The following is a 54,873-nucleotide window of genomic DNA, read 5'->3' on the forward strand; positions in this document are numbered from 1 at the left end:
TTAAATATTTTATTAAATAATTTTTTAATACATATATTAATTTATTCTAACTTTCTTAACTGTTTTTTAGGCCAAAGAGACGGGACATCTCCCGTCTCTTATGGAACTTTACGAGAGGACCCACAAGAACAAGGCGGGCGTATTTGTAGATGGCAAGTCCGAGCAAATCTACAACGACGTAGTTGCTCGGGTTGAAGACCGCCAGACTCAGCTGACCCAGCAGTCTACCGACGGATTACCCGTCACCTTATCCACACTTGAAGTGGATAAGATTTACGAGGAGGTAAATTTTCAAAAAAATTAATTTTTAATTATTCATTTAATTTAACTTTAAATTTTTACTTACAATATTTATTTTTTGTTTTTAAGGTTGTCCCTAAAAAAAAGGGACGGACGTTGGGTATTGGTTCCGTCAACGATGTTCCGAGAGCGACATCGTCTTATGGTCAGCGACGGGATGATGAAGTCACGGAGCTGCGTAGAGAGTCCGCTCAGCTGCGTAACGAGTTGACCGCGACAAAATCTCGTATGGGTGGAGTCGAGGGCTTCTTGGACGTTATTGCGGCCACAAATCCGGAATGGGAGTCCATGTTGAGGAACATGCGACAACAACATCCCATTCAAGGCGAGTCATCCGACGTACATAACGAGGCGGATGTTACGAGGAGGAGTGATGAATTCTACCGGGCGATGAACGACCCTTAGTTTTTTTTTTTGGTTGTTGTATTATATAAATTCAAAACTTATTTATATATAAAATATTTTCATATTGATTTATTTTTATTTTGAATTTTAATTTATTATTAAATTAAATAATTTTAATTATTTTTTAATTATATTTTTAAATTCTGTAAAATAATAAAAACGAAGTAAATTCGTAGCCAATGTACGACCTCTTTACGTGGAAACCTTACGAGGAAATGACGAGAAACATTTAACGAGTATTTTACGAGGAACCATTTACGAGGAAATAACGAGGAAAGGTTTACGACCATTTTACGAGGAAATCATTTCGTGGTTGTTACGTGTATTTTGCGAGGAAACTCTTTCAAGGTATTTACGTGTAGATTACGAGGAACTATTTTCGAGGTATTTACGAGGAATTATAGCGACGTCCTTACGTGGAATATTGACGTGGTCTTTACGACGAATCGCCCTACTTCGTCTTTACGACGAAATATATTCCTCGCTAAGTTACGACGAATTAGCGAGGAAATATGTGTTACGACAGACGTGTAACGAGCAAACGCGTTTCCTCGCTAATTCGTCGTAAAACCTCTTTTACGACGAAATAACGAGGAAAACCGCCTTCGTTAAGATTATGTTTTCTTGTAGTGTTGGTACTGGTCTCGTTTGCAAGTAAACTTGAATGTATTTGCACTTATTTATCTGGTTCCCTCGGTTCGTGGGGATTCTCTGTAGTCTTGAAAGGTAAGAAAGTTGCATGGGATAATTATGCTCTTAAGTCTTACCTATCCCTTTCTCAAGCTTCTATTACGTATATGACGACTGTGGTTCTTGCATTAAGAGGATCCAAGACCGTCCGCAACAATTATTAGCTTTGTGATCAAGAAAAACTTTTAGTATGCGTTTTGTTCTGCTCTTCAGTTTGGTTTTGCAAGTTCATTTACCAACAACAATACCAGTCGAGCAGCCATCATTTCATATGTATGGCGCATTTCATATTTCACTGGTTCTTTTTCTTTTCACTAGAAGATATCATTATTTATGGAGCAAATGGAAGGAGGACAAAAAAAAGTTAAAATTAGTTTTTATGTATCTATTTGGGGATGAACAAAATAGTTAAGCATATATATATAATAACACAGTTATAAGCATATATATAAACAATAAAAATAAAATAAAACACACAATAAATTGATCCACCATGTACATTTAAGCCCACTTAATTAGGTTGGTGATAATTTTCTATGATTTTCATGGTAATGAATCTTAGTTTTTGTGGGAAAGAAAACTTCATATTATTCCTATTCTATTTTGCCAAAAAAAATAATTTTCTACCATTACGTTTTAGTTTTTATTAAAAAATTTTCATTAGCCCCATTGGTCTGCTAACAAGTTCTGAGGACCGTTAACCAGACTCATCTTCACCAAAACCTAGCTTCTACCTTCTCTCACTTTGCAATCTTATAAACAGTATCTGTAAGACCTAAATTAAAAGGCTAAGTACATAAAGACCATTTGGTGCTTATTATATCATTTAACAAAAAAATCTATAATAACCTAGCTTCAAGCCACCCTTCAAACTTCTCAAGAGCTACACCTTTTATAATTCTCAAATATACTACGGTACAATGAAAGAAAAAAATCTTTATAATAGTATAAGAACAGACTGTCTTTTGCCTCTATTCCATATGCCCTAAGGCCACTATAGCTTGTGAGTTGTGACCTCTATTCATTAGTCAAGTATTAAACCAAATTTGGAAAATAAGTTAGTTGGCTCTTAGCTTTCAAATCAGCCTCAACCGTCAATTTAAAGATCTAGAGACCAGCATAATCTTTGGTCAGCCCCACCATCATGATTAAGAACAGAATATATATTATTCTCGGACTTTAGCTTATTTTAATACTTGTCCAAAACATTCTTTGATTTTTTTCCGAAGTGACACACGGCTATAACACTGATAGAAACCATTAAAATGTAGTTGTCGAGTTGCCTAGATAAATCCACAATAATTTTTGGTCTAAAAATCCACAATAAATCCTATCAAATTCAACATTTTTGAGCTAACAGATTCTTTTAGAACAAGCTGACGTTCTTCTTGCATAGTAAAAATAATATATGCCTTTTTGTTTCTTTAATAGTAAAAGTAAATTCTACAAAGTCCACTCATTTGTTAAAATGTATAAATTTTATTCTTACAATTAACAGGAGACTTTTTACATTCTCGCTTCTCTTGAAACCTAATTTTATTTATATCAGAGACCTAACACAAAGCAGAAATATCAGGGTGTAACTGCTTGTTTATTTTATTAAGAGTATGATTAACGGGAGGTTCTTAGGGTGAGGTTCTTAGCGGAATATAAGAAACCGTCTCTTAACTTTTAACTAAAAAAATCAAGAATCGGTTCTTAAATATCTTAGTTTTTTTAGTTAAAAGTTTTTTGAGTTAAGAGACGGTTTAACACCACACACCCTAAGAACACCCCACTAATCATGCTCTAAGACAACTCCTAATTAATGGATCCACCATATAGTTTCCGCTTTAAGCTTACCTCGGACGTCTTTGTCAAATATGATTTACATGCTTCATTTAATATATATTTTTAATAAATGTAAAGTCCATGGTTGGTGAAAAGATACCGATGTTCGAATGTCGAAAAAGAAACTTCGTTTAACATCTGAGCTATATTGGTAAAAATACGACCCATACGGATGTGTCGATATGGATGTGTGGGCGACTGATTCAGTTCGTATCAGTTATGAAATATCTGTTTTCCGGTGTAACTGCGGAATTGTCGGACCATTAATTATGTGTAATAAAAACCACGGAGCAAAAAAGTTAAAGAACCTTCCGACTTAATCATGCACTCTATTGTTTACGAACAACATATATAAGGTCGGTGTTACTTGTGCATGGAAACGGAAGGCAAAATAATCAAAATTTGTGTGCACAGTCAATCATAATGTGGCAATATATGTCACTGTAGGAAGAAAACTATATTAGACAAACGAAGAAGGAGAGAATAAAGTAGCATAATTAACACAAAGCGGTTCGATATTAAAGTACAAGCGTGATGGATCACACATCACGGAAACACAACGACGAATACATATAAACCCCAGAGAATACACGATGCACTCACAACGACATCTTACTGTCACAATTAAATGCCTAAAAAAGCCCTTGCATCTTATTTTGTCACACCAACATATAGCTAGTGACCGATTCCTGGACTGTTCCCGGGTTTGGTAGGCCGGAACGCATCCAAGGAATGATCTTCTGTCTCTAACTTGCTTGAAATATTCAAACCGCGATCACCAGTTTTCTTCGGGATACTAGAGATCCCCAAATATTTCAGAGGTCGAGCGTCAACGATCTGAGATTCTTGGATGAGAATCAGCACTACTAGTAGTAAAACCATGGTAGTCAAACTGCATTTAGCCATAGCAATAATAATTAGAAATAGTTATAATTTCTAGATTACACGAAATGAATAAAAAGGTTAGGAAATATATATGTATAAAGACTGTTCGGTAAGATTTGAATGTATGTATGAATGACTTCAACTCTGAGATGGCTATTTATGGAGAAGACAAATGACTAGTTGGACCATGCATGTGTACCTCCAACAAACAAAGACAATAAATTATTCATTTAAAATAATTAATATAAAGACACATGGAAAATAATTAGGAGTTTATTTATAAATTCCAATCTTCTGGGAAGATTCCTTCAGTGGAGCTCATATGCGAATTTGCAAGAATGGCATTGCTATAGAACATTAACGTATGAATATGCATGCCCAAAACAAAATATAGGAATTATAAAATGTTAAATGTATATATTTCACAGAGTACCAGTGGTCTAGTGGTAGAATAGTCCCCTGCTACAGACCCGGGTTTGATTCTCGGCTGGTGCATTTTTTTTGCTTCTAAGTTTTTTCGAACATGTAAATTTTATACTGTTGAATGCAAAAAAGCAAGTTTTGGTTGTGCGACTGTGGGCATATAGCCTTTAAAGTTTTTGTCTAAGACTGAATAAAATTATATGCTGACAAGTGAAAAGTGGTTGTTCTAGTCTCTTTGCCCTTTCTTACCAAATATATATATATATATTTGAAGGGCTTATGTATTTTCTTCACCAATCACCATTGAACAAACAATTGCCTTGAATATTTTTGTAGTTTTTAATAAACAAAAAAAGATGTTGAAAAAGTGTATTGTTCACCATTCCCATTACAACAAAGAAGAATCATTAGAGCATCCACAACGGGGATAGTTAAGGGATCCTTAGCGCGTTAACCTAGGGTGATTTGATTAAAAAATTATAATCTCGGCTGCAATTGGCAAGGATCGGTCCGTAATGAAGGGGTTTAAGGATTGAGTCCTTAGTGACGTGGCGCGGTATGATTGGATCGGTCGAAATATGTAAACCGCATTGGAAAAAAAAAAACTCATTCGCTCGAAGACGCGAAAAAAAAGAGCTGTCGTCGACCCTTGAGGCGATTTGATCTCATCGTATAATCAAGGTAAATCGAAGCCTTAATCTTGTTGATTTATGGATTTAGACTAGATTGCATATTGTTTTCTTCGCGTTAAGGTTTCGGGTAAGGGTTTTCACTCGAATTGGGAAAGTTTTCTTTCTACTTAGGGTTTGAAAACGATCTTGGTTTCATGCGATTTGGGATTATCTTCTTCTCTTATTTTGAAAGAGTCAATCTATTAGGGTTTCAAAACGATTTGTGTTTGAATTGATTTGGGAAAGTCTTCGTTTGTAGTTAGTGTTTGAAAACGATTTTTGTTTGTAGTTCAAAGAGGGTTGTGTTGTGTTGTGTTGTTAAGATTTCGACTCTGTGATTCATTACGATTGGAGTGTTGTGTTCTTCAGATTGTTTACCCAGAAGTACTATCTTCTTCTCATAGATTAGTATTACTACTGTGTGCTCTGTGAATTCTTTAATGTTGTGAATTCTTTACGGTTTCAGATTCTTTTCAGATTGTTTATAAGTCAGATTCTTTAATGTTGTGAATGTATAGGAGAACAAGTTCGATTGTATAGGAGAACAAGTTGATTACTTTTGATGTCTAATTTCTATCTTGTAAATCTCTTTCAGGTGAAGGAAACATGGGACAAGATTATACCTAAGGACTCCTAATTAGATATACCATTGGACAAACATTTTTTATTAGAATTCTTAACTATTCAAAAAAAAAAAAATTACTAAAATAATGCTAAGGACTCCAATGGTGGTAAGAGCAACATTATCAAGACATTTGAACACTTCTTATGGGCGATCCTTACCCAATATTGGCCCAAAATTAAATATAAAGTCCAGTTAAATGAAGGAGACGATTTTTAGGTAAGAAGTTTTTTGACTTCGTTCTTCTGTCACGTGTCATTCTATGATACGTTTTGTGAAGCGATAGAGGGTCTCGTCGTTTTGCTCTGGATCTATTCTCTCAGTCTCCCTCTTCTCTCTCTCTCTCTCTCTCGATCCGTAGACGGCGATTCGCTGGAAGTGAAGAATCATCGGTCCACATCGATCAATCGTTTAATCTCGGCATCGAATCTGCACCAGGTTCGTATTACTCTCTCTCTCCGTCTCCCTCTTCTCTGTCTCTCTCTCTCTCGTATCGATTTTGTGGATATAATTTTGGGATTATCGATTATGTGTTTCTAATATTTTGCATGCTTTGGGTTTGATCAAGGTCCGCGGAGTTTGGGTTTAGGGTTTCATCGTCTCTTCCTTCTCTCGCTGTCGACGGGTACTTCCGCCGCCGTCGTCTATTCTCGTCCATCTCGCCTCTCTTCTTTCTCCGGTTGGAAACCATCTCTGCCGCCGTCACCAACAGGTTTGTCTTCTTTCTCCGTCCTCCGTTAGCTATATAGAGGAATCATTTAAACAAATAGATTGGTGATTCGCCTTTTGGTTGTATATGATTGTATAGTGATCTGTTGGTTCGTGTTTCTGATGGACTTTCGTTTACCGATGAATATGATTGTATAGTGATCTGTGTTTTTGATTGTAAAGCAGAGGTTTTTTAGTGAATTTTTCGTACACTTGATTGATTAGGGAACTTTAGTTAAAAAAATATGCTTGATTGATTAGTGAACTGAATTTTGAGTTCTATACTTGATTGATTAGTGAACTGAATTTTGATTGTATAGTTGATGGAGAGCCACGTTATATGTTGTGATCTATACTGAATTTTGATTCTATACTTGTTGTTTTAGATACATTGGATTCATCATTGACATGTGTTGTTTTAGTTGGTGTGTAAATTGAAGTAAGTAGGTTTTGACATTTAATGAAAACATTGTACTGACTTTTTTACTTAGTTTGGTTTCGAAGGAGTGTTACTTGGCAAAGTTTTGTAGTTAGTTTGCTTGGTTTTGTAGTTAGTTTCGAAGGAGTAATAAATATTGATTAGTTATGTGTAACGAGTATAAGTAACTAATGTGTATCATATTTACTTACTTGTTTGCTTTGATTCTTTATTTTCCGAGTAATAAATATTGATTAGACCCTGGTAGTTGATTGTTAGAGAAACATTTAAGCTCTCTGATGGTTGTTCTCTCAAATTTCTTTAAATAGCTGCAACAAGTTTAATTCTTGTTGTGGTTATCCCTTACTCTCTTCTTTCTCTCACGTATCTTTCTTTTCTATTTCTGTCTTTCTAATCGAAATGGATTCAAGGAATCCATTGAATCCCTATAGTGAGTCCCCTAGTTATAGCTATCTTCTCCATAGCCAAAACTTTCAGTATGGAAGTTATCCTTCTACTCAGTATCCATCCGAGATACCTCCTTATAGTTCACAACAACCTGACGGTCCACCTGAACGTGAAGACCCAGCAGTTGCCTCTAAGGAGAGAAGGCAATGGACTCCAGCTGATGACGAGGTCGTCATAAGTGCTTGGCTCAACACATCTAAGGATGCAGTGGTTGGGAATGAACAAAAATCAGGGACGTTCTGGAAACGTGTTGCTGAGTACTATAAATCTACTCACATGCTAAAGAGAGTGGTGAACCAAGAGAGTGGCTCCATATTAAGCAGAGGTGGCAGAAGATTAATGACCTCACCAACAAATTTTGCGGTGCTTACTCGGCAGCGGAGAGACAGATAACTTCTGGTCAGAGCGAGACTGACGTCCTCAAGATGGCTTATGATATCTACTACGCTGATCACAAGAGAAAATTCAATCTTGAGTATGCGTGGTGCGTGTTGAGGTTTGAGCAGAAATGGCTCAGTCTTAACACTCCTAAACCCACTAAACCCACTGGGAGTTCAAAGCGAAAAGCTGGAGAGGAATGTTCAGTGACCTCAAGCACCGCTGTTGGTGATGAAGAGGTCCGGCCCGAAGGTGTCAAAGCGGCTAAAGCAAGAAGGAAGGTGGGTCAAGGAAAGTCTCTTGCTGATGTTACTATTGTGATGGAGATGAAAGAGAGACTGTCAAAGCTTGCCATTTTAGACACATTGTTAGCCAAGACATGACCACTAAGCGAGGCTGAAGAGATTGTCAAGAACAAGCTGCTCGCTCAGTATTTCTGACTATCTGTTGCTGAGATATCTGTTTGTATTTCCTGAACTAGTTACTATGTTTGTATTTCATGAAATGTGTTGCTGAATTCGCTGTTTCATAATTGGTACATTAATGTATTTCTGTTTGGTAGCATTTTCCTTAATGTATGTGTTTGTGACTTCCCATGTGTAGTAAATGTATTTACCTAAATATTTTTCTGCTTGGTAGTTCTTAAAAAAATGTATTTTCGACATTTGATATACTTGTCTATCATCTTAAGGCTACTATTGACTTACTTTCAATTTTTTTTTTGCAGGTTTAATTCGTAAAAATGGGCCGATATAGTTACAGCCAGCCTTCAGATTCATCACACTATAGTGGGGATCAAGCTGATAGTGGGTACAGCGAGACAGAAGAGCTTATTGGTCGTGACCAAGCTGAGTTGGAGTTGAAGTATCCTGAGCCGTCTCAGTACCCTACGCAGTATCCTCCACAACCTGAGGTGGAGTTTGGATTCCCCCAGGTTTGCTATTGTGGTGATGCACCAATTCTAGCTACATCAAAAAACGATCCGGGGAGGAGGGTATACACCTGCAAGAATGTGGATGATGGCGATTGCCATGTCTGGAAGTTTTGGGACGTCGCGGTGATGGAGGAGATGAGGGTGAGGGATAAACACATTATGCAGTTGGAGGAAAAGGTAGATAACCTTACCTTAATGAGTAACTTTGAGTCTGAGGAAAAGGTGGTTAGGCTAGAGAACTTAGTTTCTGACTTGGCAAAGAAGTCGTTTACTTTAAAAATTGAGTTTGAAGTTTGTGTTGGTGTCATGCTCTTTGTATTAGTGGTACTTGGTCTGGTGATCGGAGGGAAGTGATGTTGGTGTATTGTTATGTACTAATGTGTTGTATTGTTATGAACTTTATGAATTACAAATGTGTTGTATTGTAATGAATTAAATGTGTTAATTGTTTATGCCTCCACTCCATGTATATTGTTCGATTCAATCACTTGTATAATTAACTTATTGATATCGAATTTGTAAGCCAACTGTGCAACAACTACTTCACTCGTTCACATAAAAATAATTAAAATGTGACTTTGAAACAACAACTACTTGTCTCGTGAACCACTTTAAACAACATAATAATTCAAAGGTACAACATAATAATTCAAAGGTGTAAGAGTCACATGAGTTGTTTTTTACTTCCACAACAAAACAATATACATTCACAAGTTGTATCACGAGAACACAATATACATTCACAAGTTGTATCACGAGAAGAGCTTATTTGCCCCTATAAATATGAAAGATCATTGGCAATTTAAAGACATCCCTCCCCTTTCATCAACTCTTCATTTTAAATGTAAAAAAACTCTAATGGCATCTTCTTCTCATTATCACTACCATAACGATGACGATGATGAAGATTATGTTAATTATTACGTTGAAGATTATGTTAATGATTACGTTCAAAACTTTGATGAAGAACCAAAAGAGCGGAAGCAACGTATTTATATGGAGAGGCACCGAGAAGACGGCCACCAGATGCTCTGGAATGATTACTTTTGCGAGACTCCAACTTATAATGTTCAATTATTCCGACGACGGTTTCGAATGAACAAATCATTGTTCCTGCGTATTGTGAATCGTCTCACAACCAACATACCGTATTTTCAACAAGGCAAAGATTGTACCGGACGGTCTAGTCTAACACCCCTACAAAAATGTACTGCAGCAATTCGACAGTTGGCATATGGCGGTGCAGCTGATTCACTTGATGAGTATGTCCGGCTTGCTGAAACGACAGCTCGGAAATGTTTGCACAATTTTACCGCCGGAATAATCAGCTTGTTTGGTGATGAATACCTCCGCCGTCCCACACATGAGGACCTGCAAAGACTTCTCTATATAGGAGAACAACGTGGATTTCCGGGGATGGTTGGCAGCATCGACTGTATGCATTGGGAGTGGAAGAATTGCCCCACTGCTTGGAAAGGAATGTATTCACGAGGAACCGAAAAACCAACAATTGTTTTGGAGGCGGTAGCTTCAAGTGACCTCTGGATATGGCACGCATTTTTTGGAGCTCCAGGTACTATGAACGATCTTAATATTCTCGATCGATCACCCGTTTTTGATGACATTATTAACGGAATAGCGCCACAAGTGAACTTCTGTGTTAATGGTAATACATACCATTTGGCATATTATCTCACTGATGGTATTTATCCGAAATGAGCGACTTTTATTCAATCTATCCGACTTTCACAAAGTGAGAAACATTCGTTATTTGCTAAAACCCAAGAAGCTGTTCGAAAAGATGTGGAGCGTGCCTTCGGAGTTCTGCAAGCTAGATTTGCCGTAGTGAAAAATCCATCTAAGTTATGGGATAAAGAAAAAATAGCAAATATTATGAAAGCATGCATCATACTCCATAATATGATTGTCGAGGATGAATGTTCAACATTCACTCAGTATAACGAGAGAGAATTTCAAGAAAGCGAAGAAGAGGATACATTCACCGTTACTCCGAATTCAAATCTCGGCACTGCAATGGATCGTCGATCGAGCGTTCGTAACAGACAAGCCCATGAACAATTAAAATTCGATTTGATTGAAAATATTTGGGCTAAATTTGGACATCTTCCAAATAACCAATGATTTTTAAGTTTCTGTGAATTGAATAAAATGTGTGTTAGCTATTATTTTTAATTTTTTTTTAAATGGAATGTAGTAAAATGTTTGTAATTTTAATTTAATGAAATAAAAAGTTTTTTTTTAATGTATTGAATATAAATGGATATATCTTAATTACTATTTATAAATAAAAATAATATTTTTAACCTAAGAACCTTCGAAAAGTTCTATTGATAATGTAGTATTTTAGTTAAGTATCTTACAAAACTTCTTAGACTAAAAATAGTCATTAAATATTCTAAGATGTTTGCTAAGAGTTGCCATTGATAATATTGCTCTAACACCATTGGAGATGCTCTTAGTTATCTTATTACATCATTTTCTATATCTATGTTGTACCATTTCAACTTCAACTAAACAGAGCATGAAAAGGGAAAATAATATTTTTTAGCAAAAAAAAAAAAAAAAAGGGAAAATAATATTTCTTCTTATTGATTTTTAATGCACTATATTAACTATTTAGTTGTACTAGCTAATAGAATTCAATTAAGTCATTTTCCTTGTCCCTAATTAGGAAATCTTTAAACCTTCTTTTTGCATCACCAACCACTTTTAATCATTTTTAAAGAAAATCCCAAAGTGTAGTATAAGATATCTTCTTAAAAATATTTAAATCTAAAAGATCTCAAAAGCTTTCTTCATGTGCTCTCAAATTCTACTTTTTCACATGGTGGCAAGTAGTAAGCAACTCACTACAAAGTGTCTGCTATATATTAACATGCAAACTTATGCAAGAAAATAAAGTTTAAAATGAATTAAACACAAATCGTACGTAGTTTAACCTTATTAATAAACTAGGGTAACTCTTGATCAACCAAACTTACAAATGACATATCATAACTACATACATACAATAAATTAAACTTACTTAATGCAGTAATATAAAATACATATTAATTTAGTAAAATCAACGAAGAAGTTTGCTTAACTATTAGAACATTTTCTACGCCTTAGGCCCATTGTTGACAACATATCCAGAGCCGAGACTATGTCCTGGTGTCATAGGCTTGAAGTCATCTTTAAACGCGTCGACTATTTCATTATTCTCCTTCAATTTATGACCAATACCCGGACTATTACCCGGATAAGTAGGCCCAAAATCATCAGTGCTACCGGCTGTGAAATGATGATCACGATCTGCACTGTCGGTTTCTCGCAACTGCCTTGCCTCAGTGTATGGTATTTTATAACATACCATCGAAATGAAGAGAATGGTAAGAACGATATAAATTGAGATTTTCATGTTAACCTTTTTCTGTGCGGGGTATTGGTTTCTATAGGGTTATGAGAGTCGAGAGAAGAGAGTTGAGACCACAAGACTTTGGGTTATGTTTTTAAGTTACTTTGAAAGAGAGATCGTTTTATAAGCGTAAGTGAGTGGAAGTTGAACAATGAGCACAGTGGTTTAATTTGGACCGTTCGTGTATCAATTTCCAAAATAATAGGAGAACTATAAAACAAAGGGATAATTTAGTAGTAAACATATGCTATAATCGACACTCTATGGACGGCATATAGCCAAGCTGAAAGAAGAATTTCAAATGGTCCATTGGTATATTTTAAGGTTGATATATAATATCAGAAACGTCTGTTCCGATCATAAAGAAACATAAGTCAACTTTACATTCATAATTTTAATGTTTAACTGTTTTATTTATTAGAAAAAATCAAAGATATATTTATACGACACAATCTAAGCGTGTAATTTTCAATATCTGTATCTCTCATAGTGCTCCATTGCTGAATATACCAAATCATACTTGTTAGTTTTTCCGGTGGGAATAAATAAAGCTGGTGACGAATATGGTTAATGCTATTTAAGATTTTGACCATGGAGTAATACATTTTAAGAAGTTGAAACTGAGAGAGAGAAAATAGCAAATTTGTAATTGTAAGCATAAACGTGATTAGTTTTAAATTAAATATACTCTTTGTGTATTAAAAAATGATGTTATATATACTTTTTGTTGTACTTTACATTAATACTATAAGTTTCCAAAGGCTAATTAAGTTCCACAAAATCCGCCCTTCCCTAATCCTAGAAAGACACTGATGTTAGAAGGACCCTCTCCATCTGGTCATCTCCGTGTATAGATAAAATATACAATAATACAAAAGCTTTATATATACTTTATCTTTTAAAATGAAACGTACAAATTTTGAAATAAATCTTGTTGATATTTTTATAAATAAATACTGAATAAACGAAAGTATATATGTTCACGGTTGTTGGAAATTGGAATGTATCTCTTTCTTAAATTTTCCCTGAGTAATTCACTTTTTTAAGAGACTTGACTAGTTTTATATCTTTATTTCTCCAGTAAAATAAATGTTGGCTATATATATACTGCGAAATTGCAAGTCTTGGGATTCCTTTACTATATGATCATATTCTTGACTCCTAAAGAGTATTATAACAGTTGGACCCCCACCCCCCCCCCCCCCCCCCCACCCCCCCACTCACAAATACAAGATCTTCTCCAGTCTCCACTACCAAGAAGTATTCTTCGTACGGCAAAAAGTAAATGTAATCGTTATATATACCTATATGTTTTCTTAGCTTTAAGTTGCCTTCTAGAACCGTTATGTGATATAATTATTCTGTGACTGAAGCAAACACTCCAAGATTTGAATAAATACAACAGACATTTGCTACTTTCTCTAGACGAATCTAATTGATTTTCAGTATGCACAAGTGTATATTTTCTTATGAATGGTGACCAGGGAACGACGAAGAATAATGCATTCCCTAACGTTCCTAAAAAAAATTACCATTCACAAAGAATAATAATTTCCTCTCATTCCATTTCATTCCTTTTTTTTGTAGAGAATTAAAGAACAAAATTATTCCTTGTCAAATTTGATAAGGAACAACCATTCCTTTTCATTCCTGGTATTTTATTCCCGTATATTCCTTTTTTATTCGTTCCTCTTGTTTCCCGGATGGTCACCAGTCGGACAGTTTGTGTTTGTACGTAATGTTCTTATTTGGGGAGAAAAGGTTTGTGAACCTGTGATGTTAGATAGTCACATCTTGATGCTGTTGTTTTCTTACAAAGCTCTTGAACCGGTTGTTTCTGTCTAGAGGAAGACGCGTAAACAAAGTAAGATAAAAATTGGTGGATTGAAATATTAAAGGCAAACAAAATCCCGACGCAGGGAATAAGCCGTCGAGTTTCTTAAAAAATCATTCTCTTCTAAACAGATGTTTTTAGACTTCTGTATATAGTTTTTAAATGTTTATCATATGAAACGTCTACTTCCAGTCTGGAAAATCAAACTCTAAAACAACATATAAGTCTTTGATAAAAAAAAAGAACAATATATAAGTCAATTCTTTTGTAAAAAAATGATCTAATCAAACAAAATGGACTATTATTCGTTCCAAGGTAAGTTTTTTTTTTTACAAATAAAAAGTTTTTTGGAAGGTTAAAACCAATTGGTAGGAGTGGCTCAAGTCTTTTATATATTAACAATGCTCTTTTTCTAAGTAATTTCGGAGGAACTAAACCCTTCTTTGGGTCATCAGTTAGTGGGTTAATCAGGTCGCTGTCCGGGTCCGATTACTAGGTCAGGGTGTTGGGTCCGCTTTGATACCATGACAAGTTTCTTGGGCTTCTAACTTAAAATCAATTGACAGTAGAATGGTCCAAATCCCTATATATTACTTAAGTCATATTCATATTTACAACGTGGGATCTTCTTTCCAAGTGTGTGTCAAAGTTTTATCTAAATCTTGTGAAAAACATAATCGAATATCACTAAATTCTTTTTAGCAAATCAAATATATATATATGACTAAAATCTATATTATAATAGTTGAGTTTTTGGTCGCTCCTCAGTGCACCACGTCAGCGTTTTGTGGGTCTCACTTTTAAAAAGTGTGAAAAAATGTCAAGCCCATGGCTCGAACCCGGGTTATTGAGAAATAAACACAAACATTTATACCACTAAGCTAAATAATACTTTGTACATTGATGGCTGAACCTAATATATATTTATGAAGGTCGGAAGCCCTTGCTTCTTCGGCTTTCTCTGAAGGTCGGGCCTATAAGTATATTATGGGTTTCATTTTTAAATGGGATTCATCACTTTATATAAAAAAAAAGGGCTCAAGTTTGTAACAATTATAGTTTTCCCGTATTGTAAAATGTTGTCGTTTACCATGAGTTTGGGTTCTTTTCATCATTGTTTCAAATAAGTCAGAGTTGCGTCGTGTGTCTGTTCGTAATCTATTTTTTCACCGGTGAACTCTTCATGCCCCCATCTTAAATCGCTTGATCATAAATGTTCTTGATTAGTAGCCCCTCTGTAAACCCTATATATATGATTCTCATCTTTGATGAACTCAATCTGCATCTCCACAAAACTCATTGATTCCTCTTAGCTTTAACCATCATCTAGAAAATGTTTATCTCTGCCTCTCCAGCTCCTCAAACCGGCGTCCCGGCGTCCGCCACTCAACCTTTGAGACTCTCTGTCTTGGTCGTAGTAGTCAGAGCATAGCCTCTGGCTTCCTCCGCTTTTGGGATTCCTTGAACTTCAAGAAAGACAGAGAGTTTGTGGGAATCACGGTTCTCTTCCTTGATGAAAATGTAAGTTAATCTTCGATCTATCACGCTTATTTAACATAATTGTTTTAATTGATTTTATGATTCTTTGTTGAATAATATTATTTGCAAATTCCATGATTCATGGGTTTACTCCCGTCGGACGTGCTAATCATTACATGCCATCTTTGAAAGCAGATTTCATAGTGAAAGTCGATCGATTTGAGGTTGCTAGGTGCTCAAGCATGTACAAGATAACTGATCATCCATTCCTCATTCGTTTCATCTCACTAACCATTATTGATGAAGTTATCACGGGTGCTCCCGAGATCAATCTCCAGTCAAGATTAGACTGTTTGACAATCTCCAAGTGATTGCGAACACAAACCTAGAACTCCCAGGTATATTATCATATTGTATATGAGTTTATATTATGCTTCGATATCATAACTGATATTTAAACTCGCAGATGTGGTTGGGCAAATTTGTTCTGTGCAGGGCTCTGACCTCACCAAAAAAACAACTCGAGTCATTATTCATCTCCTCGTTGATCCCTAAGAAACAATCAACACATAATTCATTTTATATTATTGTCTATATTGTGTTAACATCAATAATCAAAAATATTTTCTACCCAAGATTTGTGGTCGTCTATTTATTTCTCTTACTTATCAATCTAATTTTACACAAATCTTTATTTTACGGCTTAAAAGAAACCACAATAACCCAAACAATCAAAACACCAAAAACTAGAATCCCAAGAAAGACGAATCACTAATGATCACCTCTCTTCTTGTCTAATCTTACAAATAAACTTCAAAACAAATATACCAAACCAATAAACTCAACTAAAACTCAAAGACACATACATTGAGCCAGCTAAACAAATACAAACTACACGGCCAGCTATTTAACAATTTACAAACTTACTTTCGCAGATGCTTACGAAGAATTTGAAGACGACAACCAAGATCAGTGAAATTACCTAAACAAAAAAGCAGAGTAAGTTACAAACTCTAAGAAATACAACTAACAATGATTTTTGTTTACATGTTACTCATCAAATAAAAGAGAAACAAACACAGCCACACCAGGAGATACAAGAGACAATCCCAACAGACACAAAGGCGGCAACAACATCTCCACCTGCTCACTCCTCTTGTCTTGTGAAAATAGCTTACATGTTCAATGTCAACAGGTCAATGTTATTGTTTTCTTATGAGAAATACATATATTCGTTTAAAACCCATTAAGGCTCAAATACTAATTGTCACTCATTTTATAGTTATTTCTATAAGTCTTCATGTATTTGTTTTAAAGGTCCGGTAAAAGCAACAAGTTTAAAAATAAAAAAAAATATAACCAACATAATAAGAATAAAAAAAAATTATTACTTAATACACACAACTTACACAACTAAACTGAAGAAAAAATATCCAGAAAAAAAGGTACTCTCAACAACCTTAATATAATTTATGTAATCTCAACAATACAAGTAACAAATTAAAATGACAAACAAACAGTAAGTCTCAGTGACAGAGCAAGCAACACCACGAATTATATCAATCACATTACTAACACAGTTTAGTCCTTCATGAGTAAAGAACAGTGCATACACAGTTCATCATCACAACTCTAACCCTATAACAATAAAAAACTTGAAAAACAATGATCAATCCAAAACGCAAAATTCACAGCTACAATAAGGCTAAAAAATATTGAGATGAAAGAAGAATTATGTCCACAGCTTTGCGCTTACGTACCTCCTACGATTAAATATAATGTGGGCATGATGTTTTTATATCGACACTTGTTGTCCTTTATTATGTATTTATGTCCATCGAATTTTAAGCTATCATCATTTGAACTTATAATGAGCCCGACAACGCCGCCATACTTTTTACTACAATAATACTATAAACTAGGTTAAGAATGAAAATAATATATATATATATATATATTATTTTAAGTATTATATGTTTTTATATATAATAAAATAATAAATATATATTGAATAACTAAAAATTTAATAATTATTACATATATAATTAAATTGGTGCGAACATATAAATTTTTTTAATCTAATTTTTTTTATTTGATAGAATATATAATTAAATTTAAATAATATTAACTTATATAGTATATTTTTAATATTAATGTCTATTAAATGATGCTTTCTACTTATATGTTTTTTTATCATCTGCATATTTTATAACAAAAAATTAAAATTACTGATATAAAATTTTCATTGTATGATTAATAGTCTTAGTAATTTATAATTTAAAAAAAAAATAAGTTGTCAATGTTTGTTCAAAGCTTTAATCAAAAGTAATTGTTCAAAGTAAATTTCGAAATTAAAATATTTATGTATTTTATATGGTATATAGTTTAATTAAAAAAGATATATATGTATATATTTGAATCTTAATAAATAATTAAATTAGACTTTTTAATTATACGACTTTCTAATCATTTGTATCTTGACATACCAAAAATTTTAAACCATGAATCGTAAAATTTGAATGTGAGACTTTTAACAGTTTTAGTAATTTCTAATCATTTTTAAAATTCAAAATATAACATATACAGAAAAATCTAAATTTTTATTATATGGTTAATGTGGTTATTTAATTTATTTTTATAGTTTTAAATTAAACAAATATGATATAAGATATACTAATTTTTATCAAATCTTTGTTATTCAAAATCATTAATTGTCATATATATTTTAGCCATATTAGGCAATTCCGTAAATTTGAATGTGAGACTTTTAACAGTTGTAGTAATTTCTAATTATTTTTAAAATTCAAAATATAACATATACAGAAAAATCTAAAATTTTATTATATTGTTAATGTGGTTGTTTAATTTATTTTTATAGTTTAAAATTAAACAAATATGATATAAGATATACTAATTTTTATCAAATCTTTGTTATTCAAAATTATTAATTGTCATATATATTTTAGCTATATTAGGCAATTCCGTAACTTCTATTTAAGTAACTAATAAAGAACATTGGTAATGAAATTATGGTTAGTTTAATTAAAAAAAATATTATATAATTAGATAGATCAACATATTTCTTTAAGGATTCTAAAAATCATTTTAGTGATAACAGCGCATCTTTTATCACGAACAGTAAGTGTTTTTTTTTTTTTTTAATCAAAAAACACTAGGTGTTTAAAAACGAACGATAAGTATTAAAAACGAACGAGAGGAAAAGTTAGTTCATCGATGAGTGAGGAGAATCGAGTCAAAGGTACCATCGCCATCACCTTAACCGCACAGAAAAAAAAAACTTGACCACTAACTCTTCCCTACCACTCATACTTACTTTGTCGTTTGTCACTATAATATAGTTTTCTGATAAGTGTCTTTATTATATTATCAAATAAGTACAGACCCAACTCTGGAGTAGTGTTCACTCATATTCAGTTGATTTCGATATAAGTAGTTTATAGTTTGTACTATAAATCATTTTATGAAATATGAAAACATCAAAGCTCACGAATTTAATTAACCCTTTTTTGAAGAAAGGATTCTTAATTAACCTTTTAGGAAGCTATAATAAAAACTTAAAAAGCTATAATACAAACCAGAATTAAAGTTTGAATTGATGTTTTATTTTTTTGGCTAAGATAGTTTTGATTAACGTTTATATGGACATGAAATATCGAGCGAAAATGTATCTTTTTTAATCTGTAGTTTGATATACATCCAGTTTCGTTTGATAAGAAGGGATAATGAATTTTTGTTAGAAATAAATATTTGACTTAGATAAACCTCACATATTATTATTTGCAAGGAAAATATTACTGGTGAGCTTATAACATTAAAAATTAAAATGGTTAAAGTCATTGATATTTTTAAAAATAATTATGTTTATTTACTAGATTAGATAACTGATTATAAATTAATTATAATAAAATTGACGATAAGATAAATTTTATTTTATAATAATAAGACAATTCACATATATATTGTACTGTTATTCGAAAAGATTAAATTTAATCATTAAACTAAAAAAAGAAACAGAAAGATGCATAATTAAAATATCAAATTTTCTATAATCAGAAAGAAATTATTCAGTTACTTCAAAGATTTATTTATTATTTTTATCTATTAGTAGTGATTATAGTGAAAAATATAAAATAAAAATATTTACAATACATCAGAGTCTCCAAAAAGTTTAACGAAATAACAATCATATACTCACTCCGTTTCTATATAGATGATGTTTTAGAAAGATTATTTTGTTTTAATTTACATGAAGTTTTGAGATTTTAAGGTTAACTTTAACTTTATTGGAAACTGTTCAACCAATTAGATTTTACCGTCTTTTTTATAATTGGTTAACAGATTTTAAAATTATATCTTTAAAATATTTTTTTTAGAAAAATGTAGTTTTCTTAATCTTTGTGCACTAAGGCAAAACATCAAGTATTATGAAACAGAAGGAGTATATAATTTGATGAAAAATTTAAAATAATTTAATGTTTGAGAAATGCCATAAGATAGCACTAAAAACGTTTTTGTCATAAATATAGATACTAAAGATCAAAATGACCAAAATGTTTTATTAAAGAGGTAAATATACATTTATACCCCTAAGGTTAACTAATTCAAACATTATGATTTAGAGTTAAGGGGTGGGGATTTGTGATTAAGTTTTAAAATTTTATAAAATAAAAATAAATATTAAAAATTTGAAAAATAGTTTCAAAATGTATTTCGAATTACAAAAATAAAATTTATAAAAAAGTTCTAATTTGAAAACATATAATCTGAAACTATATAAAAAATATTTTTTTATATATGTATTCATATTTATATATCTAGGGTATTTAGATATTTTTACCTATTAAATGAAATATTTTGGTCATTTTTCTCTTTATGGTATATTTTGTGATAAAAACTTGAAAATAATCTATTTAGAAGAATTGTCCTTAATGATTTGTTTAAAATTTTTGAGAGACGCATAAACAATAACTTTCATAATAATCTTTGAATTATAATGTATGTATTAATAAATAACTGTAGGTTATTATATGTGCAATATTAGACAAAACACCTAGTATCAATAGTTTAACTAAGTATTTTAGCTAAATATTATAACATCTTATTGTGAGATGTTAAAAAAAACATCTTATTGTGACTTTTTTGAAAAAGAAAGAACAAACATTATAACTTTCCAATTGTTATAAGATAAACATTGAAATGATCATCCACTCATTTACCAACTCAAACACTATGATCATCTATTCACCCACTCATTTACCAAATTAAGCATCATTTTTGTTCTTTTATGTATTATTGCTCACTATAAATACCATCACTCATCTCACTCTTTTGTACATAAAAAACAAGAAGAAGAGTTTATAATCAAAGAATCATTACATCTAATCTCTCTTCTCCCTCTTTATAATAAGTATTCTCTCTTGCATATTTATCGTATATCTTCTTTCTGCGGAGAAAAATTTTCGTCCTTATTTAAATTTCTCGACACTATAAAATCATAAGTTATTTTACAACACGTTATCAGCACGATCGTTCTCCAATTTGGTAAAATTTATTTGTATCATTTATACCCTGCTATAATGGTCGGTATACCGCCTCTACTATTATTTATATCATGTTATAATGGCCGGAATACCGCATATATTATTTATTAGTAATTTAATTAATTTATTGGTCGGCCGAACCGCCTTATATTCTGTTTATTATTTATTGGTCGGCCGAGCCGCCTTATATTATGTTTATTATTAATTGGTCGGCCGAGCCGCCGTATAATTTATTTATTACTCTGCATTGACCAGCTGAGCCGTCGCATGATTTGTTGTCATAACATAAATATTCCATTGCCATAATTTTTTTTTTACTTTTATTAATTTTTATGAAATTTTATAGATTTGATTGACTATTTAATACGGTATTTTCAGACTAATTTTTGGTGCACTCGATTTAATCTCAACGGTCACAAAGAAATTTTTTCAAAATTTTTCTCTTTTTCCAACGGTCATGAACAGTGATTTTCATCTATAAATACAACTCATTCACTCCATTTTCTCATCCAAAACATTTCATCTTCTCTCAAATATTTTCAAATCGCTCTCCTCCGATTTTTTTTCATTTCAAGAAAGATGATTCGCGCATTTTTGATTTTATGTACAATTTTTATTTGTGTTTCTATTTACGGTTTATTCGTTGGAGAATTTTCTCCGGGAGAATTTAAGATGAATATCGGTTTAATTTTCTTTACATTGTTTCTCCTTGTAATTGCGTGTATTATTAATATAAATGGTTCATTTTAAAATTGCGAAATTCTAAAAAAAAAAACATATTTATGATTCATGATATTTAGTATCGTTTGGTATTATCGGTTTAGTATATAATGTTAATTAGACGATGATATTAATTTGTCTGATTGTATATATGCATGTTTTAAAGCAATGCACTATAATACTATAGTCATATGACATATAATATATTAACCATGACTAATGGTTGTCCATCTGCTAAAACGCATCGATCGATGGGTTTATGGGCTATAACGCATTGATCGATGGATCTGCTAAAACGACTTTGTTTAATTTAATTCTACACACTGTAATGTGTATCGCTTATTGTTAATTGGTTCGGTTAGGTTAACACTCCAAACAGAAAACACCTTTATACGTGTAGTTGTGTTACCAATTTGCTCGTATATTCATTGAACCATGCACATGCACACATGGGTCACCAATATGCTTGTTTGATAATAATACGTTTGGTCTAAGTTATAATACTAAATTGGTTTGTTCAGAAAATAATATGTTTGAATTGGTTTGGATAACCATTGGTTTATATGGTTCATGTTCTAAATAGTTGAGAATCATTAATTAATATTTGCAATATAATCTTTGGTTGGTTTGATTGTTTGGTTTTAAAATCTTGAGCACTAAAGAACTTGATATCATTAATAATCATCAACGCTTGTCTATATGTAAGAATAATAGTTATTTGATGAATTAACTTTTGCTTATTATACTTTAATATGCTTCATGGTTTAATGGTATTAAGGAAACATACTTTATGATTCATGGTCTAATATCATAAAAGAAATTATTTGTAATCGGTTAGTCTTGTAGTCGGTTAGTCTTTGGTCTTATATCATAAAAGAATTTGGATTATATGTTGATATTTACTAATGTAATGGCCATGTTTATATGAGCAAAATTTAAAGTTTTCAGGATTGTGTATTCTCTCGGAAAGATATGTACAAGTTATCAGCCAATTCAGAAACATGAACAGCTGAAACTTTCATCGCCGATACACTTCTGTTTATAAGATAAGTATTTTTATGCTTTATATACAAGTTTAACAAACGTGATTAGATAAATCAATTTGTATGAAAGTTGGCAGTGATATAAATTTGTTCAGTAAATTGATTGATAGGTTAAACTTTGTTAAATAGCATGAGAGTAATAATATAGTCTATATAATAATTACTATGAAAGTTTTATTTATTTTCTGATATAATAAGACACTTTTGTTTATACATATTTATATATATTTGAAATATTTTGATTTTATTACCATTTATATTGAGGATTTTAAGTTTAAAGCTTGACTCTAAAAGATCCATAAGTTTTGGAGAATAATATATAAAAAAAAGGTATTATCACCTGAAGTGATTACCTAAAGCTCATTTTGTATTTTGCATTTAAAGATTACAAGACGTAAAGTCTGTAAATAAAGCCAACTATGTTGGATGTTAAGTTTAAAAGTAAAATTTCTTCAAGGAATTTTTTTTATGATGCATATATATTGAAAAATATATATTGATAAATCACGTCTAGTTGATTATGATTCATTCTCCTGAAGAGAATAAGACATTTATACCAAAAGTGAACATAAAAGTGGTTTTAGACGTGAGCATAAATGAGGTCAAGATCCAAAGAGTTTCTTTATAGAACTCATACTCTCACTTAAAGTTGAGAAAATAAACATGGTAATAAAGAAAAGAAATTATGAATTCATCTGAAGTTGAAAGAAAATTTATTGTGTGTACAATACAAGGTAGTAAAAACTTATAGAATGCTTAATAAGAGGATATATATGATGCTCCAGAAGTGTACATAGTATTACTGCACATAAAAATGCAATTTAAAGTTCTTAAGAATACAATTTAAAGTTCTTAAGGTATTGTATTTTTATAAGTATCAAAAGTTAAAACGATCTACGAAAAATACATAACCCATGTAGGATATGTTGTTGATTAAAAAAAAAATGAGATACATTCGAGATTGATAAACCTGTAGTATTATCATCTTGACGGGAAAAGTTAAAGAATCTCAGTTTTTATGATAAGTCAAACATCCAGAAGATTATGTTTACACTAAAACTAAGATTGATGAATTTTTCTCAAAGTAAATCTATGAGATTTTGAGACACTTATGTTGAGACAATAAGCAAACGAAATGATATATACATTTCAATCAGAAATAATTCTCAAAGCAGTATAAGTATTTTAGAGAAAATATCTACAGCCTCTTATATATTGTACTATACAAAGATTAGTATAATGAAGATAAATGTATAGTAAACTAGAAGTTTACATTTGGCATGAATCAGTTAGACCATTTTGGTTCATTAATAATGCGAATATATACTTAAAGGTCATATGCATATTCATATAAGAACCAGAAGATTCTTCCGAATCTTTTAACATATGTTGCTTACCCATAAGATAAAAGGGTAATATGGTTTTCACCAGCCAAAAGAATATATTGGCATAAATAACGAAGATGTTAGTGGACTGATCACCCACTATGCATTTTTATAATATTGGTGAATTCACTTCTTAAAGTCTTTAACGACTATAGCACATTCACTGAGATAAGTGCTAAACATTTTGAGCAACACTGGTTCGCATCAAGCCAATAAATATTCACTAGTTCTCCCCATCATTGGTATAGGATCAGAAACCAATCATTTTCCATCTAAGAATTTTGGATGTTGCTCCGCCACAGAGCTTCAAATGAAGATGTGTTTTCAAATGAGGTTAGAAATATATGTTGGATATAAATCTCTATTGACACTTAAGAATCCAGAGCCATCCCCGAAGAATATAAGTAAGGCTCTACATGAATTCAAAAAGTGAGTTAGTACTTCCAACATAAGGGGGAGAAAATAAACAGTTGGAAAAGAAAATAAGTTGAAATGAATTATCATTGATCATCGGGCTAAACACAATGTGAAATAGAAGTCCAAAAGATAATTCAGTTACAAAACTTACTAAAGCAGTTGCCAGACACGACCCATATAAATATAGTGATCAAGTCACATATACCAGCTGTAAATGCTCCAATAAGAATAAATGTTCTACAAGAACAATATCAAACTGCTAGTCACGCCTGCAGCGTGGTAGACATATTGGTTCCAAAGATAAAAATTCTCGTAAATGAAAAGGAGCATATATTGATAATGGTCAAAACGAGGCAATATAGTTTTGTATGATCTCCAGAAGAGAAATTAAACATGACTGAAGGAAATTCAGGTACCTGAGACAAATGAAGGGATCTCAATAAGTTATGTCATGTATGAAATAAAATGGAACCGATAAGAAAATCGACATCGATGATATTATGCATGCAAAATAGCAGTTGATATAATAAATGAGAAAGAGGATCATGAAAGAAAGTATATTGAAAAGTGTACACAAAGAAATGATTGGCCAAATCAGAAAGATGCAATATACAAAGATATAAACTTCTTGTGAAATAGAGAAGTATTTGGACCAGTAGTCCATACACTAAAAAGTGTAAAACAAGTGAGATGTAAATGAACCGTTGCACACAAAGAATGATCAATATGGAATTGATTGTGAAGAGACATAATTTCATGTGGTAGATGCAACTAGTTTCAAGTTCCTTATAGTCTGGTAATAAAGGAAGAACTTGAATGAAACAATCCACTTGAAAATGTTAATCCCTAAAAGTAGAATCCATGAAGGATTGATGATATCAAAATCATGTTCCCAAGAACTCTGCATATTCGATCGAATTGAAACAAACTATTTTATGGGATATATGAAATATTATAAGGTTAACAAATGTATCCATTTGTATTTATCAAGAGATTATAAATCAATAGAATCATGATTTGAATATAATCAAAACTCCTGAAGAGTTATAGAAAAATTGTGTTTTGGAAGAAAACTCTTGACAATACCATATTGTTTTTATGTATTCTAAACTGGAGATCTAAAACTGAGATGTTATCATAAAGATCCTTAAGGTATTTTATTTAAGACGCTCGTATATGTTTGGTCCTGAAATACTATACTTAAGAGTGTTATTTGAGAAAATTATTAATCTTTTTCATTACTGAAAGATGTAATTTCATATGAAAAGAATGAAAATCATAATAGTAACTTCTATAGTTACAAATGAATAATTCGTATGTACGAGGCGAATCTCTAGACGATTGTATGTAAGAAATTTGGTTTGAAATCCAAATAGACCAATAAACTATTGTCTAATTCAAAAGAGAATTATGGACAAGAAGTCTAAAGGCCCTAGATATCATAATAGAAATGAATAGAGTTTATTCTCTTAAGCTCAATTCTCTGAAGAGAGTTGATTGGAATGCATATCCTGAAGATATTGTTTACAGGGAAAGAAATATGATAATAAGTGTGGATGTACTCTTTTTCCTTATCATGGTTTTTTATCCCATTGGGTTTTTCCATGACAAGGTTTTAACGAGGCAACAAAGAACACACAAAAGATAGACACCCAAAGAAAATCTATCATTGTTCTAAAGGTTCTATGACTACTCATTCGAGGGGGAGCTTACGTAGTTGTACTCTTTTTACCTTACTATGGTTTTTCCCATTGGTTTTCCATGACTAGGTTTTTAACGAGGCACTATGTAATACAAGATGGATGATCAAGGGGGAGTGTTATAAGATAAACATTGAAATGATCATCCACTCCTTTACCAACTCAAGCACTATGATCATCTACTCATCAAGCACTATGATCACTCACTCATTTACCAAATTAAGCACCATCTTTGTTATTCTATGTATTTTTACTCACTATAAATACCATCACTCATCTCACTCTTTTGTACATCAAAAACAAGAAGAAGAGTTTATAATCAAAGAATCATTACATCTAATCTCTCTTCTCCCTCTTTATAATAAGTATTCTCTCTTGCATATTTATCGTATATCTTCTTTCTGCGGAGAAAAATTTTCGCCCTTATTTAAATTTCTCGAAACTATAAAATCATAAGTTATTTTACAACACCGATATATTATTTGAAATCTAAGGAGTAGATAGCCTGAGCGGGCAACCCCAAGCTAGGTTAATTCTTCTTTTGAACTTTGTTTTTCTTCTTTTAACTTCACGTCGTGAATGTAATAATTGTCCTTTCTATATTACAGGATACTAGTACGCGCAATATGATAAAACATTTAAATCTACAAAATACCACAAAATTAAAAAAGTATATTTAATCAAAATCCCCTTGTATTTTCGATCTCCTTGAACTTTTCAGAATCATTTACATCTTTGTGAAATAAGCCCGTCCTAATGATATACATCCAACAGTTGTTTTTTAAAGACAAAATGTTAATGGACTAATAAGATAAAATAAAAGAACTATCTCATGATTTTTCATAGATCATTGTTTAAACTTTCGACCAAAAACAAAGAAACATACGTTGAATCTGACTTTTAACAACCAGGACGAGTTAGTCTGGTGGTGTATGGCTTGCGGCTGCAAGTACGGTCTCGGGGTTCGATTCGCATTGGCCACCAGGGAATTTCAATGCGGACTTGCTTTGGCGCCCGAGACCGAAGACCGTTGCCTGGCCATGATCCACCCTCGGGTGTGCGTCCACGCCGCTAAGGGTTCGGTCTCTTGTCTGGACCACCACGGTGGGGCCAGGACACTCGGATATCAAAAAAAAAAAATCTGACTTCTAACGCTTAACAGTGTAATTCTTTTAAAGAATTTGTGTCTATAGCTTTAACTGTTTGTCCACTATAACGTTAATAAATCAGCGATATAACTATAACGTTAATAAATCAGCGATATAGTTTTTAGTCTCAGTTCAGCTACTGTATAAATCAATCAGGTGAAATTGTTTTTATCACTTAACGCTCGATGTGATTTACTTTTTCTTTTATTATTTGTTTACCCCATAAATTTTCTTCCCACTTACTCTAATTTATTTACTCCCATTTATTCTAATATTTACCAATCACAATCTATGTGTATCTCGTGCTATATACACTTGACAGTCGGAATATCCCACACTTCTGAATATTCGTGCTATGTATGAAAAGTGCGCCTGCAGCCATATCATTACATGTTGAAAAGTGAAAAGGATGACTTTTGTGTTGGTTCCCACACGCAGGGAAGTCTTGTGAGTTGTGAAGGGCCTACCACAGTCTCCGATCACAAGAAAATATTCTTGTTTTCTTTTTTTGAAAGAGGTCAATATTCTTGAGTTTATTTGCTATATTAATTACACGAATAAGAGTAAACTAGATAGTTAAGATGGCTATACTAATGTTAAAATTATATATTATGATTATGTATAACATAATATATACTTTAAGCGATAGAACTAAAGGTATAATTGTTATCAGGGGTGAAGCTAGAGACTTTTCATAATGGGTGCACTAATATTAAAATTTGATATATGGTGTTTGCAAGTTTGAAAAGAAGCTTTGAATTTTTTTTTTATATTTCGCCTATCACATTGTAGTAGTTACGGACTTTGGGGTTTAACAAATAAAATCGAAAAAAGTGGATCAATAACATATTATAAGCAAAACAATAACTGTGTGAAATAAAAAAAGTATAGTTCATTTAAATTCAGAAAACATAGTTGCATAATAAAAGAAATTAAAGGTTATTCGGTCCTCTAAACTGTAAAGGTTGTTCCAGATGCGACCATCACGTGAGACTTGCTGGTGGTTCGTTCCTAGAAGTTTCTTCTCATCTTCAAGATCGTCTAATGCAAAGCTCTCATGGCGGCGAAGGTGGTGACACTCGCATGCTTATATTGCTTGCTCGAGAAGACTAATACACTAAGCCGGGACGATTTATAGTGATTCAATCTCCTCGAAACAGATATCATCTCATCGAGCAGTAACAAAACCGAGTACGACACATTTATCTAAAAATAGATTCTCAACGTCCTCTTTCGGCAATGAGATGCGGTTCTCAAGAACGTGAGTGATCTCCTAAATGCATGAAGACATGTATGGAGAAAATGGTTCTTTCAGTAATACTTGGCATCGTACTAAAGTTTCATCGCTTTGTCATCTCTACGGATCTGTCGACTTAATGGCGATAGATCAGATGGGTTACCTTTTTTAATAGAAACGTATAGAAAAATAAGGAAGCTTTATTGAGGCTATGATTATATTGAAAGGATTGATAAATAAACTAATCGAACTTGAAGCTGAAGGTTCATCACGTAAAAGTGTTCGTCGAGAAAATTGTAGATGGTATGAAGTTCTTTTAAAAGAATGTTAGTGTGAACGCATTAACTTCACTGTTTTGGTGAGAAACGTTCTTTGCGTGACACCTAAGCGTTTTACTAAATAAAAGCTTCTCGTGAAGCCACGTCACCACGTCACATTCCTTGCCAATAAACTTTTAAGGTAAGTTTTAAAAATGTTTCTCCTTTAATTTATAGGGGATACAGCGTTTTGTAATAATTACACGAATAAGAATAAACCTCAAGATTATAATTCAAAAGACAGCTGAAGCTCTAGCTTTACAACTATTAAAGTTAACTCTGAATCAAAGCCCTAGCAGCCATTCACTCTTCCTTTTCCTTTTCCTTTTTTTTTTGCGTTTATGCATATATCTTGTATATTGTTATAAATCATATTATGGATGTCCATAATCGGCCCATACCTAGAGAGAGAGAGAGCCGGCAGCTGGAAACCCTAGTTTCTCTTTTCTTTATTGGTTTATGATTTGTACTATTTCCATATTCTAGACTTTCCATATTTTTAGTCTTTCTTTTTCTCTCTTTGTAATTCTCTATATATAAAGGGCACACTTTATGTTTATGAAGTAATAACAGAAACATACAGATTATATTCTCTAGTTTCACAACACGTTATCAGCACGATTACTCTAAGAACCCTAAGCTAAATCCCGACTCAGAAACCCTAAACCCTAACGGCGATAAACCATTAACCCGACGACGAACCCTAATCCGATCGAGAACCTAAAACCCCATATCTAAAGTGTTCCCGATCCCAGCTCGAGACCTCAGTCCGTTTCAGCTCTCGACAGAGACCGTCTCAGCTCGACACACAGCCTGTTCGCGACCCGCTCGATACTAAGCTTGATAGCCAACACATTCGCGACCCGTCTCAGCGTCAATCCGTTCGCGACAGACAGCAACCCGTTCGCGACTCGACGATCTCAGCTCGCGATCCTCATTTCATTGGTGGTCCATTCAACCCTACTTGAGGTTAAGGTAACCCTTAAAACCTAATCGAAACCCTAGGGTAATAGATCAAAACCCCAATGAGTAAATCAAAGCTCATAATCATAAGTTCGATTCCCTAAACCCCAATTGATCTAATGATCAAAATCATTTCCTAATACCCTTAGCCGCATACATGCATAATGCATGTTATGCTTGAAATCGATTAAAACCCTAAAGCTAATGCAAAATCGATTTTATCCAAACCCTAATTAATCTTTGAGATCGAAATTGATTGTTTGAATGATTGTATTTTTGGATATAGTATGCTAGCCTTGATTAATTAAAACCGTATTGAATTTGATCACATAGAAATCGATTGCTAGGATTGATAATCTCATTCTTGAATTTGGTTGTTTGAATTGATGAAACCGATTGAATGATTTTCAAATTGAAGTCGTATTGATTGTTTGATCGAAACCCTAATGTATTGAAATTAAAATCGAATACTATCTTGTTTGATTGATTAAAACCGAATGCTTGAATTGAAATAGAAATCGCTTGCTAGGTTAAATGATTTATGCATTCTCGTCTTGATAATGATCCGGCTAGTATTGATAGTTTTCATACATTCTCGAATGAACCCTAATTGATGCATTGCTCGACTGTTTGATTGCAATTACATATTGAACTCTTAGAAAACCGTTTGCTAAGATTGAAAACGAATGACCATTGTATTGATTGCATTGAAACCGTTTTCTAAGATTGTAGCCGTGCGGCTTGTTTGCATCATGCATGCATAATAGTATGAACTGATTGCATATAGAATCTGAATGCTAAGATTGAACATGTATGCATCATATACGAATGACCTATTTGCATCATACCTAGAATCCGGATTGCTTGAGCATATTGATTGCATTCGCTTGAACACTTTTAAATCTAAATTATGAAACATATGATTTCAGATGTCGAAAATCAACAACTTGGATTTTGCTGCCCTAAGTCTCTCTGGAGATAATTACTTGCAATGGGCACTTGATGCTAAGATCATCTTAAAATCCAAGGGACTCGGTGAATGTATCACCGAGGGCAATAATGCAAGTGAGAAAGATAGATACAGTGCGATATTAATTATATGTCATCATCTTATTGAGAGTCTCAAAGATCAGTATTTGACTATTGAGAATCATCTAGACCTTTGGACAGAGTTGAAAACGAGATATGATCACCAGAGAACGGTGTTATTACCAAAGGCTATGTATGATTGGAGGAATCTCAGAATCCAGGACTTCAAGTCCGTGTACGAGTATAACTTGGCCCTGTTTAAAATAGTTTCAAAGTTAAAACTGTGTGGTGAGGATATAACGGATAAGGATATGCTTGAGAAAACCTTTTCCACCTTCCACACAAGCAATGTGTTGTTACAACAACAGTACCGTGAGAAGGGCTTCACAACTTATGCTAATCTGATCTCTTGTCTCCTGCTCGTTGAGCAGAACAATGAACTGTTGATGAGAAACAATAAATTGAGACCTCCTGGAACAAACCCATTACCTGAGGCACATGCGACCGTAGAGGCTAAGAAAGAGTCGAACCATGTCCAGAGTCATAGCCAACACGAACGTGGTCGCGGAAAATGGCATGGCGTGGTGATCGAGACCGAAACTCGTTTGGTCGAGGCCGAGGCAACTCATATGGATGTGGCTCCTATGGAGGCCGTGGACATGGCCGAGGCCGTAGTACTTCTTTCAAGCCACAAAACTCGACCAAATCCGTGTGCTATAGATGTGGTATGAGTAATCATTGGGCTAAGACATGTAGGACTCCCAAACATCTCGTTGACCTCTACCAAGAGAGTTTGAAAGGGAAGAATCCTGAAGCTCATATGACTTATCAAGATGGTGAAGATGATTTCAATCATGAACGAGACGATCTTATGGATTATGAAACTTCAGATTGTTTAAAAGAATGAAGTTGAATTCGACATCTATGTTTTGTGTTCTTTGGTTTGTGTTTTCTATGTTTTGATTGCTTTGAACTTGTTTTGAATCTTAATGAATGAAAGTTTTTGATATAAAAGTCTCTAAAGTCTCATAGAGGGCTACGGCCAGGCAAATATCATGTTGCCTAAAGGTACGCATCTAGGGTTATCTGATGCATTGTATTCACCCAGCTCTAAGAGAAGCCTATTGTGCTTTAAAGACATTCAAGTGAATGGCTTTCATATTGAGACTAAGGGCGAAGGAAACAAAGAGTTCCTTCAGATCATAGAGATCGGCCAAAGGCTATAAGAAAGTCCTTTAAAGACTATACGTCTTGATAATGCTGGTGAATTCACGTCCCAAGCGTTTAATGATTACTGTATGTCCATGGGGGTAAGTGTGGAACACTCCGTGGCACATGTACATACACAGAACGGCTTGGCCGAATCATTCATAAAACAAATTCATCTCATAGCTAGACCATTGCTTATGAGGTCTAAGCTTCCGGCCACAGCTTGGGGACACGCGGTCTTGCACGCGGCCGAACTGATTCGTATCAAACCGTCTTATGAGCATAGATATTCCCCATTACAATTTCTTATGGGTCATGAGCCAGACATATCTCATCTTAAGACATTTGGTTGTGCCGTCTATGTGCCAATTGCACCACCACAGAGAACAAAGATGGGACCTCAAAGGAGGATGGGGATATATGTTGGATATGATTCTCCCACGATTATAAAATATCTTGAGCCAACTACGGGTGATTTGTTTAAGGCTAGATACGCGGATTGTCATTTCGATGAATCCGAACATCCAACATTAGGGGGAGATAATAATAAGCTGGTAAAAGAAATTACATGGAATCAAACATCCTTATCTTGGCAAGATCCTCGGACTCAAGAATGTGATTTAGAAGTCCAAAAGATAATACATTTACAAACGCTAGCTAATCAATTGCCAGATTCCTTTGCTGACCTGAAAAGAGTGACTAAGTCATATATACCAGCTGCTAATGCACCAATAAGAATTGATGTTCAAGAGGGACACAATCAAGTTGCTACAGAGTCTAGACAACGTTTGAAACATGGTAGACCAATAAGTTCCAAAGATAAGAACCCTCGGAAAACTAAGAAAGGTGCAGATAATGAAACCGAGGTGGTTGAAACCCTAGACACGACCGCGGCCGATCCTAAAACCCTAATAGCGATCGCAGCCGATCATAAGATCTTAGATGCGGCCGGCCCTGATGTATCTAATATTGATTCTTGGGACGCCAAGGTTCAAGGTACTGAAGGTCCTGATAATAATGAGATCTCAATAAACTATGTCTTGTATGGGATACAATGGAACATAAAGAATGTCGACATTGATGATATATTTGCATGCAATGTAGCACTTGAAATCATGGATGATAATGAGGATCATGAACCCACGTCTATCTTAGAGTGCACTCAACGATCAGATTGGATCAAATGGAAAAAAGCTATAAACGTGGAGTTAAACTCTTTAAAGAAGATAGATGTCTTTGGACCAATAGTCCGGACACCATATGATGTTAAACCAGTCGGCTATAAGTGGGTCTTTGTGAGAAAAATAAACGAACATGGTGAAGTATTTCGATACAAAGCACGGCTTGTTGCACAAGGATTCTCACAGAGACCAGAAATAGATTATGAGGAGACGTACTCCCCTGTGGTGGATGCTACTACTTTTAGATTCCTGATAAGTCTGGCTATAAGAGAAAACTTAGACTTGCGTTTAATGGATGTTGTAACTGCATACTTATATAGTCCACTGGATAATGAAATATATATGAAAGTACCAGAGGGTATAGAGTTGAAAAAACAAATCGAGTACTCGAGAACAACACTGTATAAAGTTGAATAAGTCACTTTATGGATTGAAACAATCAGGCCGAATGTGGTATAATAGGTTAAGTGAGTACCTAGAGAGAGAAGGATACAAGAATGATCCAATCAGCCCTTGTATTTTTATAAAGAAATTCGGCCAGGGCTTTGTGATTATAGCAGTGTATGTTGATGATTTAAATATCCTAGGAACCTCTGGAGAAATCTCCCAAACAGTTGAATATCTTAAAAAAGAATTCGAGATGAAAGATCTTGGAAAAACAAAGTTTTGTTTGGGATTACAGCTTGAGTACATAAGAGATGGAATCCTTGTGCATCAAATGGCATATACAGAAAAAGTACTCAAGAGATTCAAAATGGCCGAGTCTCACCCATTGTCTAGCCCCATGGTCGTGAGGTCTCTAGGCTTGGACACTGATCTGTTCCGTCCTAAGATGGACGATGAAAATGTTCTTGGTCCCGAAGTGCCATATCTCAGTGCTATAGGATCTTTAATGTATCTGGCCAGCCACACTCGGCCAGACATATGCTTTGTTGTGATCCTACTATCTAAGTTTAGCTCTTGTCCAACCCAAAGGCACTGGAACGGGATTAAACATGTTCTTCATTACCTGCAAGGAACGAAAGACTTGAGTTTATTTTATACTAACCAAAACAAAGAAGGTTTAGTTGATTTTGCTGATGCAGGTTATCTTTCGGATCCACACAATGCTCGATCACAGACAGACTATGTTTTCACACATGGTGGAACGGCCATATCATGGCGTTCCATGAAGCAGACGATCGCGTCCACATCTTCAAACCATTCGGAGATCTTGGTTGTTCATGAGGCCAGTCGCGAGTTGTTCAGAACAGGGGGAGTAATACGTGTTGTGCTCTTTTTCTTTCACCATGGTTTTGTCCCAATGGGTTTTCCTGGTAAAGTTTTAATGAGGCAACATCTAAACCGTATTACAATCCCTGTATAGTTATGACATCCAAGGGGGAGTGTTATAAATCATATTGTGGATGTCCATAACCGGCCCGGTCCATACCTAGAGAGAGAGAGAGCCGGCGGCTGGAAACCCTAGTTTCCCTTTTCCTTATTGGTTTATGACTTGTACTATTTTCATATTCTAGACTTTCTACATTTGTAGTCTTTCATTTTCTCTCTTTGTAATTCCCTATATATAAAGGGCACACTTTATGTTTATGAAATAATAACAGAAACATACAGATTCTATTCTCTAGTTTCACGAGTTATATATGTATCTTTTTGCACTTTTTGCACCGAATGTTAAATGCATTTGTCTACTATTTATTGTCTTTTCACTTAATATTTTAAATATTTGTACCTCTCCCTGCAGATGAAAATTGTATGAATATATGTAGGCTTGTTACTTTAATTGGGTTTAGAGAAGCCCAATAACATATCAGATCAAATTTCGATTGCTCATAGACTTTCTGTGGATATTTTATTTATATATTTCGATTATAGGCCCAAAGAGACAAGAGTCTGACTTATTTTATTTCAAATGTTTAAGGTGAAAAGGTATGCCTATGGTTATGTATGGTATTTTCCTCCTTGCATTCGCAGATGGATTAACAGTCGCTTGTTGTTGTTGTGTCGAATTGTATATCTTTCTTTGTTTTGGCGTTGCTCTTCCTCTTTTCAAGGTGTGATTGGTTATTTTGGAATAAATGGCAAGAAAATAAATAGGTGAAAAAAGAGAAGAAAAATTAAAATAGGAAAGAACAAAAACAGGAGTAAATTGTGTTTACTCTAATGTATGTGTCTACATTTTGCTCCATTGGAATAGTAACTAGAGGAAATAAGTGAAAATATGTGTTTACTTGATTGGTAATTAGATTTTTACTCTATAAATGACATTCAGTCGCACATTCTCAGTTTGTACTTTTGGAGATTTGTAACCTACCAGCTTTGCATTCCATTCCACTTTGATGATAAACTTATATGAAAAAGAAATTAGTGGTTAGATTTAGTCCATCACAAGCACACACGTTTGCAATTTTTTTTGTATCAAACTATATGGTCATACCATATACTGTCTATTCTACCGGTTTATTAGAGAGATTGTTTTTACTTTAAATTAAATTATTTTTTTAGGGCTTGCTATTTTATTACATAGCGGTAAATAAAAACAAAATTAACTTTCTGTCAATACCGCCATGCCAGAACTGTTGAAACCATGTATTTACACACTTGCCATATCGGAAAACTTAATGAACTACACAATACACCAATATGTTTTTACTTATTTCAGAATCTTTGATGCATTACGCAGGCAGCAGATAATGCTGTCAACGAGAGATGAGTTGGAGTTAAATGGTAATAAATCGTCAGAGAGTAGATCTATAAAGACGATGACAAAAGTTATATGCGTTAGTTCAATTTTTAAAACTGGAAACTAAATTTTCTGAACTACTCACTCTTGTTTTTTTTTTACCTTTTCTTTGTACACCCAAATAAAATTACATCCCTTCACAAGATCGATGAAACATGAGTAGTGGGAAAGAGGTAATGAAATAAACCATCCCCTTCAACAACACATAATAAGTGCCTATTTTTTTTAAAAACAACATTTCAGGTCTAAGTTTAACATAAAATGTAAAATAAATTTAAAGAAAAAAAATGGAAGCAACCATGTTCCTAGTTTAATAAAAACTAACCAGAAGCTTTTTTTGCAAGCTCTACACACTCTTCTTCATGTCCCTGCAACTTAAGCCTTCTCTTCCACCCATTGCTTCCTCCAAAAATTGGAAGGAAAACAAATTATATTTTTATATCTAATAAAACTAGCAAATTACACAACTCTCATCAATACACAGAAGAAATTAATGTGGAAGTTATGAAAAAACTCATATGAGATAAAGTAGTACATACCTGAGACTGTTTGTTATCGATCATGTGAACAAATGGTTCTTCATTGTTCTTAGACCCGACATGGGTCCTCTTAAGGCTCAAAAGCCCTTTCCACCTTCCCTTAGAGGAAGAAGATGAGAAGATGGGTCGCTTGAGAGAGAAGATGTTGGTAGCTTCATGGGGACTTTCTTCTTCATCTTCGACGAGGAGCTCTTCTCTCAATGTTCTCTGGACTTGGTTAGTCTCCTTGAATGGCAACAGCTTTCCTTTAGAGAAAAGTTCATCAGCAGGCATCATTGTGTAGTCGGAGACAGAAAACTCGAAGTTATCAGTAGCTGAGGAAGAACCCTCTGGTTTGGAGAGAGGGCTTGATCTTCGCGTCTTCGTCGTCTCAGGCCTAGTCTCAACGAAATCATTAGAGAAAGAGATTCTAGGACTCATGTCACCACCACCATTGAAGTTGTACATTTCTAAGCATGCCATTAGCTAGAGACAGAGCTCTATTGTGGCGAATTATAAACTCAGTTAAAAGACTCTTTTGGAGAGAGAGAGAGAGAGATTTAATTCTGGTAGGGACAGTCAGTTGCACAGAGAAGCCTTGTGCAGTAGCAGTAGTATTATATAGTACCCAATACTCATTTAGTTATGACTTATTATTGGGTTCACCCCCCTAATATGATTGTGTTATTTCATATTTGATATTTTTTTAAAAATGAAACAAAATATTGTCAAATTATATTATCTTTTTTAAATTAAAAGATAAAAATAAATAAATAAAAAATAGTAGTAATTACAAAAAAAAATATTTTTAATGTCGTCATCAAAACATTAAACCCTAAATCCTAAACCCTAAACCCTTAGGTAAACCCTAAACTCTAGGATAAATCTTAAACTCTAGGATAAATTTTAAACTCTAAATCAAAATTACTAAACACTAAAACACTCAAGGGTTTAGGGTTTAGGATTTAGGGTTTAAAGTTTTAGAGTTTAGTGTTTTTATTTAGAGTTTAGGGTTTATCCAAGGGTTTAAAGTTTACCCAAGGGTTTAGGGTTTACCCAAGGGTTTAGGTTTATCCAAGGGTTTAGGGTTTAAGATTTAAGGTTTAGAGATTAAGATTTAGGGTTTAGTGTTTTGCTGACGACGTTAAAAAGATTTTTTAATTCTTTTTTCTGTAGCTGCTATATATTTTTTTACTTTTTTATTTTAAAAACATAATATAACTTGATAATATTTTGTTTCTTTTTTAAAAAAATATCGAATTTGAAATAATGAAATCCTAATGGCTGGTGAACCTGGGGTGAACCCAAAAATAAGTCTTTAGTTATTTTGCACAAAGGATCAATGATAAAGCCATAATAAGCTAAATAGTGTATAATACTATTAATTTTTATTAAAATGGTATATTTATTGAAGGCAGATGTTACTGTTGGGGCGTAAATTATTTATTGGATATAATTTTGTATCCAAGTGTTTCAAACACATCAATTATTGGTGGATTCTGGTAATTATTTTTGATATTGTGACATGAAATGCATAGTGTTTTTTCAACATACTTGGATAGTAGGACGTGTAACGTGTTTAATTGGTTTTGACGTTAGCACACTTATCAGCACCTTTTATTTTTATTTATTCTATTTTGGCCTTCTTTTTTTTCATCCTATTTATTTTTTTCATTCTATTTTGGCCTTTTATTAACAGGAAAATATAAAGTGGCATGCATCGCCAAGTCAGATCGTGAACGTATGGTATGATGTTTTGTCATAACGTAATAACTGTGTGTGTCTCCTAGTTATGAGTACGTTGATAGTCGATTTCATTTTCATTTAGGAGGAACTATATTTACTGTGAACAAAAAAAAAGGAGGAACTATTTACTAACAATATAACTAAAGTTAAGGCACCGTTTTTTTTGTAATATACTCCTATTGACCAGTATTAAGGTTATGTTAAAAATAGTATTAATGTTTATGGAAAAAAACTGTTTAGAAGTTGCGAAGAGTCACATACACGTCTTTGCTTGTTTTGTTTCAGAACAAAAAAAAACAAATACGCAGATAACTTTTAAAAATTAATCTAGAGTCGCCATATATCTAATGAGAAAACAACAAAAAAAACCCTCAACTTTTAAATTAAAGCCAAAAAAACTTTCAACTTGTGTTTGAACCAAAAAAATCTTCAATTTTTAAATATTAGCCATTTTAACTCTCATATTTTGTTGACTCAGCCATTTAAAAAACTCGAATAGTCAACTGATTAAAAACAACGTCTGTTAACTCTGTAAACAACATCATTTTAAAAATTAATTAAAGCATTAATCAAACTACTTCTTTTTGTTTATGTAAACACTTAAAGCATCTCATTCGTGAAACCAGAGCCCCAAATAAACTTCATCTTCTTCACTCTGATTTCACGAAAGAGATGCTTTAAGTGTTTACAAAAGAAAAAGACAAAGTTTGAACAATGTTTTAATCAGTTTTTAAAATGATGTTGTTTAGAGTATTAACATACGTTTATTTTTTAATCGATTTCAGCAGTTGATTATTCGGGTTTCTTAAATGACCGAGTCAACAAAATATAAGAGTTAAATCGACCAATATTTAAAAATTAAAGATTTTTTTTGGCTCAAACAAGAGTTGAAGGTTTTTTTGGCTTTAATTTGAAAGTTCAAGGTTTTATCGACTGTTTTCTCTATATCTAATTAACAAAACATATAGAGTAAAATCTCTATGGATGATTTATTTTAAAGCGTTATCGGATGATTGCGGGAGGCTTCCTCAGGATATGATAACTTAGAACACCTCCATTCATTAGAACCTTTAAAAGGTTCTTATGATTAAATTAATGGTTAATAAGGTGAATTGATTAGTTAAGAACTTTTGTAAGTGCTAATTAATTTTTCTTCCTCCAATGGAAAAGTCTCATAAGGGTTCTTAAATTATTATTTTTAAGTAGAATGATTTAAAATAAAAGCACACATAAATTTTTTAATATAAATGACATAAAAACATATGAAAAATACAAAGAAATAACAGAACATGTGTGTAAACTATGAACAATGTGTATAAACTAATTATTATCATTGTTTTGAGAGCAAAGAAATAACAGAACATGTGTATAAACTATGAACAATGAAGTACTTCTGTTTACTTTCACCAATAATCCATACACGAGCATGAGCCATCTTGGAAATGGTGAAAGCGTTTCCTGTCTCTTACCGTTATCTTCCTCTCATAAACCTTTGAGATGAGTCTCAGTTTCTCTGAGATTTCCACAAGCTTCGAGTTGATGTCTTTGGCTCTCGGGTGAGAATCATCTTCCACAAGAAACTCATGAAGCACACCATCAACGTCGATCCAGCTACACCCGAGGTCTTTTCTTATATCCATCTCTTTCATCCTCAGCCTCATCTCCGAAACCTCTGACTAGTTTCCTTGAGAAGCGTACATGTTTGAGAGAGCGACATAAGCTCCACTGTCCTAAGGAACCATCTCCATCAGAATATTAGCCACACGTTTCCCCATCGCCACGTTTTCGTGCATCCTGCAAGCACCTAAAAGAGCTTTCCATATCACATCATCTGGTTTTACATGCATGTTGTGTATAAACTGCTCAGCCTCTTCGAGAAGACCAGAGCGACCCAGTAGATCAACCATACACCCGTACTGTTCAATCCTTGGCTTTAAACCATCCACATTCACCATTTGACTAAAATACTTCCTCCCTTCTTCTACCATCCCAACATGGCTACAAGCCGTCAAGAGATTGATGTACGCAACATCGCTAGGCTTAACTCCAACCTCCCTCATTCTACAGAAACAGTCAACAGCATCACTCGCCAGGCCGTGTATAGCGAACCCGTTTATCATAGCACTCCAAGTAATCACATTCTTCCTCGGTAACCTCTCGAACACCTCAACTGCTCTCTCCACAACTCCGCATTTGGAGTACATATCAATCAAAGCAGAGCCAAGGACATCATCAAACTCGATTCCCTTACTCTCTGCATACGAATGCAACCACTATCCTAACTCTAACGACCCTATCCGCAAAACCACGGGCAAAACACTAACCAAAGTGACATAACTAGGACGCAAATCAACTCTCCTCATCTCACAGAAAATCTCCACAGCCTCCTTGAAAGCCCCGTACTTGCAATAGCCAGAGATCATCGTGTTCCAAGAAACAACGCTTCTCACACGCATTTGATCGAACAACGTGCGCGCAGCTTTACAATCACCAAGCCTCATGTAACCGTCGATCATCACATTCCATATAACAACCTCACCATCTCTCTTTCTACCACCATCAACCAACACAGCCATATATCTCCCAATAATGTTCTTGTAAACGAATTCAATTCACGGCAAGAAAAATATAAAAGAAACAGAACCTTCACGGTAATTGCATTCACGAATCTGGAGGAGAACATCGCCGAAGAAATTAACGAATCATAGATCATCTCCGTTGGAGATTTCCAGAGAATCGAGGACGAAGAGAGAGATCCGACGAAGGGATTTCGACGGAATCCAACAACACCGAGACAGAATCGATGACGACGAAAGGGAGCTCTCATCATCTCCCTCAGAGATTTCGACACAATCGACGCCAAAGACAGAGATGGATGATTTCGAAGATGAGAGAGACGAACCGACAAAGAAGAGGCCGAGTTTTTTTTGCATTTCGCGTAAAATGATCAAGCCAATACCCTGCTGCCACGTAAGGGGTTTTAACCACTTCTAAACTCTCTTATTAAAGCACCGGTTCTGTCCATTAATACCATTTTTTATTTAATTTTTCTCCTTTTTTCTTTTAGAACCCCTCCTTTAACCCACCGATGGAGGTGGTCTTAATACTCCCTTTAATAGTACTAGGTCTGTGTCCGTGCTACGCGCGGATTATCTGATTAAAGAATTTTTAATATAAATATATAATATCTTTTGATAACTTTTTCATAAAGCACATCCAAAGTTTGAGCTTGGAAATAATTTGAGTTTGGAAAATTTTAGCCTTTTGTATCAAGCGTTCTGAAGTTTATGCGTATATATAATTTGATAACGTAAAACCACAAATTTCGACGTAACCATTGTGTTTGACCGTCCTTTTTTGGAGATGTCGATGCAGATCCATTCGAAATATAAAAATAACTGGTGTAGTAGTTTCAAATAATTAGGTGAAGATTAAATCTACTTAAAATAGATGAAATGTGCTAAAGATAAACAAACATGGATTATTTTTAGTGAATATAAATATAATATAAAAAAATATGTAAAAAAAAATTCTAATGAAATAAAGATGAGTGAAAAGGTAAAAAATGTTTTTTTTTGGTAAAAAAGGTAAAGGTAAAAATTGTTATTGTCTACAAATACTACGTATAATTTTTAAAAGGGTTGATCTTGAATAGGATGTTCAGTCTCAGTTCTCACATTTCTAATTTTTTTTTTACTATTTAGAAGCTGGATGCATATCCGTGATATAAAGGGAAAATTAAGAATGTTTAACTTTAAAGTTGGAATTCAGGTTGACTTCAGTGATTACAATTCTATTTTGTATGTTGAACTATACTTTTTAATCTAACCAAATTCGACTACTATTTTGGTGTTGTAGGATTTAGCATTTTTTTATCAGACAACAACGATTATGTTAGTAGGGAGACGTAATTATGATACCAGTTTAAATGTGTATTTAAAACTGCAAAGCAAAATGTTGTTGGTTAAAAAATCCTTCCAAACCGTTTGTATTGAAAAATTAAAGCCTAACAAAAGGTGGAAGATAAGAAAAAAAGATAAAGAAGGTAACAACTTAGAGATAGATAATGATTCTATCAAGCAACTATGGTTTGGGTTCCTTGATTGTGGCTGGTTTAGCGACGTCTCGTCCTTAGCTTTCTCCTGCACGACACTCTCCTTCCTAGATGCACTTGGCTCAGCTAAAGACCATGTGCTGCAAGTTCCACCTATGGCAGTGTTGCAGACGTTTACTGCTCCAGGAGTGCTGCTACGACTCTAATAAGTGGCAGAACAGAAGGACAAACACCATTTGTCACATTTATGGTTTGTCTCGTTGCTATAAAGTTCTAGTTGGAGACTGAATTTGTGTGTTTGACCAATTGTATCCATACATTGTGGAGCTGGCATCTCATGGTTAGCACCCATGTCGCCATTACCCTCCATATCAAAATGCTTCAGTCAATTTATATTGTTTGGGAGGTGAAATATAAGATGAATATGAGTAACCTCACTGTAGTTGTCAAAAAGCTATGACGCCTGCCTCCCAATTAGCTCAGGACCAGCATTACCAAGGAGCACAAAAGTTCCCTTCTCATCATAGTCGTAGGCGGAGATCTCAGCACCGACACGGTACTTGTTACAAAGGAAAACCATATGTGAACAAACAGGCTAAGCTAAAGTGAAAGATAAGCGTTGTGTAATGTACATTGCAACTCCAGTGATGTTGAAGTCTCCACATTTTTTGGAAACATAAATGAAGTTGGCCCTCTGTTAGCCTGAGTATGGCAGTCACTGCAGGCAATGTAATACCACCCCTTGTTCTGGTCGACGCATATATTGTTGCAATAAAATCAAAAGAGACCATCTACAATTGGTCAAACGTTGTTGTTTAATGTACTTATGATGTATGCTTTATGGGTCCCATACTTTCAAAAATTACATGAACTGGTTCTTGTTTCAGAAAGGCAAAGATCTCTCCAATAGTAGGGGTCTCCCTCCATCTTGGTTACTTCCGTTACAGTCGCAGCAATGTGTGGATTTGCCGCCAATCTTGAACATGTTTCATGAATCAAATACGCTCAGAAATATTAATTGTATTGTGTATAAATACTTACCATGTTCAGTAGTCTATGGTAGGAGCCAACTCATTGTCGAAGAATACCTGAGGACTTTGAGCTGAAAGAAAGGTTTATTAAAAATGATTGCAACGGCCAGAATCACAAAAATGGGAACTTAGTTTGCTGTGTAAAGGTGGTATAAGCTCGTGCAGGAAAAAAAATTTGTTCATAACCAAAATGTGGAGACGTTTAAGACATAGATGGGATCTTAGGTTCATGCCTTTGGCCAGCTAAAAATTGCAATAAAATTGTGCATGATAAATCAAGATGTTCTTGACTAAATCATGGAAACTTTATACCTCCAATATGTTTAGTGTTCACTGTGGTTACTAACAGAGCAGCAGGAGTGGCGAGACTTTCGTTGAACTTGCTATAGAACTCCTTAACAGCCTGGTCCCAGAGCTAGACGTTATCCCCTGAGATTGCCAATTATAATTGTGGGACAGTTACAGACATATACATACTAAGGCTGGTGGTAATATGTAATCGTATCTGCTCACTCTTTAGGATATATGTGAAATAAAACTCACCGAGTGCTGCCAGCCACCATTTACTTCATCCAAGACCGCATGTTCGTTGAGAGATTGTGGATTGGTGACCTCATCTCTGCAACACAGTTAAAGAAATTAGTCAAGTTGAGGTGGGTTACTTCTAAGATAAATGTTTCCATAAAATCAACAATTAGTTGTATGTTAGCACCAGAAAGTCAGCTTCCCACACAAATCACCTCAAGGATCACAATTAGCTTCAAACTCTTGGAATGAGTGAAACCTGAACCAATCTCTCTGAATCACAACTGGGTTGTCTTGAAGCTCCGAGAGGACTGAACTGTGAGTGAAACGGATGGTAAGATTGTGATCAACAACCCTGTAGATAGATGTATTAGCTTTTGTTGCAAAGAATTCATGAGTCGATAGATTGTTCCACAGTTGAGATTCCCTTGGTATCGTACAACCCAATTTGATGAGATGAATCCCTGACCAACTGTAGCTTGTGTTCAATTTCATTAGTGAGAGGGATTGAAGATAGAGAGAGAATTAATAGTTGTAGATAATCATCCATACATGTTCATCAATCATAAGCAGCTCCAGACCAATTAAACGAAAACAGACCTCAGATTCTGATAAGCCAGCGGAGACATTGTCAAAATTGAGCAACATGATCAACCCCGGTAGATTTCACCGACCATCAACGGAGGAGCTTGTATGTCTTTTAGGATTTCGAGTGAGAATGAGAATTTATATAAGCTCCACAATGAGGGAGTTGGAAGGGTACCATGTCTGCCAAATAAATGTATAATGAAAGTTTAGTGGATAGATCTGACATTACTAAAGAGAATTGAGAGGCTGAAATCGCAACCGTCTTTCAGATAACAACAAAGAAGAAGAACTCCATGAGACGCGAATTATTGTACGCGAGTGAGCTAAGATTCAATGTGACGTGGCAGTAAAATGAAATGTATGACATGTAACTTTCATTGGCTCTAAATATTTGTGCTGATGTGGACAGCTTGAAAAAGCTTGAAAATAGTTCATTTTATATAGTAGAGATGGTTAGTATGGTATTTAGTTACTACTATGTATTATATTCAATGTTATTGTTTTACTTAATGTTTTTATCGGAGAGAGAGAGAAATAACCTAATTACGAAAAATATAATTGGTCAAACTGCATTTACTTTTCAATTCTAGTGGAATAATTGAAAATATACCTCCTTGTGTAGTTTACTTTTCACTTCTAGGGCTTTGCAAGCTTCACAAATACCATTGGTAAGTAAGAAATGATTGTGGGTCCAAAAACGAAAGATTCAAATTTGAATAATTGATAAAACTAATAAAAATAGAAAGAAATGAGGGAGAAGAGATATAAAAGGAAAGTGTCAGATTTGGAGAGAAGGCATCTCTTCCACGGAAGTGTCTTTGACAGCAACGTCACTCCTTTTTCTACAATGTTCTTAATAGTTTATATAAAAAATAACTGTATTAATGAGCCTCTGGGACAGCCAGAGTGTCTTATTTTGTTTTTGTGCAGAAAGTGTATGAATTGAGCTAGTGTGTCATCTCAGCTCATATGTTCGTGCAATAAACTCAACCAAAGATTTGTGAAAAGTATTGTTTTACATTGTCCATTGTCCATCTACGGGAGTTAAAGCTTCAACATTTCCAGCTACTCTTGTATGGTGAGAATATTTTTTTTTTGCTAAAAGGTAAATATCATAGAAATGAAATTAGATTTACAAACATTGTAGGTCTAGATTATGTTACGTGCTTGGAAGAAAAAACAAAGTTGCAACAAAGATGAAGATGAGAAAACGCAAGTCATCGCATCCACTTAGCCATAAGGGTGAGAAATTGCTTTCTATCCCTCCTTGGTGTTATAGTATTGCGCATTTCTCTGTCAATAACCTTGAATATAGCGATGGGTGGCAGGACAAGGTGGTTACACATTATTCCTTTGTTTCCAAAAATGATAGATGATGCATTGAGCCGTTGAGCCACTAGTTTCCTCGACTATGTGAGTTCCATGTTATATTCAAAGAAACTCAATCTTCCATTAACTGAAATTGTAAAATAATAACCACTTGTTAAACGTATATGAACTAATTGTTTTATTTTATTGGTAACTTTTTTTTTCAGGTATGGATATATATATGATTAAACAATTTACTCAGGAATTTTTTTTTGTAGCAATATCATAGTTAAAAGGTTTTATAAAAAAAATATGAATCATAATATTTCGAGCAGTGGGTGCGGTTTGACTAAAGAGTGAAAATAGTTTTATTAGCTGGCGATGCCAACCCTTTCCCTGACCACACGTGCTTCCTCTGTTACACTCATTTAGTAGTACTATATAATTACATCTATATATATACACAACTACATTACGTAACGTATACTGTATACACATAGAGAGAACCAAAGTGAACAATTTTGTTACTGCGTCTAATTTTCTAATTGGCTAAATGCTTACGTGAATGTTAGGAACTAATCATCTTACATTCGTTTAGTTAGTGTGAAATCACAATTTAATCATGATGTAAGTCGTTAACATGAAAGGGCATGTAAGAAGTTTCTATATGCTCTGCTACATTTTTAATTATATCTTCTTAAGGGTTGAATTTTATTGAAACTCTCTTTAGTATATTAGTTTATTAGTTCGACTTTTTATACTAGAAGAATCAATTTTTCTTTAAAGTCAAATTAGACAGGTTAATAAATAAAATATTAACAAAAATATTCAACATAATAAATGAATACTATTGAGTACGACTTTTATAAGACAGTTTATCATAGTTCAGCCAAACATATTTTTTTTATAAAATAATAGAATTATTAGTTTGTTGGTCGTATGTAATATTTATTATAGTTTATAATACTATAATTTTTCTGCGTTACAAAAAAAAGGGTTTGAATTCTTGTTATATAATAGCAATAAGAAAACGTTTTATCTATTATCTACAATCCTTCTGTTTTTAGCCTAAGCACTGTCAATGTTTGGAAGCATTATTTTTGCATTTTGTAAATTTTGGGGTCTTATGCATTTGATTTAATTTTCTGAACTATCTGATAAAAAGCTTGAGTTATGCTAAATACTTTTTTTTTGTCGACATGCTAAATACTTGAACCCAAACCTCTATAGGAAATGACAAAAGTGTACAAAAATATTAATACTACAAAGTCTTTTAACAATGATTATAGTAATAAAAGATTGAAACGTGCAGTCAAAGGACACCGGTTGTCAATCACATGGTTCTAAGTGCGCTTTCCTCAGGTGCTAGTGGCAAGTGGATTCAGGCCACGTTTCTTTTTGCTAAGGTCCCACAGCTCTCGTCCGAATGACTGGTCAAAGTTAGTTCTCTGTTAATTTCCAAAATAATTTGATCTTTTTGAAAATATTTAGTGCACTATTTTATAAGATTTGGAATTTCACATTTGGATTATATCATAAGAATCTAATTACATTATTGGCTTAGCCAACTACAATACTAAAGTGCTTTCGAAAACAACAAATTGAATTTGTAGTGCATCCGTCCTCCCATTCTTATCAAGTGATTGTGAACCAAGACAAACTTAACTTGAAAATAGAACTCTTCAATGTCTCTCTAGTTCTCCCATGTTAGCATTCTTCGCAAATGATTTACTTCTGGTTTTCTTCATCATAAGAAATAGTCGATCGGCCATTCATACGGGGTTGTTGACATCCTAACCGTTAACAAGTAAACACGATATATTTTGTTGCTCTCACAACCATTACTAGCTCATTAACTTTTTAATTAGATTAATCTTAATAATTTATAAGTCATGTAATTTATATATATATATATATATATATTTTTTTTTTAAAACAAAAGTTAGGATTAAGACAACTGTTTCATTTTATCATCAAAATTAAACTCTTAAATTAATATTTAGTTGACTCCCTTGGCAGCATGTGTAATTATCTGTCATATGTAAGTGAAAACAAAATAAATCCATCATCATCCATATATAAGTATGTAGCACTCACTATTCTGTCACCCCAAGGAATCTACCACTTCATATGGGCTATTGCCTATTGGTCACAACACACAAGCCTCACTTGTGCAATCGTCAACGCGTCTTGAAGGAGACGTTCTATTTCATTAATTTTGATCATTTACTTTACTGACTACATATAAAAATAATATTTGATGATATAAAAATATTTAGAATATCATCTAAACATTATAAATAGGACAATTTTCTCAAATAGTACTTTTTTAAGTTTTTATCACAAAATAACTCTAAAAAAATAATTAAAATAGTCATTTTTTATTTTGAAAATTTTAATATTCATTTTTTATTTTTAAAAAATTTGAAACCATATCCCCAAAACCTCACCATTTAACTCTAAATCCTAAGTCTAGATTAGTTAATCCTAAAGTAAAAATGTATTTTCATTCTTTAATAAAACTTATTTTGGTCATTTTTTTCTTTGAGTGCTATTTTTGTGACAAAACTTAAAAAAAAACTATCTTATGAAATTTCTCTTATAAATATAAAACTAATATATTGCTGCAAAGATGTCATAATTTAGGAATATATGCATCTAGTGATATTTAAAAAAATATATATAATTATGTTTTTTTTTGGTAAACATGTTAAATATGTTGGTAACCCGTAACTATGAAGATATATATATATATATATATATTTTTTTTGAAACTAACTATGAAGATGTTAAACTTATATTTGATATATAACGTTTAGAAAGGTCAGTATATGTATGTGTTTGGATCCCTAATGGTCTATGCATCGGCAGTATATCCACTACGATTTTTTTCTTGAAGTTAAGAGTTGGCCGTATATGATTAATTCATGATAATGTATTTTTGTATATATAATGTTTAAAGTAATTAGTACTAGTTAATGCATCGAAAGATGTTCACAGGGTACTACGGAGGCGTACGTGCGGGGTTATACTATTGTATTTTGAATTGTTTTATCAAGCAATTGATAATCAAGAAATAATTTTAAAAATAAAAGACTTCTATATGGTCGGCATCGGATAGGCTGACAAATGGAAGCAATGAGCTGTAGGGAATCAATTGGAGTATGTGCTACGTATATCTACCACTGACCAAATACGATTCTCCCCTGTTTAAATTATTATTATTCACGTTAATAGGGAAGCTTCTTACATTTAGTACATTGTAAACTCCCAAGGCCCAATTAGGAGGAAATTTGTAGAAATTGTTAAGAAGTTGAATGAATGCACATCAATATATGAAGAGGCCGTTAATGATTACTATTTATTTTGTTTTATCCGAGCCCATTTCATAATCGATAACTTACGAGTGTTGAGTCGTAAAACATTCTTCAGCAGTGGGTTTACGTATGGTTTCAGCACGTGACGACGATGTTCTGACTTAAATCTAAAATTTTCAATCCTCTCAAATTCTCAAAATAGCAGACTCTACTCCGGTCGGGCTATCAAATTCGGCTGCCGGCCCAATCCAAAACAGTTAGAAAAAGATAGTTCTGAAGAAAATCGTTAAAATGAATCAGCCCCAATGATTAAGACCGACTGGATCCGCTCATGCCTAGTAAACTATTTTTTGATCATACACAAACTGACCCCAACTGGATCAGGAGCTTTAAATCATATTATTACCGACAAAGTAACATTTACCCAAATTAACAGTTTGAAAAAAATATTAGAGTGACAAGTGGTGTGTGTATCAGGCTAAAGAGAATATAACAACCAAATTAACGGTTGTTTCTCATTTGATCTGGTGTAAAATGTAAAACTCTGAGGACGAGGAACGCTCTTTTGTGTATTCTCCTAGTTCCCTCTTTTTCTTCTGATATTATTATTCCGATGACACCTAAAGAAGAGCTGCAGCTTGCTTGTTTGAGGGAAGAGAAATCAATAGACGCGAGCTTTGGGAGGGAAAGTCTCAATCTCATCGTCCAGAGTGTCCATGTGAACAGGCCTATACTCCATAACGGTACCATATTCTCCGCAACAGAACGGCGTCGTTGTGAGACGAAACAGAACACTGATGGAGATGACAAGAAGTATCATGAAACATACAAAGGTACCAAACTACTTATGGGGAGAGGCGGTGAGACATTCAACATATTTGATCAATAGGATTGGGACGCGAACCTTACAATTGCAGACACCATACGAGTGTTTCAAGAAGAAGAAGCCAAACGTAGGGCATCTGCGAGTTTTTGGCTGTGTCTGTTATGCTAAGAACAACAAGCCCCACCTCAGAAAGCTAGACGACAGATCAAGAGAGCTAGTTCATCTTGGAACTAAACCAGGAACGAAAGCCTATCGATTGTTAGATCTTAAAACACGCAAGGTAGTAGTGAGCAGGGATGTTGTCTTTATGGAAGAAAGAACATGGAACTGGAACGCAATGGAAGGAGATTCACGTGATGATCAGGAAGACGTGATCTTTCCGGATCGTTGCCTTGAGAAGGAAGCGACGCGGAACCTTGAGCAGGAAGTTACAAACAAAGAAGAAGATGATGCTCTCGAGGAAGAAGAGGAAGAAGCCGACAGTGAAACAGAGGATCTTGATACAGAGCCCCAACAGTTGAGACGGTCAACTCGAGAAAGTAAACGACCAGCATATCTTGATGATTATGTCTTGATGACCGAGATACTTGAGACTGAAAGAATACTTTTGTTGATTAATGAGGAACCACGTGACTGGAATGAAGCAAGACACGAGAAAGTGTGGAGAGAAGCATGTGAAGATGAAATCACGTCGATAAAGAAAAATAAGACCTGGACACTAGTTGATCTTCCTCTAGGATGCAAAGCGATTGACTTAAAATGGATCTTCAAGATCAAGCGCAACGCAGATGGAAGTATCAAGAAATTCAAAGCGCGACTTGTAGCCAAAGGATACGTACAACGTCATGGTATAGACTTTGAAGAAGTGTTCGCTCCGGTAGCAAGAATGGAGACTGTGCGAGTTATTGTTGCATTAGCTGCGTCCAACGGTTGGGAGATTCATCATCTGGACGTGAAAATGGCGTTTCTACATGGAGATTTAAATGAAGAAGTATATGTGTCTCAGTATGATGGTTTTAAGATCAAAGGTAGTGAAGACAAGGTATACAGATTGCATAAGGCACTTTACGGCTTAAGACAAGCGCCAAGGGCCTGGAACATCAAACTGAAATCAATTCTGAAGGAATTGAACTTCACTAAGTGTTCTAAGGAGCCATCGTTATTCAGAAAAGAATCGAGAGGAAGTACACTTCTGGTTGCTGTCTATGTTGATGATTTGCTAGTTACAGGGTCAAACTTAGGTATTATACAAGAGTTTAAAGATGAGATGGCGACTAGATTCGAGATGAGTGATCTCGGTCAGCTTACCTATTACCTAGGGATTGAAGTGATTCAGTCCAAGGAAGGCATAGTATTGAAACAAGAGAGATATGCTAAGAGAATACTAGAAGAAGCTGGAATGAATGAATGCAACTTGAGTCATATACCTATGGAGACCGGTGTTCAACTGTCAAAAGCATCTAAGGAAGAAGGGATCAACGATACTGAGTATAGAAGGAACATCGGCTATCATTGTTATCTGATTCACACGAGACTGATTTTGCATACTCCGTTGGTGTGTTGAGTCGGTACATGCATCAACCGAAGGTGCCTCACGGACTGTGCTTAAAGCACTTGCTTTGTTATTTGCGCGGTAGCTGCTCCTACGGTTTGAACTATCTGCGTAACAACAAGAAAGGACTCGTGGGATATAGCGATAGTAGTTACAATGTGGATCCAGATGACGGCAAAAGCACCTCGGGACATATCTTTTATTTGAATGAATGTCCAGTCTCATGGTGTTCATCAAAACAAGAAATTGTGGCATTGTCTTCGTGTGAAGCCGAGTTTATGGCTGCAACAGAGGCAGCAAAGCAAGCAATATGGTTGCAAGAATTACTTGGAGAGATTACAAGCAATGGAACAGAAAAGGCGGTCGTACGTATTGCTAACAAGTCTGCTATTGCCTTAACCAAGAATCCAGTCTTCCATGGAAGAAGCAAACATATACACAAAAGGTTTCACTTTATAAGAGAGTGAGTTGAAGATGGAATGGTCGATGTTGAGCATGTAGCCGGCGTAGAGCAAAAGGCGGATATCCTAACTAAGGCACTTGGGAGAATCAAGTTCAAGGAGATGAGAAGCTTCATTGGAGTCCAAGATGGTTAAATGAGGTTCTTAAGCTTAAGGGGGAGATTGTTGACATAAGCTTAAAGATGACTTAAGGTGCAAGTTATCCTAATGAGTTTAGGATAAGGGTAAAAGGAAATATAAGAGAAAGGAAATATGTAATTCCTAATGAGTTTAGGAAAATAGAATTGTTATATAAGGAGATACCATGATGTGGTATAACTTATGCAGTTAGAAAGTTTTTGAGGTTTTGAGTTAAGTTTCCTCAAGAAGATTATCAATAAACAAGTTTGAGTTTGAGTCTTTGATTGTTGAGTTACAATCTTAGTTTTGATTTCAATACGTGGTATCAGAGCCAGACTGAAATCAAAACCTACGTTCGTGTGAGAAGAAAGAAGATCACGACATGGGAGACCTAACTGTCGTTACCACCCGTCCGAAGGAGAACAATCCTTCTATCAAGTGCCCAATGCTCACCGCTACCAACTATACAGTCTGGAGCATGCGTATGAAAGTGATGCTAAAGGTACATAAAGTTTGGGATACTATAGACCTTGGATCAGACGATGGAGACAAGAGTGATATGGCTCGTGCGCTTCTGTTTCAATCAATACCAGAGTCCCTGGTCTTGCAAGTTGGAAATCTCGACACCGCAAAGGAAGTATGGACAGCGATACAAGCTAGACATGTGGGAGCTGATAGAGTTCGAGAGGCAAGACTGCAGACGCTAATGGGTGACTTTAACAAGATGAAGATGAAAGACACAGAATCAATCGATGATTTTTCGGGTAAACTTGCGGAGCTATCCTCAAAGTCTGCGGCACTGGGAGAAAACATGGAAGAACCAAAGCTAGTCAAGAAATTCTTAAGTAGTCTTCCAAAGAAAAAATATATACATATCATAGCCGCACTTGAGCAATTGCTCGATCTAAACACAATGACGTTTGAAGATATCGTCGGCAGGTTAAAAGCTTATGAAGAGAGAATCCAGGACGATGATCAACAAGATGATCAAGAAAAACTTATGTACACTAATGATTCACGGAATTATCAAGACAACTATGGTAGAGGACGAGGACAAGGAGGCCGGTTTGGTAATAGAGGAAGAGGACGGGGACGTTACAACAGCCAAGGAGATTGAAGACAGGGCAGAGAAGGTGATTGGAGACAGGGCAGAGACGCGTCTCGAGTAGTATGTTTTCAGTGCGACAAAATCGGGCACTATGTAATTGACTGCCCAGATCGACTACTGAAAGTCCAAGAAACAAAGGAGAACGAGAATGATAGCACACATGAAGTCGAGAGTGTCCATGTGAACAGGCCTATACTCCAACCTCACTTTCTCATCTTCCCAGTACCCCAATGTATGCCTCATCCATTCTCCATCCTCCCTTTTCTGCACACACAAGTCATTATATATATATATTTGAGAGCTGGTTCTCTATCATCATCATCTTCATCGCTATATGATATAGTCGTATAATGTTTTAAGAGGAAGAGAATGAAACCGTGAAATCCTCCCGAGCATGTGCTCCTCTGCTTTCCTTTCGTGCTTCCGCTGAATGCATTGTTATGGACGCGTTTATTAATAGGTTCTCCAGTTCTATTGTCTCTATCAAATCAGAGTTCCTGCACTCACCACAAGAGTTTTACCACATCGTTTATTTACATTTAATAATTAATAATATCGATCTCATCATAAAGTATTGTCGTCTTCTTTTTTACCATATCAAACTCCGATCTTTAACCTGGACATCCTCGAAACTTTCCCATGCCTTGTCGATCAAAACTAGCTCACCCCAGTGGCCAAAATTGTTTGTGCAGAGCGGAAACGATGCAGTGTTCCAAACTGGTGTTTAAATCAAACACAGCCTGTTACTTTGAACGCCTATCTACTCTCTATCTCTACTGGTAATACAATCATTTCTTTACTATGTTTTGACACACTCTTTGATAATATTATGTAACTTGATGTGGTTCATCTTTTTTTTCTTTCAGATGATTCATTTACATCATGTTGGGTTGAAATGCATTGTCCAAATGTTGAAGTTTTAGTTCTTAATCTCTCTTCATCAACTTATGCATTACCAAACTTCATTGCTACAATGAAGAAACTGAAAGTTGTGATGATCATAAATCATGGTTTTGAACTTACAAAGTTGACCAATCTGTCTTGTCTCAGCTTATTACCAAATTTGAGACGGACCAGATTCGAGAAAGTTTCAATCACTTTGCATGACATACCCAAAATTCATCTCAAATGTCTGAAGAAGCTATCTCTTTGGTTGTGTCATGTCAATGATGTTCCCAACGAGTTAGAAGACTTAGATGTTGATGTTTCTGAAACTCTACAGAGTTTACAGGAAATCGAAATAGATTATTGTTAGTTTGACTTAAGAAGCTTAGCATCACGAACTGTAACAAGCTATGTAGACTCTTAGAAGGTATGGGAAACTTGAGGAACCTTGAAATGCTGAGACTGATTTCCTGTAGTAATATCTTTGAGCTTCCTAAAACCAGCGAGAAACTCAGCAAATTGCGGTTGCTAGATGTTTCTGGATGCTTTCAACTGAAAAGGTTGCCTCTAGAGATTGGGAAGTTGCAGAAACTGAAGACGATTTCGATGAGAGATTGTTACCGTTGTGAGTTGCCAGATTCAGTGAAGAACCTAGAGAATCTAGAGGTGAGATGTGATGAAGGAACTGTTTTCTTATGGGAGAGATTCAAATCAAAAA

The 54,873-nt window shown here is 34.2% G+C and overlaps 4 protein-coding genes and 2 pseudogenes across 6 annotated transcripts; 3 read left to right on the plus strand and 3 right to left on the minus strand.

Annotated features, from left to right (window-relative positions):
• Positions 1-5,190: 5,190 nt before the first annotated feature.
• Positions 5,191-11,189, plus strand: LOC111211623. Of its 2 annotated transcripts, XM_022712853.2 has the most exons (3): positions 5,191-6,264; positions 6,395-6,538; positions 8,526-11,189. In XM_022712853.2, the coding sequence occupies exon 3, from the start codon at positions 9,516-9,518 to the stop codon at positions 10,449-10,451; it is 936 nt and encodes a 311-aa protein (XP_022568574.2). In that variant the 5' UTR covers positions 5,191-6,264; positions 6,395-6,538; positions 8,526-9,515; the 3' UTR covers positions 10,452-11,189. The 2 variants fall into 2 exon arrangements, with proteins under 2 accessions (XP_022568574.2, XP_048623842.1); XM_048767885.1 differs by having other exon boundaries at positions 5,191-6,538.
• On the plus strand, positions 7,373-8,181 carry LOC111211621 (glutathione S-transferase T2-like). Its single transcript, XM_022712851.1, has 2 exons — positions 7,373-7,745; positions 7,799-8,181. Exons 1-2 carry the CDS (start codon positions 7,373-7,375, stop codon positions 8,179-8,181), a joined length of 756 nt encoding a protein of 251 aa, XP_022568572.1.
• A 490-nt stretch (positions 11,190-11,679) lies between the features above and the next one.
• On the minus strand, positions 11,680-12,254 carry LOC111211617 (precursor of CEP6-like). The gene has a single exon (XM_022712847.2). It carries the CDS (start codon positions 12,151-12,153, stop codon positions 11,854-11,856), a length of 300 nt encoding a protein of 99 aa, XP_022568568.1. The 5' UTR covers positions 12,154-12,254; the 3' UTR covers positions 11,680-11,853.
• A 23,172-nt stretch (positions 12,255-35,426) lies between these two features.
• Positions 35,427-37,366, minus strand: LOC111211829. Of its 2 annotated transcripts, none has more exons than XM_022713117.2 (2): positions 36,656-37,366; positions 35,427-36,519 (listed from the first exon to the last, which is right to left on the minus strand). In XM_022713117.2, exons 1-2 carry the CDS (start codon positions 37,115-37,117, stop codon positions 36,463-36,465), a joined length of 519 nt encoding a protein of 172 aa, XP_022568838.1. In that variant the 5' UTR covers positions 37,118-37,366; the 3' UTR covers positions 35,427-36,462. The 2 variants fall into 2 exon arrangements, with proteins under 2 accessions (XP_022568838.1, XP_022568839.1); XM_022713118.2 differs by having other exon boundaries at positions 35,428-36,515; positions 36,656-37,361.
• Positions 37,367-39,693: 2,327 nt separating this feature from the next.
• On the minus strand, positions 39,694-44,619 carry LOC111211823 (annotated as a pseudogene).
• A 7,925-nt stretch (positions 44,620-52,544) lies between these two features.
• The window catches only part of LOC111211818, a 3,421-nt pseudogene continuing 1,092 nt past the window's right edge, over positions 52,545-54,873 (plus strand).

The sequence above is a fragment of the Brassica napus genome, chromosome C9 (assembly GCF_020379485.1).
Source record: "Brassica napus cultivar Da-Ae chromosome C9, Da-Ae, whole genome shotgun sequence".
In the NCBI taxonomy this organism is placed as follows: Eukaryota; Viridiplantae; Streptophyta; class Magnoliopsida; order Brassicales; family Brassicaceae; genus Brassica; species Brassica napus.

Coding starts and splice junctions, on each gene's coding strand:
- LOC111211621 (XM_022712851.1), top strand. CDS start 7,373: ATGGATTCAAGGAATCCATTGAATCCCTATAGTGAGTCCCCTAGTTAT. Junction 7,746..7,798: donor TGGCTCCATATTAAGCAGAG/GTGGCAGAAGAT, acceptor CTTACTCGGCAG/CGGAGAGACAGATAACTTCT.
- LOC111211623 (XM_048767885.1), top strand. CDS start 9,516: ATGAAAGATCATTGGCAATTTAAAGACATCCCTCCCCTTTCATCAACT.
- LOC111211617 (XM_022712847.2), bottom strand. CDS start 12,153: ATGAAAATCTCAATTTATATCGTTCTTACCATTCTCTTCATTTCGATG.
- LOC111211829 (XM_022713117.2), bottom strand. CDS start 37,117: ATGGCATGCTTAGAAATGTACAACTTCAATGGTGGTGGTGACATGAGT. Junction 36,520..36,655: donor TCGATAACAAACAGTCTCAG/GTATGTACTACT, acceptor CAATTTTTGGAG/GAAGCAATGGGTGGAAGAGA.